The 54,961-nt window shown below is 56.4% G+C and overlaps 4 protein-coding genes and 2 long non-coding RNA genes across 10 annotated transcripts; 3 read left to right on the top strand and 3 right to left on the bottom strand.

Annotated features, from left to right (window-relative positions):
* Positions 1-7,047: 7,047 nt before the first annotated feature.
* Positions 7,048-9,869, bottom strand: LOC131489324 (uncharacterized). Its single transcript, XR_009250484.1, has 2 exons — positions 9,525-9,869; positions 7,048-8,680 (listed from the first exon to the last, which is right to left on the bottom strand). It is a non-coding gene; the product is annotated as an uncharacterized LOC131489324 (long non-coding RNA).
* On the top strand, positions 8,360-14,794 carry IQCD (IQ motif containing D). Its single transcript, XM_058691199.1, has 4 exons — positions 8,360-9,088; positions 11,275-11,508; positions 13,607-13,678; positions 14,455-14,794. The coding sequence occupies exons 1-4, from the start codon at positions 8,360-8,362 to the stop codon at positions 14,755-14,757; spliced, it is 1,338 nt and encodes a 445-aa protein (XP_058547182.1). The 3' UTR covers positions 14,758-14,794.
* Positions 14,795-15,902: 1,108 nt separating this feature from the next.
* Positions 15,903-20,832, bottom strand: RITA1 (RBPJ interacting and tubulin associated 1). Its single transcript, XM_058691211.1, has 4 exons — positions 20,487-20,832; positions 20,172-20,318; positions 19,398-19,763; positions 15,903-16,964 (listed from the first exon to the last, which is right to left on the bottom strand). Exons 3-4 carry the CDS (start codon positions 19,706-19,708, stop codon positions 16,457-16,459), a joined length of 819 nt encoding a protein of 272 aa, XP_058547194.1. The 5' UTR covers positions 19,709-19,763; positions 20,172-20,318; positions 20,487-20,832; the 3' UTR covers positions 15,903-16,456.
* Positions 20,833-20,931: 99 nt separating this feature from the next.
* On the top strand, positions 20,932-40,469 carry DDX54 (DEAD-box helicase 54). The gene is made up of 20 exons (XM_058691195.1): positions 20,932-21,146; positions 23,990-24,119; positions 25,526-25,596; positions 26,169-26,357; positions 26,462-26,511; positions 27,289-27,330; positions 27,455-27,550; positions 28,217-28,338; positions 28,458-28,519; positions 28,600-28,731; positions 30,116-30,326; positions 32,472-32,606; positions 34,039-34,269; positions 34,371-34,444; positions 35,177-35,374; positions 36,465-36,607; positions 36,700-36,813; positions 37,481-37,585; positions 37,812-37,924; positions 39,869-40,469. Exons 1-20 carry the CDS (start codon positions 20,973-20,975, stop codon positions 40,099-40,101), a joined length of 2,625 nt encoding a protein of 874 aa, XP_058547178.1. The 5' UTR covers positions 20,932-20,972; the 3' UTR covers positions 40,102-40,469.
* CFAP73 (cilia and flagella associated protein 73) lies at positions 40,181-47,348 on the bottom strand. Of its 5 annotated transcripts, XM_058691208.1 has the most exons (8): positions 47,158-47,346; positions 45,177-45,291; positions 44,555-44,659; positions 43,988-44,188; positions 43,272-43,493; positions 42,758-42,916; positions 41,126-41,211; positions 40,181-40,254 (listed from the first exon to the last, which is right to left on the bottom strand). In XM_058691208.1, exons 1-7 carry the CDS (start codon positions 47,211-47,213, stop codon positions 41,137-41,139), a joined length of 933 nt encoding a protein of 310 aa, XP_058547191.1. In that variant the 5' UTR covers positions 47,214-47,346; the 3' UTR covers positions 40,181-40,254; positions 41,126-41,136. The 5 variants fall into 5 exon arrangements, with proteins under 5 accessions (XP_058547191.1, XP_058547193.1, XP_058547190.1 ...); XM_058691210.1 differs by lacking the exon at positions 40,181-40,254 and having other exon boundaries at positions 40,594-41,211; positions 42,758-42,826; positions 47,158-47,347; XM_058691207.1 differs by lacking the exon at positions 40,181-40,254 and having other exon boundaries at positions 40,594-41,211; positions 47,158-47,343.
* A 33-nt stretch (positions 47,349-47,381) lies between these two features.
* On the top strand, positions 47,382-52,827 carry LOC131489327 (uncharacterized). Its single transcript, XR_009250487.1, has 3 exons — positions 47,382-47,522; positions 48,612-48,665; positions 52,620-52,827. It is a non-coding gene; the product is annotated as an uncharacterized LOC131489327 (long non-coding RNA).
* The last annotated feature ends 2,134 nt before the right edge of the window (positions 52,828-54,961 follow it).

Consider the following 54,961-nt stretch of genomic DNA (forward strand, 5'->3'; position numbering starts at 1 on the left):
GTGGTAATTCCATGATATTCCTCATTTGCTGAGAAGTTTAGTGCCATCGTTGAATCGTGTGGGGTTTTGTCAAATGCTTTTTTGCATCTATTGACATGGTTTTCCTTTTTGTTGATGTGATGGATTACGTGAATTGAGTTCTGAATGTTGAATGGACCTTGCAGGCACAGGAGAAAGCCCACTTGGTTGTGGGATATAATTCTTTTTATACTTCAATTTGTGAATATGTATTATATTATATATTATATATATTATCTTTTTATACTTCAATTTGTGAATATATATTATATATATTTGTGAATATGTATACTTCAATTTGTGAATATTTTGTCAAGGATTGTTGCATCTATGTTTCTGAGAGATATTGGTCTGTAGCTTTCTTTTATTATAGGGTATTTGTCTGTTTTGGCATTAGAATAAGGCTAGCCTCATAGAACCTGTTAGGAAATATTCTTTCTGCTTCTGTTTTCTGGAAGAAATGTTAAAGAACTGGTATAATTTCTTCCTCAAATAGTTGGTAGAATTCACCGGTGAAATCATCTAGGAGTTTTCTGTTTGGGAAAGTTATTAATTATTGATCAATTTCTTTAATATATAAAGGCCCATTGAGATTATCTATTTCTCCTCGTGAGAGTTTTTGTGATTGTATCTTCAAGGAATTGGTCCATTTCATCTAGGTTATCAAATTTATGGCCATAGAGGAGTTCATTACATTCCTTTATTATCATTTTAACATCCATGGGATCAGTAGTGATGGCCTCTCTTTCCTTCCTGACATTTGTAATTTATCTCTTCTCTCTTTTTTTTCGTATGTCTGTAACATCTCCCTGCCAGTTGCTAATCTCGCTTTTTAACAACAGAGATCTGGGCTCATGCTCATCGTCCCTGAGCAATAGCATCCAGCTAGAGTGAATTGATATCAGGATGTAGACATTCTTGTGTTCTCTGTGAGGACAGTGATACAGATTTTCTAGTTAGAAAGCTTCCTTTTTCATGAAAGTACTTAAGAATGAAAGTATACTTACACTTCAGGAAAAAGAAAAAGTTCAGTTGGTAATAGTACGCTCCAGTCTATAGACTTGGCAGAAATCACAAAGGTGGCATGTTAGTGAGAGAGATTTGGACAACCCTGAATCAGAACTAACCCTCACGAAGGCTGCTTTCCTGACCCAGACCCCACGTTCTGCTTCCCACACGACGGCCTCATGCTGCTCGACAGTCCTGTGTCGTGATCAGTTACGATGGGTGTCTCGGTAGTTAGTTTATAATAAGCTCCAAAGTAGGTGAATGATTGACTCGAAAACATAAAAGTCAATGAGAGATGATTCAAAGCTCACCCTAAAATAATTCAGCCACTCACTCATTTGCATCCTGATGTGCTCTCTCTCGAGCGGGGAGAGCGCGATGGGGCGACAGCTCTGTTGTCGCAAACTGTGTCTAATCCCAGGTGTGCCCACGGGAATGCGACACCAGCAAGAACACTGCTGGTGGGACGTGTACATATACCTATAACGACAAGTATGAGCATTCATATTGTAGCCGCTAAGTCGATTGAATGCTGTGGGAACCGGATCTGGGACCCGTCTGTCCACTGGGTCTCTGCTTGACGGGATCCACTGAAACTGGGCCGGCAAAGTATCACTGTGCTTGGGCCACTAGAAAAGTCGATCTGAAAATGGTAAGACCGGACAGTTGGAGTTACAGCGGGGGGCAGGCTCTCCAGAAAGGTTGCCTGGGCTGAGACCCCAGCGTGGCCGCTTAGTAGCTATAAATTCATGGAGACATCTCACCTTCCTCTCTGCCTCCCCTTCCCTGTCTGTGAGTAGAACTAATGAAAACACCTACCTCGTAAGGTTGTTGTAAGGAATGAAGGAGTTAATACACCCAAGGCATTTAAAAAAAAATTTTTTTTAACGTTTAGTTATTTTTGAGACAGAGAGAGACAGAGCATGAACAGGGGAGGGGCAGAGAGAGAGGGAGACACAGAAGCGGAAGCAGGCTCCAGGCTCCGAGCCATCAGCCCAGAGCCTGACGCGGGGCTCGAACTCACGGACCGCGAGATCGTGACCTGAGCCGAAGTCGGACGCTCAACCGACCAAGTCACCCAGGCGCCCCACACCCAAGGCATTTAGAACAGTGTTGGGTATGGAATCAGTTGCCAAGAGTTAGCTAATATCAAAATGTCGTTCTTTGCAATGAGATTCCCCCCCCCCCCCCCCGCCCCGGACCACACTCCAGTTTTGTTTAACCCCCTCTGCCTCCATGTACCATTGTGAGATGTGCGGGGTAGTTGCAAGGGTCCGGTTTTCTTCCTCTTTTTCTCCCCAAGGGGAAGAAAATGTAATTTCGCTCAAACCCTTTTTTTTCTCTTCTCAAAATGTTCTGAGAGTGAAAAGTAATAAAATATCCAACAAGCCCATTTGAATGAAGACGAGGTATAATTTGCATGATAAAGATATATTTCCATTTATAAAGTTCATCAGCAGAATTAATGACAAATAAAGGGAAGACCCAATTAAAGTTCCCCATCCATTAACAACCTTGCTTCACTCTCGGGGCAGGAATTTTAAAAGGAGAGGCTTAAGTTGGAAATGATTTAAATATTAAGGTTGGTGGCATTAAAAAGGACATGAAATGATCATATTAGGATTCAAGGGAAAGAGATTCTCCAGTGACTTTTGTCATCAGAGCGAGATGCATTTCCCCCCACCCGATTGTCGTTCCGCTGGCTTCTCCGTGTTCACCCAAATGAGCTGTCAAACACTGATGGGCGTCATCATAATCAAAGAAAACAAGTTTGCCCTTTAAAGCAAAAGAGGTAATTTGGCTGAAAGCAAATTGGAAACATTTCATAGAACGTTGCATTTCCAGCTGCAATCTCTGAAGAGTTCAGGCGTTTTCTGATTTACGCCTGAGAGCTTTGGGGGACAATGGGAGAGCTTCGTGAAGCACTTTGCTCACGTTCAGCCCGTGGCCACGGAGCAAAGATCTTCAGAGGGGCCGAGGAAGCTCCCTGGCTGTCCCTGAAACATGATCTTCGGCGGGGCGGGGGGGGGGGGGGGGGGGGGGGGGGGGGAGCCTTAAGGGGATTCACGAGATTGACGGGAGTGGGGGCGGAGAAACAAAGAGATGCCAGGTAGGGCCCTCCTCGCCTCCACTCCCAGAGCCTTCTGACTTTGGGACCCATTTTGCCTGGCCGAGGAAGCAAGGGTCCTTAGCATCTCATCTGGCTGCCTTTCTTCCTTGCTCGTGGTCACTCGAGATGTTCCTCGGATTCCCGCTCTTCTGTTCGTGTACTCCGGTTCGGGGAACTGAATATCTCTTGGGGCTTCAAGCGTCCGCGACTCCTCCCTCTGCATTTATGTCTCTGTCCCCAAGGCCTCCCAGGACCCCCTGGATGTGTGTTGTCAGATGCCTAGAGCACGCTCAGCTAGGCTTCTTTGATTGTAAGCAACAGACACCGACCGTGGCTAAGCACACTCTCTCTTGCTCTCAAACATAAATAGACTTTAAAAAAACACACAAAAAGGGGCGCCTGACTTCAGCTCAGGTCACGATCTCGCGGTCTGTGAGTTCGAGCCCCGCGTCGGGCTCTGGGCTGATGGCTCGGAGCCTGGAGCCTGCTTCCGCTTCTGTGTCTCCCTCTCTCTCTGCCCCTCCCCCGTTCATGCTCTGTCTCTCTCTCTGTCTCAAAAATAAATAAACGTTAAAAAATAAAAAATAAAAAAACACACAAAAGAAACAAAACCGAGGGGCGCCTGGGTGGCTCAGTCCGTTGGGCGACCGACTTCAGCTCAGGTCATGATCTTACCGTCTGTGAGTTTGGGCCCCACGTCGGGCTCTGTGCTGACAGCTCGGAGCCTGGAGCCTGCTTCGGATTCTGTGTCTCCCTCTCGCTCTGCCCCTCCCCGGCTCACTCTCTGTCTCTGAAAAATGAATAAATCTTAAAAGTATATTTAAAAAAAAACGAGCTCTTTGTCCTCCCTTCCACACCTCCTTCCCCCCAATTTGTCTAGTCCCTCAAAAGGGCCCAATCTTTCTCTCCCAGTCCCCCAAACGCAAAACGGTCTCACTCATCAAGTCCTGATGACTCCTTCTTTTTTTTTTTTAAAGTTTATTTATTTTTGAGACAGAGAGAGACAGAGCATGAACAGGGGAGGGTCAGAAGAGAGAGGGAGACATGGAATCTGAAACACGCTCCAGGCTCTAAGCTGTCAGCACAGAGCCCCACGCGGGGCTTGAACTCACGGACTGAGACATCATGACCTGAGCCGAAGTCGGACGCTTAACCGACTGAGCCACCCAGGCGCCCCTTGATGATCCGTCTTCAAAACATTTCTTGCATCCACAGCATATGACAAGGAGAAGGGCACAGGGAACCTGGAGGTGGCAGGCCCAGCCCTCGCCCCAAGACGATGTTGAGATGTTTTTTTCAGTGCCGGGTATGTAGCCGTGATCAAAATAGATAAAGCCCCTGCCTTCATTGGAGCTCACCTTTTAGGGGAGGGGGAAAGACAGACAATAAACAAAGAGGCCCATATACGGATGTCAGACTGTGAGAACCTAGCTGGGAGAAAAGCAAACAGGATAGGGGGAAAGGGAGGGCAGGGAGGGCAAGGAGGAGGAGAGGGTTTACGTTTTATGAAGGAAATCCGGAGAGCGCTCACTACTACACCAAGATTTGAGCAGAGGAGGAAGTGCGGGAACGAGCTTTGCAGATATTTAGGTGAATATGCTCCAGCCCTGGGGCTTGGCGGGGGGCAAGGGTCGTGCAAAGTCCCTGTCAGAGGCTGGAGCACATTTGACATGTTCAGGGAACAGCAAAAGGGTCGGTCTGAGTGCAGAAGAGCAAGTGATCGCAGCAGCCAGATTACGTAGGGCCTTCTAGGTCGTTGTAAGGACTTTGGCTTTTATCCCGAGTGAGATGGGGAGCTGTTGGTAGCAGGGGGTTCTGGTAAATGTCCAACAACCAGTTTGGTGGGAGGGGGCACTGATCTGTAGTATTCGCCAGTTTCCGTGTGTAAATACTCCCACCATGGCTGATTTCAAACTACTGATGGCTCGGGGCACCTGGGTGGCTCAGTTGGTTGAGCACCTGACTCTGGGTTTCGGCTCAGGTCACCGATCTCACGGTTCCTGAGTTCGAGCCCCACATCGGGCACTGCACAGACAGTGCGGAGTCTGCTTGAGATTCCCTCTCTCTACCTCTCTCTCTCTCTCTTTCTCTCAAAATAAATGAAACAAACTTAAAAAAAAAAAGTCAAGTTACCAATGGCTTAACAGGAACCTCACAAATACCCTGAAATTTTAATAACCGGTCCTCGTGAGCTGGATTTTGAACAGAGGAGTAAAAGAATCTGACGTTTTAAAAGGCTCCCTCTGGCTGCTGTGATGAGACTGTGAAGGACGTGGGCGGAAGCAGGGTTACCAGTGAAGAGGTTCTCACAGTCATCTGGGTAAGAGATGATGGACCCTTGGAAGGTCCAGTGGCTGAATGACATCAGGAATAGCATTCCTGCAGTTTCCTTCTCATTCACAAAGTGGCTGCCACTGCTCCAGCATTAAAGCCCAAGTTCAAGGAACAGAGGTGAAGCCAACAATGTCTTTCTTTTGTATAGGGAAGGTAAAAGGTTTCGTAGAAGCCCCTAGAAAACTTCTCTATCTCATTGGCTCTAACAGTGTCTATAGCCACTCAGAACTGTAAAGGAGGTTGAGAAGTTGAGGACTGAATATTTCCAGCCACTATATTACAGGCAAGCAAGAAGGAAGGAGGTTGGGATGGGGACGGTGGCTGCCGCAAAGAGGCTGGCCTTATAAGAATCAACTACAAGAATTCGACCCAGCCTGGAAGCCCAGGCAAGTCTTCCCTGAAGAAGTGACAATGTGAACTGAGATCTGAGTGCAAATAATTAGTAATGAGGAGGGAGAAGAATGTTTCAAGAAGACGAAAAGAGCATGTGCAAAGGCCCTGAGGTGGAAGGTTTATAATACCCCAAGCTCTCTACTTGCCACAACCCTTTCCCTACAAATCATCCATTACGACCAATCTTTCTCGAAAATCTGAGTTGATCCTGTTACCTGTTTCCTAAAATCAAAATGGATCCCAATCTCCTACAAGATAAACTCCAAAGTCCCCACTCTGTGTTGAAAGCTGGGCATGATCTCAACCTATTCTGTGATTACAGCTTTATGCCCTTCCTCCTAGAGTTGTTGAACTTTCACGCGTGCGTGTTTCATATTCCAAACTAGGTTATAAACTCTGGCAGGACAGGAACCATTCCTTGTATCTCTTTTATATCCCCAGGAGCTCAATAAATACCCAGATAGATGACCCTTACTGCAGGGAGCAGGAGGAGACGTAAGCAGACCAGTTAAGAAGCTCTTTCATCATCCGAGTGAGAGATGATAAGGCCCTCACTCGGTGGCACAAAGCCTGCCCGGAAGGAAAGGAAAGGAGGGGGCGCTGTCAGAGAAAGAACGAAGAGACTGGGATGGGGGGGAGGGGAGGAGAGTGTGGGGTGGCACTCAGGTTTCCAGCTCGAGCAAGTCGGATGGCAGAATTGCCAATCGCCAGGACAAAGGATAAGGAAGGAGCAGGGTAAGGGCTGGGGACGCGGTGAGGTCCCTCTTAGACATGGTATGTTGGGAGGCCCAGCCAATCCTGGGCAGGAGGCAGGAGGCAGGAGGCAAGTCCGATGGTACATCTGGATCTCCGGCCAAGCCCAGACACTCAGACCAGGAAATCACCACAGTCCTGGACCTGGGATCGGGGTTCCCTGGGTTAATAATGCTAGTTATTATTTATTGAGCACTTACCACGTACAGGCCCTGTGCCAGCAACTTCTCACCGGATCTTAAGATCTCAGTTTTATGGCTGAGGAAGCCCCGGCTTAGGAGGATTGGACAAGTAGCCCAGGGTCCCCCCAGCAAGGGTCTAAACCCAAGCGGGGCTACTGCGAAGCTAGTACTCAGCCATTGTGCCAGGTACACAACATCCATGATCGATGTCTGATCGATGTCTGATCGCTGCCACAAATTTCTCAGAGAGTCTTTTCAACTTTTTATTTTGTAATGACCGTAGATTTACGGAAAAGTTGCAAAGATAGTTCAGGATTCCCAAATGCCCTGTACTCAGCTCTCCCAACGTTAATATCTTCAATAACCGTGATGGGTCTGTCCGTCAACACCAAGAAACTAACGTTGGTACAATGCTGTTAACGACACCATCGGTTTGGTTTGATTTTACATTTTCCTACTAATGTCCGTTTCCCATTCCAGGATCCAGTCCAAGATACAACATTGCACGTAGCGAAGCAGGTTCGAAAGACTGTTTCAAAGTCACTGTTCGCGCCCCCCCCCCCCCCGACTTTTAAAATCCATACTTAAAAACCAGCGCAGATGTGCTGTGCTGGTCCCAGTCCCAGTCCCATTTGCTCGCAGCCGCATTGTTCCCTCTGTCCCTGTGCTGCTCTGTCTCGGGCTGCTGACACCTGCAGGCTGCTGTGCCCACTCGTCTTGTCCTCTGGCTTCCCCCTGGGTTTGGCCGATGGGAGGCGCTGGTGTCGGATTGGAGGGTGGGAGGAAGAAGAAACCACAGTATTTCCTCTTCTCTCTGCTTTGGGCTGCGTTTCCAGCGGTGGCCACAGCTCCAGGGGGGTGGGGGGGCTATAGCTCTGCCTGGACAGGAAGTGGGTGAGGTTCCAGCTTCCCCTGGGTGACCCTCGTCCTCCAAGCTCACCACCAGCTCCTTCTGTGGTGGCCTCCTGCCGTTGACTGTGGCTGGGTGGCTTCCCCTTCCCTGGTTAGCCTCTCAACTCTTTCCATCACCCGTGTAACTGGCTTTCTATATTTAGATGCTTTAAAAAAAAAAAAATTCAATAGCATTGACTTTTATTCATTCATGTTAAGTCACCCGAAACGATGTCTGTTGCGATTAAATGCTCATTAATGTAAATGGCTGAACAAACCCATTTCCGGGGACACTTAATATCCTACCTAGTTAAGTCGCTTCAACAGAATGGCGTCTGCACTCCCGGCTGCGCCCTGCCTGACATCTGTGCCTGAGACCCACCTCTACGCTTGGTCCCCCTTCCCTCGTGTCCGATGCCCTCACAACGCTAGAAACTGCCTTCAGTGAGAGGTTCTGCGTAAAAGCTGCGGGGCACCCGGGACGAGCTCTCGGCGTTGACGGTCTGTGGCCGCTGCGGCCACAGCAGCCACATTCGTGCAGCACCGCGCCACTAACCGCTTACTCCTTCCTTCGCAGGGTCGCCAGAGCCACTAACGGCAGGAGACCTACGTAGTCTGCCAACGTCTGCGCCTCCCAGGGCGCACAGGGGCAAGGGAGACCGCTCGGGAAATGGCTCTCGATGTCCTCGCCGTGGCCCCTCTCTACCAGGGCCCTGACATCAACAGAATGAGGCTGACAGCAGAGCTGTCCAAAAAGCCGGCCTCCCCGCTAAAACCCTTGGTCCCCTCGAAGTCCAAACTCACCACCATCGAGACCAAGAGGGTCATGTCCGTACTGGACGAGACCATCCACAAGGTGGAGCTGGTGACCCTGCTCTCACACTTGGCTTCCAAGGACGAGGCTCTGGAGGGGATCCTGGGAGGGGACGTCAGGAGGGCGGTGAGAGAGCACGAGGACCTGTGTCGCAGCCTCCTGGACAGCGTCGCTTACCTGCAGGATAAGGAGAGGCGGCTGCAGGAGGAGGAAGAGTCTGAGGACGAGGGATGGCTCAGAGACCGCCTCCTCTCCGTGCAGCTGCAGAAATCCAACCTACTGCCGCTCATGGAGCACATCAGAGAGTCCACCAAGGACGTCCTGAGACTCTTGCTCGATAACCCGCAGGCGGCAAAGCTCTCGGAGACGCACGCGCTGGGCAGAAGCGCGGAAGCCCAGCGTTTTATTGACTGCCTGATGGAACTGCGGGGCTTCCTGTTCGAGAAGCTACTCACCAGCCCCATGGAAGCCAGGGAGAAGACTCAGTTCATACAGGATGTCAGTAGACAGAACAGGAGGAACCAGGACATCATTGATGCGCTGGAGAATGAGTTGGCGGCGAGCATGAAGAACAGGGACGCAGAGGTATCGGTCAGACCGTGGAAGGGGCCACACGGAGAAGCCAACCCTTTCGGCGGTCGGGTTTTTGTCTCGGTGACTGAAACGCCTGCTGTCATTCACTCACCCCACGCGTACTGTTAGGAGCACTTACTAGGTGCCGGGTCTCATAAATGAGTCCCCATTGTCCCTGCCTCATGCAGTTTGGGGGAAGGTAGGTCTTAAAGACCTGATTTCGTTACGGTTTTGAGAAATACGACGGAGGGTAAGCGCAGGGTGCCATAGGACAGTGTGACAAGAGACCCAAAGGGTCAGAGACATCAGAGCCAACGCCTGAAGAACGAAAGGGAGTGAACCAGGCAAGAGAGGGAGGAGGAACAGGCCAGGCCAGCAACAGGCGAGCTCTTTCTACAAAGGGCTGGGGAGTAAGTACTTTAGGGTTTGCCAGAAGACCACACAGTACCTTTGAGGCCTCATCGACGAATGTGATCTCTGTTCGGAGGGCGAGGGGCAGATGGCACAGGCTCTAGAAGGATTTTGAAGAAGGGGAACGATAACATGATTCCAACCTAATAACCATCCGGGATGCACACGTATGTATGATGCTGTGCATACGTTTGCTCAGGAGAGCCTTACAGAGTCCCCATGAGGTGGTATCTAAGTATAGGTTTGGCTCCCAAGACAGACCCAAGATGACAGCGGCTTAGTCAAGATGGAAATGTGTTTCTCTCTAGTGGGAAAGCCGGAGCAGTCACAGAAGCTCTGCCTTGTAAATTCGTCAGGGCTCCAGGCTCCTTCCGTCCGGCCTTTCTGCTGCCCCTCCCCCAACCCTTCCCTGCCCCCCCCCCCACACACACACACAGGGCTTCTAACCATGGACCCAGAAGACCCCCATCATGTCACCACTGGTCCAGCCAACAGGAGGCAGAAAGGGGAGGAGGGCCTTGACCCTGGCCCTTTGGGGATGCAACCTGAAAGTAGCCCACAGTCACGGATCTTAGCCACACCCCATGGCTGGCTTTGCTGGGAAGGGTCGTCCGTGCCTGGGGCCCTGTTTCCCAGGAGTATTCTGCTCCGCAGCCTTGGCACTGCCATTTCCAGCCCCCTGTGATACACAGAGCACGAGGCCCTGCAAAACTGTTTGCCACCCGGCCTCCCCCACGCCCTAGCTCAGGCTGAACCTCCTTAGGTTCTCACTGAATTTGTCCTTGAAAGCAGAGTTTGTTGATGAATGTTTATGCGATTATTTATCTGGTGATTTGATGCGGGTCTGGCACCCCGTAAGAGGACGGGGGCCTTGTCTCTTTCGGCCCGGGGCGCTCGGTCAGGGGAGACCACGCACAGGTTGGAAGAGTGCCGGCGAGGGACAGGGAGAGGGGCCCCAAACAGCTTAGTGGGTCCCATTCGGGTGGTGGAGACGGCTTGGGCTTCCAAGTTGGACGGATCTGGGCTCAAATTCCATTTCTCCGGGTTGACAAGTGTTATCGTGTCACTCGGATCTCAGTGTGAAATGAGAGGGTGACACCCTTGGGCTGCCGCGGGGTCAAGAGAAGCTCAGACCCCCAGGGGTCCCCCCTGCCAGTTGACCCCAGCCCCCCAGGCTGCTGGCGGGAGCCAGTCACAGCACTGCTGTGCTCACAGGGAGACTCCGGGGCTTGCGACCAGCCTTTGGAGCTTATTTACAAAATGGCCCCATCCTCCACCCCCATTCCTGTTCTAGAACCTTCTGAGGGCGGTTTTGTCCCTCAAGCATTAGCGGGGGGGCAATCCACGCACGAGCATGAGAGCATGTCTCGTGCTCTCATGAAACACTCCTAGTGTCTCTGCCAACGGAATACTCCTGTTCTGTGCCACTGTCCAGACCTGCCCAGAGGCCTCGCCCCAGCTTGCCCGTGCCCATCACTCAAGCCAGGAGACAGAGGGGGTGGCCAAGCACATGGGGTCCGGATCAGACAGACCTGGCTTCAAGTACCCCCACCCCTCCCCGGCTCAGCTGTACAGCCCCAGACAGATGAGCCGATGCCCTTGAGCCTCAAATTGCCTTGGCTGTGATCAGGCGGTCTCCGTCCCCCTTGGGCACTGGGGGCGGGGTTCCGCCAGGTAACAGCGCAGGTTGCCGGCTCCCCCCCGCAAGGGAGCGTGTGGTACCAGTTCTCCTGCGACTATCGGGCATCACGTAGGTAATGATGGAGCCTCTCGTCTTCCTGGCCCAGGTGGAGAAAGAGAACTTCGTAATCCAAGAACTGAAAAACCACCTGCACCAGGTGCTCAGGCTCTCCGAGAACAACCTCCTTCGCACCAAGCAGGAGGCCGAGAAGCAGCAGAAGGCACACTTCCGGGCCTCGCAGGCCAGGGTGGCCAAGATCCAGCAGGAGATACTGCTGCTGAGGTCACAACACCACAACCTGGTCGTGGAAAACCGGGAGGCAGAGCAGGCGCTGAGGAAGGTACGGGGGACAGCAGGGAGGGGACAACGGAGGCCCCGGGGGGCAGGGGAGGGGTGGTCTAGCAGGAGGGCAGGGCAGGGTAGGCCTCCCCCAGCCGGACAGGGAACAGCTCCCCTGAGGAGGAGGGCTTGGGAACAGGGGAAGTGCAGGAATGAGCCAGTGTCTACCCCCCACCCCCTGTGCTACACATGGGCCTGGGGGCTGGGGCGGAGACACTGGTCCTATCCTCCTGCACGCTGGCTGTGTGACCCTGGGCGAGTGCCTTAACTACTCTGAGCCCCAGAGGGATGATAATACCCACCTTGTCGTGCAAAGGACCTGAAGGAGCTCCTAAACCTCAGGCGAATTTCATAATCCCCTCCAGCCCGTGTTGCCATCTTTAAAACGAAAGTGAGCAGATCGGTCTAATGGGTCATTAGGAGAATCGAATGAGACGGTAGGGGAAAGTGAGTGCATTAAGTGCTCAGGACACATCACTTCTCTTGCCTTCTCCAGCATCTCCTCTGGGCCCTGGGCCTGCACACACCCAGCTTGCTTCCGGATCTCTTTCCTCATAAAGGAATTCTCTAATACTTGTTCCCAGTTTTCGTCTTAGTGTCATGACTCCTGAGCATCTGATGGAAGCCATGGGCCTCTGCTCCGTAGGAAGGCACAGATACACCTGCACGTCCGGGGGGCGGTTCTGGGGGGCACAGGCCCTCTGCAGCCAGCCCGTCCATGGTGCCCAAGTCAAGAGCTCTTACCCTGTAGGATTAGGGAGTTGGTTTATTTGTTCTTCACTGAAATTCACATAACATAAACTTAACCACCAAAAGAAATTTTTAATGTTTATTTTTGAGAGAGACAGAGAGACAGAGCGTGAGCCTGGGAGGGGCAGAGAGAGAGAGAGAGAGGGAGACAGAATCCAAAGCAGGCTCCAGGCTCTGAGCGGTCAGCACAGAGCCCGACGCGGGGATCGAACCCACGAACCGGGAGATCGTGACCTGAGCCAAAGTCGGACCCTTAACTGACTGAGCCACCCAGGCGCCCCTAAACTTAACCATTTCTTTCTTTAACGTTTATTTATTTTTGAGACAGCGAGAGACAGAGCATGAACGGGGGAGGGGCAGAGAGAGGGAGACACAGAATCAGAAGCAGGCTCCAGGCTCTGAGCTGTCAGCCCAGAGCCCGATGCGGGGCTCGAACTCACGGACCGCGAGATCATGACCTGAGCTGAAGTCGGACGCCCAAGCGACCGAGCCACCCAGGCGCCCCTAAACTTAACCATTTTAAAGTGAACAGTTCGGTGGCATTTAGTACATTCACAGTGTTGTGCAGCCACCCCCCGATCTCGTTCCAGAACGTTTCAATCCCCCCAAATAAAACCCCGTACCCGTTAAGCAGTCACTCCCCATTCCCCCTTCCCTCCAGCCCCTGGCAACCACTAATCTGCTTTCTGTTTCTATGGATTTGCCTGTTCTAGACACTTCATATAAATGCAATCATAGAATATGTGGCCTTTTGTGTCTGGCTTCTTTCCCTTAGCTTACGTTTTCAAGGTTCATCCACGTAGCATTTGCCAATACTTCGTTCCTTTTTATGGCTGAACAACATTCCGTTGTAGGTAGGGGAGCTGATCTTTAAAAAACAGATTATGTCCCTCTCCTGCATCAAAATCCACCCAATGGCTTTCCGTCTCCTTGACGCTAGGATCCAAATTGCTTCCACTGCTGACATTCCCTTCGGTGATGCAGCTTCTCACTCTGACCTCCCTGGGACCCCGCTCCTCCTCAGCCACTCCATTTCCAGCCACACTGGCTCAATTTCTGCTCTTCAACACCGCAAGCCTGTTCCTACCTCAGGGCCTTTGCACTGGCTGCTCCCTCTGCCTAGAGTGTTCTGGAGTCAGACACCTGTGGCTTCAAATTCAGGCTCTACCTCTCATTCGCTCTGTGATCTTGGGCAAGTGAGTTAGCATGTCTGATCTCCAGTTTCCTCATCTGTGAAATGGAGAAGCTACCTTGTGGGCGAGGCACGTTAAAGCTTGCTGCAGAGTGAGCTCGGCACGGTTTGTTGTTCCTGTGAATCCATCAAACGATGACTTGTTGACTTTTTTTAGAAGAAATACAAAGTGGAGACGGAAATTGAGAACTGGATCCAGAAATACGATATGGAGATGGGCGAGAAGCAGGTATTTGTGCTGTAGTCTCTCGAGTGCGTTTCCCGTGGTCCTCTAGGAAAGGCCCATGGTCTGTGTCAAGCTCTGGGCCTCCCCAGACAGGCTTCCCTGCCCCCCTACCTTAGGCCCAAGGGTTTGTCTGGCCTCGCACAGCGTGGGGAGAGGTGGGAGAGGAAGGAGCCGGAAGCCGGAAGCCACTAAGCGCTTGTCACTGGGCCCAACGATCTTGGCTCCATCTAGTGTCCACATCCCATACTCTCTGTCCCTTCTGCACGCGGCTCCTGCCAGCAGCCTCATGAGCCAGGGCTCCTCCTGGGCAGACTCAGGCGCGGGCTTGCCTCCCCTGCTTCCCTCAGTCGCGCCCAGGTTTCTCCTGAGATGTGCCGCCTGCTGGGACAGCACAGTGAAGCTGGTCCCTGTTATCATTTGGAGCTTCTACTCCAGTGTCCCTTACCCGCTGTGTGACCTGAAGCAAGGGGCTTGACCTTTCTGAGCCTGACTCTGCACGTGATCGAGTCATCCCTGCGCTGGGACCATGAAAGGGATACAGTGAGGCACCACGGTCACAAATGCTAGCACCCGGCGCAGGACGCGGCCTGGAGGAAGCGCTTAGCGAACAGAGACCTAGAAAACGGGGTGTCCTCAGGCCCGCCTCCCCACAGCTCTGGGACCGTGGGCGCCACTGCCGGGGCGGAAGCCCCTTCGGGAAGGCCGGGGGCGCGCGCAGGGGAGGGTGGCAGGCGGCGCCCCGTGCTCGGTGACCCCCACCGCCTGCCCCCCCACCCCAGGACGAGTACGAGGAGCTCGACATCATCCACAAGGAGGAGCAGGTCCAGCTGGAGGAGCTGAGGCAGAGGTACAAGGTGCTCGTGGAGGAGTTCGCCCAGATCCGGGCCGAGCGGGAGGTCGATGCCAAGAAGAAGACGGAGGCCGAGCAGGAGGTGCTGCGCATGGTGCGGGCTGCTACACTCATCCAGGCCGTGTGGAAGGGCTACCTGGTCCGTTCCGTGCTCAGGTCCAGGAAGAAGCGAAGCAAGAGCAAAGGGAGGGGCAAGGAGAAGGGCAGGGGCAAGGGCAAGGGCAGGAAGTGAGTCTCCCCCCGGGGGCCCCACTCCCGACCCGGGCCGCCGCGCTCCTCACTGCGCTCCTCACTTCTCGGAGAGCAGGCCGGGGGGCCACGAGGAGGGGGAGCCCGGCCATTCCTGGCTGGAGGGATTTTTCAAAGTTAAAAACAATCTCAAGTCCCATCCTACGAATAAACGTCGCTTGGCCCAGGGCTGCCGGCCGCGTCTGTGTCTTACTCGTAGATGCCCTTTGCGTGGGGAGGGCACACGCGCTGGGGGCCAGCACACAACCGTTCCTTCCTTTAGCCCCGGCGGCAAGCCGGACCCTGGCTCCGGGAGGATCGGGGTTTCAGGCTGCCCTCAGACCCCGCTCTGGGGCTATCCATTTGCCCCCAATTTCTCCCTCATCCAGCGCCGTGAAAGCTCGAGGGCCTCCAGCCTTACGCCGGCTTTATTTGGTGCCCAGGTAGTCGAATATTCGTATGTATTTTTATTCACTACTGGCATTTAAAAAACCAGGGGCTACCATAGAGAAATCTGGCTTTTCCTGGAAAAATCTCATCCGGATAGCCTGGGGCCACCTGTCCTCCGAGCCGAGCAGCGGCACCTTTGAGATGGCAGACACCTCAGGCTGCCCCGTCCCCGCCACTCCCAGCTGCCCTCCAGACACACGGCCTCTCTGTCGGCTGCCCAGTATCCTCCCACGTGGGCGGTCACCGTCTTCAGTGCAGCCGGGAGGAGAGGCCACAGAGAGGCCAGAGCCCAGCCCCCACCCCAATCCGGCAGGATCGTGGGATTCCGGGTGCAACTCCATTGAGCAAAGGCTTTACCATTTCTCATCAGCGCTCCAGCCCAGGGTGGCCAATGACAAGCAGCAGGGCCGGAGAGGAAGGGGCTCCCGGCCGGCTTCCGCCTCTCTGTCCCGAGTGCTCTCCAGTCGCACGTCTAACTTTCTGGCCTTCCTGGACCCCTCTACTCGGCAAGGTCCTCGTCACTGTTCTCTCGGCAAATGTGGAAAATGCACGAGGCCCATGTTCCCAAACTTCAAGTGGCCAACTCGCCACTGTCGTGATTTCTGCCACTTCCTTGTTACATTATTTAACTTTGTTACTTAATTCAACCCGGGCCTGTGGTGGCCTTTCCCCTAAGGAAAATCAAATTAGTCAAAGTCGTGGCTTTGATACGCTACTGATATATTTAATACATGGAAACAAATACATGATTATTAACGTTAAAAAATGCCCACCCGCATGTCACCCAGATCCTGTTTCCCACGGTCCACACGCTGTGCCTGGGAAAACTCCAGACTCAGCTGGAAACTCATCCTGAGCAGGAAGCTTGGCTTGAAGAAGAAGGGGCCTTCCAGGTTGGCGATCGTGCTACTTAGTCACACTCGGTGGCAACACGTTGTGGGAGTGATGGGGGAGCACCCATCCCCAGGGCACCCCTGGGTTGGCACTCATACGGCCTGTGGCCATGGCAACACCAGTACAGGAATCTTAAGGGGCGGCCGTCAAATCCACACGATGGAGTAAAAGGTAGGAACTGACGATTGTCAGCACAGAGGCACGGCCCGCCCTCGCTGCGTCTGCCCCCACGAGCGCTTCTCCGATGCCTCGCGGTTACCTAGGAGACCCTGGTTCTCCAGAGGTGCCCCCAACCAGTGCCCTCCTCTGAAACCGTGCCCCTCACTGTGACCCACGAGCAAACCTGAGAACCAAGAAACTCATTTCCAAGGGGGCTTTGGTTTCCGGGTGGCCCCACCTCGCTGGGGGGCGGCTGGCACTGAAACACGGACCGAGCGAGCCCTGGGAGTCACGAGGGGGCTCTGGAAGGTCACCCCCGACGGGGAAGGCCTGGGATCCCGAGGCCCACTGGCGTGGGAGGCACTGGTGTGTGGGCGACCCGTGCCGGGGACGGTCAGGTGTGTGAGGGAATGGGAACGTTCTCGCCTCGGAGGGCGTGGAGAGTCTAACCCGTCCACGGACAACTTCTGGGTATCTGCCGCCACCTTGGGCTCTGGCTTCGAGGGACCAGCTGGGTGAACGGCTCGCAGTGGGGTGTCCCTGGGGCGGGGCGACTGGCTGCCCCTGGGGGTGGCTGGGGGTGTCCAGAAGAGGGCATGGAGTTTTGCAGCATCCCCCTTTGCCGTCCACGGGCCCTCCCAGCTGGTGCCCTCGGGTCGGGAGCCAAACAGCGACTCATCGCAGTAAGAAGGAGTGTGGCTGATCAGTCTGGCAGAAGGGAGAGAAATGCAGTGAGCTGGGGGAGTGAACAAAGCCTGAAACCCGTAAGCCCCTCCACCCCCCCCCCCCCCCGCCGCTGGACACCTGCAGTAGCACAGAGGGCTGCCTGTAGATGTCGAAGTCCCTGTCTCCCAGCCTGGCACCCACAGGGAGGCCACAGCCCTCTCATGTCCCACCACTCCCATCTCTGTCGTTTTTTCCCCTGCCGAGAATCCTGACCCCAGCCTTTCCAGGCCCGGCCAATTTGCATATTCCATCTTCCCCACCACACTGATTGGCTTGGGATTGGCCACATGACCCATCCTATCCAACCAGAGCTGCCGTAGGACCCTTGTTGAAACTACTGGGAAGGATGTTTGTCTGCCAACCTGATAGGCCGGCGGGACGAAAGGGCCAAGCAGCTGGTCGCTGGCTCAGCTGGAACATGGGGGGAGAGGTGCGCTAAGATAGAGACGGAATCCCACAAGAGTCCGAGCCCCTGATAAACAAGCCCCAAGCATTACTCTTCTGCTGAAACCAGTTTGTGTTAAGTTTTGTCACTTGTATCCAAAAGAGTCCCAGTTAATATGACCTTTTTGCTCCCCCCCCCCCATTCTCCTTTTTCCTAGTGGCCTTGTCAGCTGAGCCCTCTGCAGCCCTGTGGCCCGTCCCACTGTATTTGAAGTGACACAGCCGAGTGCCTGGCAGACAGAGGGCGCTCAGTCTGAACTTCTGTTATAAAGCTGGCCTGGCCTTACTACCAGAGACACTTTTTAAAATGTTGGATGTTTACTGAGGGCTTTTCATGTGCAGGCCCAGGACGCAGCAAGTCATGTGCATTAACCCATTATTTCTCACAAACATCCACAGGAGGGAGATGTGATCATCTCATTTTACAAACAAGAAAACGGAGGCTAGGGAGGGTAAGGCCCCATGGCAAGGAGGAGGGTAGAGACAAGATTCAAATCCAGCCCGGCTCAAGGGCCAAGCTCTGGGATCGGTGTATCAAATATAAGTGACTTCTCAGCTTTAATTAGATTCACTTAGCAATTTTCTTTTTTTATTAGTCTCACAAATATTCATGGCACACCTATGAGGTGGCAGCTCCATGGTTTTTGGCCAGGCAACTTTTTGCTGCCTGAGTTCACTGCTCAAACCATATCTGCTTGTTGCCTCTGTCTGTCCAGCGTCAAAGGTTTTACTCAATAGCATCTCTCTCTCTTATGCACCTTTTCACCTGACACCCTCTACTTGTCAGCATCCGAACAAAATTCTATCCTCCAGGAGAGCATGGGGTTGACCTCCCCTATCCTGGACACCATACCTCTGTTAATGTGGCCTACATTTACATCAGCGTTCTCAGCTATGTTAGGTGTCAGTGCGGCTAATGTCACCCGACCCTACCTTAAGGCTCCTATGTCAGATGCATGGCGCTCAACCCGGCATAATAATAATAATAATAATAATAATAATAATAATAATAATAATGAATCTTGGTTCTATCTCACTGAATCTTATCTCCTTAAATAGGCACTATTCCCATTTTCACGTCTTTCCACCAACCTGTGTCCTCCTGGCTCAGAACGGACCCTTAAATATGATTGGCTAGTTGTTATGGATTGAACTATGCCCTCCCAAAATTTCGCACGGAATTTTAAAGAGATGATTAGGCTTACATAAGATCATAAGGGTGGGCTCTAATCGAATAGGACTAGTGCCTTCATAAGAAGTGGGGAGACTCCGCGAATGTATATGCTCACAGAGATAAGGCCATGCGAGAACACGGCAAGAAGGTGGCAGTCTTGACCTTGGACTCTGAGCCTCCAGCACTCAAATTAATTTGTTGTTTAAGCTCCCCGGTCTATGTATTTTGTTATGGCAGCAGTAAATGACTACTATGCCAGTCTCTTCTCTGTTTTTGTCCAAACCCGTGATAAAATAAACAAGATAGAGCCCTGTGGCCTACCACGAGACACCTCCCTCCAGGCTGATATTAACCTGAAATAATCCAAACAATCTAGTTATAATCTAATCAATTTACAATAACAAACGTCTAGCTAACTTACAACAATGTTAGCATCAACTCCTGTTTTTCTAACTTGTTCAAGCAAGAACCATTTCCAAATGATTTGCCCTTTCGCGGATCAACCACACGCAAATTGCTCTGTGACTCTGTGCAAATCACCGGACCCTTCTGGGTCTCACTTGCCTGGTCTGTGGCAATTTGGGAACAGGTGTTCCACCATCACCACTGTCACACTGTACACACCTCACTTCGTTTACTCTCAATAATCCCGCTTGGTCCCATCTTCCACATATGGAAACTGCAGCTCTGAGAGATCAAGGTGCTTACCCAAGGTCACACAACATGTGAACAGAAGGGCTCTAACAGGAACCCAAGTGGCTTCACGAGTACAGGAATGCACCTCCCCATTCGGTTACCTGTATCTGTTCTTCTTCCTCGGTGTGAGGGTCGGGGTGCTGACCCTGGAGGAGGTGTTCTCACAGCTCCCGTTGGCCCCCAAGGCCCGTGATGTCCCTGTGCCCACTCGACTGGTTCTGTTGGCCTTCTCCACCCAAGGCGGGTCAAAGTCTGGTGGTGTGGGCCGGGTACCCGCAGGGCTGCCAAACAAAGTCTCATCCACATAGGATGCCCTGGCCTTGACCCGGTAGCCACCCTGGCACCGGTGCTGAAGGTGGAGGGTCTGCATCCCACTGACGGCCAGCTCCACGGGGGTTTTCATGCTGCCCATGGTCCCCAGTGATACCGGGCATGCTCTGCCTGCCAGGCCCTGCCTCCAGGACTCCCTGTGAAAGGGGATCAGGCAGGCACCCCTGTCACGGGCAGTGCCAGCAGGGGAAGATGGGCCGTCTCTTAAGTTCCCATCCCAAGGACCAGGTCCTCCCTCAACCAGTCCTCCTCAAACGGAGCTTCCAACCCCAGGAGACATTTCCAGAAATTCGTTCAACTGTCTTTTGGCTATATCACAATAGGGAGAGAGGTGCTCCTGGCAAATATTTAATGAATAAATATGCATTCTCAGCATACAGTGCTCAATATAGAATGCTAGAGGGATGAAAAAGAGATGGGGTCTGTATCTACTTTGGCACCAACAAGAAAACTTGGCATGATGGGACGGGGGAGACAGGGTCGGTCTTTACATGCTGTAAATATTTACGGGGTGGCTATAATAACCAGTATCATCTCATGCTTACCTTGTGCAAAGAGCTTTACAAACATTGTTTCATTTAATCCTCTTAACAGTCCTGCGAAGTGGCTTCGGTTATGTCCATTCTACAGATGACAAAACTGAAGCTTCAAAAGCTGAAGTCACATATGTAAGCCACACCTAATAAGTAAAGCTAAAGCAGTGGAAGAGAAATTTGAACCTGGTAAGAGCCCAGAGCTTATGCACTTAACCATTATACTACCGACAGATCACACCCACCCCTCCAACTACACCATATGCCCCGACCCCCAAGTCAGTGTCCCAGTTGATGTCCGAGACCCCTGCATTCTTGTTTTCCTACCTGAGCATCTCGGCTCGCGGCTGTCGGCTGCAACCTCATGCCTCTTCCCCACCTGGTGTGGATTCCTCCGCGGGTGCTTCCGACACCCCAGTTTATCTGCCGCCTGGACCCCGGGACCCCAAGCTGCTCGGGCAGCCCCGGGCACAGCGCGAACGGACGCGCCGCCGCAGCCAGGCCCTAGCGACGTGGGCTCGGCGCGCGCAACCCGCGGCCACCAGAGAGGGGCGGGGCGGCGCGGCCGGAACCATTAGCACCGGGGGTGAGGCACCCCGTTTATGACGCCCCCGGAGTTCTCCAAAACCTAGAGAGGGACCTCTCGCGCCAGTCAGGGGTGGGTCCGTGTGTGCGCCCCAAGCCTCCCGGGACTGCAAAAGGGGAGGCAGCGCAGGCGGGGCCACGTAGACGCGGCGCCCCCTCCTCGGCCGCGCCGTTAGTACGTCCCCGCGGGCCCCGCCCCCTTCCCCGGTTCCCTGCGCCGGGGCCCGCATGGCGGCCGGCACGCGCCCGGCGGCCGGACCTCGGTCCCGTGCTGCCATGGCCCAGTGGAGGAAAAAGAAGGGGCTGCGGAAGCGCCGAGGCGCGGCCTCCCAGGCTCGCAGCAGCGACTCAGAGGACGGCGAGTTTGAGATTCAGGCGGAAGATGACGCCCGGGCCCAGAAGGTAGGAGCGCGGGGCCGGGACACACTTTGGAGCCCGAGCCCCAGCCCCCCGCATCGCCCCGCGCTTGGGTTTCCCCAGCGGGGGAAGTGGTCACAGCTGAGGGTGGGGAGAGGTCGGCTGGCCGGGGGTCGGGGGGCAGGGCCGCCGGCGTGAGCACGTGCGTCCGTGCCCGTCACGCCGCGGCTCCCGATGGCCCGGAGCCTCTGCGTTCCGGGGTCCGGGGCCTGCGGGCCTTCCTGGCCGGCTTTTGGTCGCGCGCGCCTCATTGGCTACTTCTCGCCCAGGGGGCGGGTCCTCGCTCCTTTTGGTCCAATGAAAAGTGCGGGTGCCGAAGCTCCGACTTGGAGAGTTTGCGGGATTCTTGTGAGGTTAAATTAAGGGGAGGCTGGGCCGCGTGGTTTGAGGCATTGACGCCGCCCTGGGTAACCAATAGTGAATTAAACATGCGTTTGCTGGCCAGGCTCCATGTGCCGGGCTCCTTGCTGAGAACTTTACATGCCTTATTTATTTAATCCGCACCCCAGCCCCTTGAGCCAAGTGGGGCTTTCCCCATTTTCCAGAGGCGGACCCTGAGGCCTAGAGGGGTTCAGGAGCTTGACCAAGACTTCGCAGCTTGTGAGCGGGAGAGTCAGGATTCAGACCTCCGGTTCCAGGGCTTGTACTGTTTCCGCTACTGAGTGCCAACTGTATGCAAATGGGGGGGGGGCGGGTGTGAGCACCACTAATGCGAAAGAGCTAGAGCCCATTATTTCCCACAGCCGTGTGACCAGACGGTGTCTGACGCGGAGCAGGGTCTGGATAAGTAGATGAAAGAGTGGATGTTTATATGAAGAGAGGGATCTATGCTCCTCCAGGTCAGGGAGCAGACAGGATCTTACCGTGTTGCCTCACCCCAGTGAACTCAGTGCTTGGCATACAGTAGGTGCTCTATGAATGTGGAGAAATTACTAAGGCACAGGAGGGCACAGAGAGCAGGTGCCAAAGAAGAGCCCATGGATCTGGTTCAGACAAAGAGCTTCTCCCTGTGTTCAAATGTGGCCCAACCCTGTACTGGCTGTGGAACTTTAGAGAAATTGCTTCACCGCTCTGTGCCACATCTGGAGAGGGCAGAAGTTTCCACGTGCATAGGAAGCAGATGATTATATGCTGCCCAAAGACTGTTGCAAGGATGAAATTACAGTGTTCGTGCATTCTGCTCATTCAGTAAACATTTCGGGGGCCCCAGTGTGTTCCAAGCACTTTGTTTTCACAGGCCGACGAACTTTTCCTATTCAGGACCAGATGGTAAATGTTTTAGGCTTCATGGGGCCACGTAAGGGCACTGTCTGCTTTGTTTGATTTTTTTTTTTTTTTTAATCTTTAAATGTGTAAAATCCATTCTTAGCTCACAGCTCTGGCCCAGACAGTTTTAGGGACGATAGAGGGTCACAGAGGAAAGAACATAGACTCTGAAGCCAGGGTTCAAATCCCTGCTGACCGTGTGAGCCTGGGCAGGTCACTTCATGGCTCCGTGCCTCAGTTTCCTTCTCTCTAAAATGGACAGACTAATAGTACCTACTTCCCAGAGTCGCTGTGAGGATTAAGTGAGCTAATTTATATGAATGTTCAGAGCAGCACCTGGCTTAGAGGGAGCACCACGGAAATTTTAACCATTATCATGAATTAGTGCTCCAGAAATTTTTTTTTTTAATTTCTTTAAAATTCTTTTAATGCTTTTTATTTATTTTTGAAGGAGAGAGAGATAGAGCATGAGCAGGGGAGGAGCAGAGAGAGAGGGAGACACAGAATCCGAAGCAGGCTCCAGGCTCCAGGCACCAGGCTCCAGGCTCCAGGCTCTGAGCTGTCAGCACAGAGCCCGATGTGGGGCTCGAACTCACGAACCGTGAGATCGTGACCTGCGCTGAAGTCGGACGCCTAACCGACTGAGCCACCCAGGCACCCCCAGAAACGTTATTTCTGAGAGCCAGGGGGACAGTCCTGTGGTCTGAGAAGGCTCCCCAGAGGAGGTGTCTAGGTTGGGTATAGCTGTGCCAGCACAAGTGAGAAGGTTCTGGATAAGCGGGAAGAAGGCCGACAGGAGAGAGAGAGCAGAGTGGGGACAAATGATGGACCAGAACAGGGCAGCTTGGAAAGTCTAGTACCACACACACACTGCATGCTTTGGTTGACCCTCTAGAGTTTTTGGGTTTTTTTTATGTTTTATTTATTTTTGAGACAGAGAGAAACAGAGCATGAGCAGGGCAGGGGCAGAGAGAGGGAGACACAGAATCTGAAGCGGGCTCCAGGCTCTGAGCCGTCAGCACAGAGCCCGATAACGGAACTCGAACCCACGAACCACGAGATCACGACCTGAGTCAAAGTCGGACGCTTAACCGACGGAGCCACCCAGGCGCCCCTAGAGTTTTTCATTCGGGCTTTGAATGACAGGCCAGAATGACAATGATGGTGACACCCCAGGCATGTGTTGGGTGCTGTTCTAGGCTTTCTACTTAACCCATTTAGTCTTTACAACACCGAGGGAGGCGTGTGCCATGGTCTGTCTTCCACGTTTCCCACATGGGGAAACACAGACTCAGGGAGATAAAGTCTCTGGTCTGAGGTCTCACAACTGGTAAGTGACAGTTGGGATTGAAAGCTAGGCAGTCCGTCTACACAGCCCACTCTCTGACCCCCTGCCCTGCCCTGGCCCGGTTGTAGGAGAGCCCTTTCGCAGAGAAGTCACGTGATCTGGCAGGGGCGACATCAGCCTGAATGTGGGGGGGACGTCCGCAGCAAGACATTCCCTGTCCCCCGTGGTCTGTTTGTGCCTGGAGTGACACCGCCTCTCCGTTCCTCCCTCCCAGCTGGGACCTGGCAGACCCCTGCCCACCTTCCCCACCTCGGAATGCACCTCAGATGTGGAGCCCGACACCCGGGACATGGTACGAGCCCAGAACAAGAAGAAGAAGAAATCCGGAGGCTTCCAGTCCATGGGTGGGTGAGCCAGGCATCCGGGGACAGTGGGGCAGTAGGAGCAGGGGCTCGTCATGCCCTCTGCGGTGCGCGACTGATGTCTGCTCTGGGCCCAGCACCGTGGCAACTGTTCGGTGCACTGAGGCCTGGCCCAGCGAGAGAGCGGTTAAAGCAGTGCTGGCGACAGAACGCGCCAGGACATTCGGGGATTTACTGCATGACAATGCGTTTCAGAGCAGAGGGAGGGAAGGTGGAATAGCTGGGTGGGACTGGGACACCTGGCTCACTGGAAATAACGCTAAACCCTCTTTCTTGCTCTTTACAAATCAGTAGCACCCGGCACAAAGATTTAAATGTCAAGGTGAATATTTTTGTAATTCTAAAAAAAAGAAGCCCTTTGTAAGTATGATCTGAACATTGTCCAATTTGACTTGTTTTCAATCAGACATATGTATGCCGAAAAACGCTGTGAACTGAGTTAAAGTAAATGCTGTCTCAGGGATATACTTGCAACCTTTCGGACAGATACAGGGTTGATATCCTTGATATACAAAGAGCTTTTACGAATCAATAAGAAAAAGATACCCTGATAGAAAATTGGGTGAAGGAAATGAATAGTCGGCTCGCAAAAGGAATTTAGACAGCAGGTTCATGTACTAAAACTGTGCTAAATTTCATCAATAATTAGAGAAAAAGCAAATAAAAACATTTACACGTGGCTACTTTCTGCCTTTCTGAATTGTAAAAATGAAGGGTTGACCAAAAACCAGCTACAACCATGGTACTTCCCTGTCCCCAGGCCTCCTTTTGCCGTCCCATTGCCGCAAGGCCCGTCCCATTCAGTCTCTAAAGGCCACCTCCCCCACGCAGGACCACGTGCTTCATTTGTCAGCACCCACGCCCGTGCCCATCACGGGCCCTGGCAACTTACCACCCTTTTATCTATAGAAAATTTCAAACGTATCAAAAACTAGAAAACAGTGAACTCCCAGTACCCATTGCCAATTTCAACGGTTAGTCCTGTGTCCTCTGTCCCCGTCTTCCCGGAGGATTCTAAAGCGAATCGCAGACCTCCGCTCTGGTATCCCTGAATAATTCCCACATGCCTCCAGGAGACGCAGGAGCTTACCACGCCTGAACAGGCACAGCTCCCCAGCACCCTGCGAGCCCCCGCCACTCTCAGACCCCAGTTGTGTGGTGGCACTAAGTGTGTTCAAAGCAATCCCCAGGAGGTTCCTGTCCCCCCCCCCCCCCCCCCCCCCCCCAGTCAGCAGGCACGTCTCCCGAGTCTCTCTCAGTTTTATTCTGTCGCTTTTCTTTTCTTCTGGCTGTTAATTTGTTGATGACACAGTCATTTGTCCCGTGTAGTTTTCTGTAATGGGCCCTAGGGTCTCCCCTCCCCCTGACCATCCCTGTGTCTTTCCCAGGCTTGAGCTACCCAGTGTTCAAGGGCATCATGAAGAAGGGCTACAAGGTGCCAACACCCATCCAGAGGAAGGTACGAGATGGGGCAAGTTAATGGAGTTGGGGAGGAGGGGATGACTGACTTGGTCCTCCTGTCCAGCCTCTTGACAGCCACCCCTTGTCCCGGCTGTCACGTTGATCCCCTCTTAGTCTGGCTGAAGCCCCACACAGCTGGTCCGTTTCACAGGTGGAGAAAGTCGGGCCTCTTTGCCATTTGAGCCTCCCCCTGGCTGCCTACCGCTGAGCCCCCGCCCGGGCAGCTCACAGGCACCCCATTGTCACCCCCTGCTTGTGGGTGTTGTCCTCAGACATTTAGCCAAGATGTAGACAACGATTCTCTGGGGTCCCGAGGAGGAGGAGGATGAAACAGGGAGGTAGAGTCTGGCTTGACCTAAAGAACGGTGTTTCAGCCCTGGAAAGAGGTGAGGGTAGTGAGCTGCCTGTCCCTGCAAGTGTACAAATAAGCCTTGGCAGGAATGGGCTCAGGACTGGGCAACAAGCCCCTTCCCACTTAACAAGAACCCCAGTTCGCCCACACCCCGGGGGACTCGACACTCTGGACCGCGTGGAGCTGACCCGACCCTTCCCCTGCTCATGCCTCTCCAGACCATCCCGATGATCCTGGATGGCAAGGATGTGGTGGCCATGGCCCGGACGGGGAGCGGCAAGACGGCCTGCTTCCTCATCCCCATGTTTGAGCGGCTCAAGACCCGCAGCGCCCAGACTGGGGCCCGTGCCCTCATCCTCTCGCCCACCCGCGAGCTGGCCCTGCAGACCATGAAGTTCACCAAGGAGGTGTGTTGGGGCCGGGGCCGCGGGGCTGAGCTGGGGCCGGTCAGGGAGGCCTGCGCGGGCTGAGTCATCCCTCTCTCTCTCTCTCTCTCTCTCTCTCTCTCCAGTTGGGCAAGTTCACAGGCCTCAGGACCGCCCTGATCCTGGGCGGGGACAAGTAAGTGTGCCCTTGCCCCGTGCCACGGTCACCACCATGAAAGCATACCCCGTGTCTCCAGGGTATCAGATTGAGCCTGGGTTGCTCACAAACAGTGTCCCTGCACACTCCTCAAAGGAGGGAAACGTGCAGTAAAACACCAGGAATTTCCCACACAACTGCGACCGAGGTTCCGGAACTCGGACCGAGGATCCGGGGCTCCCGAAGGAGCCACCAGTGCACAGGGTCAACTAAATGGGTAGCTCGGTTGTACGTGTTTTAATACGTGCACGTACTTGTGAGCTGTTGCCCAGACATCAGGGAGGTCTGTAATCGCCCCAGTTGGGAAAATGTGCTGGTACCACCTTCTGTCCGGTGTGTGTGTGTGTGTGTGTGTGTGTGTAGTCAGCACACTTGTCCCACAGACGAGCACCCTGGGAAAGTGGGGGCTTGTGATCGCCAGAAACGCCTCCCTGGGCTGTGCTAGGCCACACTCAAAATTCTGGCTCCCCCAGGGGTCCCGAGGATGTTTCAGAGGAGGACTCAAGTTAGGGCTGTGTGCCCAGGGGTCTGGGGGCAAGGACGGGAACCCGGTGGGAGTTCTTTGTGGTATCGGTCCTTCTGTATGTTCGAACGTGTAAGTCTTGTCGGGGCAGTGCCTCTGCCTAGTACGACAGCAATAGCCTTTCCCCGGCGTCTGAGCCTCGGGCTGGGGTGTGGGCCTCGCCTGGGTGCCTGGTTACGGAGAGGGACTAAAGTGACCCGTTCCGTCTCGCTCGCACCTCCTCTCCCCCCTAGGATAGAAGACCAGTTTGCAGCCCTGCACGAAAATCCCGACGTGTGAGTTTGGGTTGAGGACGGCGGTCTGGGGCCCCTTCCCCGATGGCTGAGTGCTGGGGCGTGCGGGGAGGGCTCTGCCGGTGGCCCTGGCCCCGGGTGACCCAGCCCGCACCCCTGCTTGCAGAATCATTGCCACCCCCGGGCGCCTGGTGCACGTGGCCGTGGAGATGAACCTGAAGCTGCAGAGCGTGGAGTACGTGGTGTTCGACGAGGCGGACAGGTGAGGCCGCGGGTGCCCCGCCGTGCACCCGCGTCAAGGCTGGCTCCAGGGCCGGGAGGACGGACTTTGCCGGGAGAGACGTGCGTGGCCTGCCCAGAGCAGGGCTTTCCCCAACGTGGGCCACAGACCCGAGGCGGCCCCGGAGCTGACAACGGCCTTCTGGTTTTTATTTTGCGTTTGCCTCCGGTATCCGCTTTTAGGGGCACCAAAGACAACAGCAAAACAACCAACAGGCGGTGTCAGAGAACTAGAAAGGAGCAGCACACGGCTGGGAGCGCAGATAGGGGTGGGATCACGTAGCAGCCCCGTGAACTTGGGTGAATCTGAGGGTCCGTGGGCCTTGGCGGGCTCGCCCACGGGCCGGGGACCTGGCGGCCTGCGCGGGCAGGTGCTGGGAGGGTCGGTACCCGAGGACACGAGACGGGGGCGGGGGCCGCCCGCACTGGCTTCAGCGGGACCCCGCGCGTGCCTGAGAACAGACACAGTTTTTAGGTCGGTGCTGCTGGGGCTGAGGAGGTCACGCGGAGAAAAGGGGAGCCCGAGAGCGCGTCGAGCACGTGGGCCGCACGCCAGTCCGCGTGGCAGAGTGCGGTGGGGGCCGGGGCGCGGGTTGGGGGCTCGCGGGAACCGAAGCCCCTCTCCTGACCCCCGCCCTCTGTCCCCCAGGCTCTTCGAGATGGGGTTTGCCGAGCAGCTGCAGGAAATCCTCTGCCGCCTCCCCGGGGGCCACCAGACGGTCCTGTTCTCTGCCACGCTGCCCAGGCTGCTGGTGGAGTTCGCCCGGGCCGGTGAGTGAGCCGGGCCGCCGCTGGGGGTGGGGGCCGGGCGTGGCGTGGGGGGGGTGGGGGAGGCTTGGCTTTGTGACTCCCTCCCCCCACCCCCCCTTCCCTGTGCCGACCGACCGCAGGCCTCACGGAGCCCGTGCTCATCCGGCTCGACGTGGATGCCAAACTCAACGAGCAGCTCAAGGTGAGGCTCCGCCCGTGCCCCTTCCTGGGCCCGCGGCCGAGGCCCCGGGAGCCCATCCTCCGCCGCCCCTCTCCCCGCAGACCTCCTTCTTCCTTGTGCGCGAGGACACCAAGGCCGCCGTGCTGCTCCACCTGCTGCGCACCGTCGTGCGGCCCCAGGACCAGACGGTGGTGTTTGTGGCCACGAAGCACCACGCGGAGTACCTCAGCGAGGTGAGAGAGGGGCCCTGAGGGAGCCGGGACGGGGTTGCCCAGGGCCGCCCTCCCTGGGGGCCAGCGCCTCCTCCGAGGCCCCCCCCCCCCGGAGCTGCAGCTCCGTGTGCGGCCACCAGAGGGCAGCACCAGAGCTGGACGCAGGCCAGGGCCGGAGCCCTTTTGTTCTTTAACTTTTTATCGTGAAGAATTCTGAACGCACACTAACATCGGCAGGTGGCGTGACTGACTCCCAAGTACTCGGGTATCAGCTCGCAGCCGGTGTTGAGTTCTCTGACACTCCCCCGCAGCCAGGTTATTTCGAAGTACATCCCCCACAATCCTACCGTTTCTTACAGGTTTTCGGTGTCCCCCAGATCTCACATTTTAAAGTGGAGACGTACCCTGCAAGCTGGAAGCTGTGTAAGGAAGGCGTCCTAAGCTCACGAGAGCAGCTTTTTTTTTTTTTAGTGTTTATTTTTGAGAGAGAGAGAGATAAGAGACAGAGAGCAAGCAGGGGAGGGGCAGAGAGAGAGGGAGACACAGGCTCCGAAGCAGGCTCCAGGCTCTGAGCCGTCATGACAGGGCCCGACGCGGGGCTCGAACCCACGGAGCATGAGATCATGACCTGAGCCGAAGTTGGATGTTTAACCATCTGAGCCACCCGGGCACCCGAGCAGCCTAATGAGTTTTTCCATACATATATACCCGTGACCCTTGGCGTGGGGCAGTCCGCGTGCCCCGGAGGCTGCCGGGGCCCCTTGCCAGTCGTCACCACCTACCCCGGGTCGGCCCCACCTGGGGCCTGTGTTCTGAGGACGCAGCTCACTGGGTTTCACTTGGCTGACGCGCTTTTAACGGTGGTTCCTCTGTGCAGCTGCTGGAATCACTGATGAGTAAAACCAAAGTAGTAAGTTTTTGAAGAGCAGTTCACACTGTCACGGCCCTTCTTGTGTTCCAGGCCCTGCGCTCAGCCCTGTGTGCGTATTGGCTCATTTAATCTTCACAGCAAGGCTACAAAAAGGGAACTCTTAGTCTCCTCATCCTACAGATAAGGAGAGTGAAAGCACAGAGAGGTTAGGTAACTTGCCCAAGGTCACACAGCTTCTTAGCAGCAGAGTTTGTGTCCTGGGCCGGTACTTCTCTAGGGGACACCTCAGCACCTGTCCTCTGCTTCGGTACTCAAAACAGCCCTGCAGAGACGTGGGGTGAAGTCCCCTTGGTGCTGATGAAGACACTGGGCTGGACCTACCCCCAGAGCTGGGACTCAGACCACAGGGACTCGACCCCAGAACCCTTGGTCCTACCACCACACCGTGGCACCCCCGCCATGGCCTGGCCTGCTCTCCCGCCTCCCGCCAGCCTCCTTACCCCTCTCCCTCCCTCTCGTCTTCACTCCGCGCAGCTGCTGACGACCCAGGGGGTGAGTTGCGCGCACATCTACAGCGCCCTGGACCAGACGGCCCGCAAGATCAACCTCGCCAAGTTCACCCACGGCAAGTGCTCCACCCTCATCGTGACGGACCTGGCGGCCCGCGGCCTGGACATCCCGCTGCTGGACAACGTCATCAACTACAGCTTTCCTGCCAAGGGCAAGCTTTTCCTGCACCGCGTGGGTGAGGAGTCGGGAGCTGGATCTGGGCCCCGGGCGGGGGCCGCGACCGTGGGGCTTGGAGCCACAGCTGGAGAACTCGAGGGCCCACGGGGAAGGGCCCGTGCGTTCGCATCTCCGGGGCAGGGCGCTGGCACGATTCCCACGGCTCTCAGCGCCGATCCTCCTCCCACTTTGACTCCCCGTCCTGGGCTCGCTGCCTCCCTTTGCTGTCATGGTCCCCGATGACACGTCCCCTGAGCCCCTCCTCCTCACAGCCCCCTCCCTGCAACTCTGTCACTTTGTCTGGTCAGCTCCTCTCCTTTAAACCTTCACACAATTTAAACACCCGCAGACCCCTCTGCCTCCTGTTCACCCACGGCGGACAGGAGCTCCTGACTTTGTCGAGTCTGCGCGTGGGGCCCCCCTTCCTCTGAGCCCTCCCGGGCCAAGCACTCTTTAATCTCCAGTAATAAAAGTAAGGCACGCGCATAGCAGGAAAACTACAAAACGAAACAGAGCAACGGAAGGCAGTAAGTCACGTGCCTCTCGTTAGTGATGTGATGGCCACTCGATGGTCCGCCAGCGCTCCTGCGGGGCCAGGTGCCAATGTTTTACTCGCTCTTTTTGTCTTTGTGACAGCCTTACGTAGCAGGTGTCGACAGCATCGGCTCTTGTTTCACAGATGAGGAAGCTGAGGCCAGGGAGGTTAATAACTGGCCAGGGGTCATACAGGTAGCAAAGTGGGGCAGCTGGGGCTGGAACCCCTTCTTCACCGCCATCCCTTCTTGCCTCCCTGGTGACATGGCTGTCACTTTGCTGTGTCCCTTGTCACTGCTGTCTTTTTAAAAACAGCGGTAAAACATACATAACACACAGCGTTTTTAGGGGTGAGTTCAGGGGCAGGGAGTACGTTCGTATGGCTGTGCACTCATCACCACCAGCCACGTCCAGAACCTTTCCTTCTTTCCAAACTGAAGTTCCGTTCCCATGAAACACGAGCTCCCCATCCTCCCTCCCCCAGCCCTGGCCACCACCATTCTGCTTTCTTTGTCTCCTTTTCACTCACGAACGTGCGTGTTGCATTTGTAAATGCCGGTAAGGAAACCACGCGTCCGTGAGAGAAGAATCTGGCCGGCGGGTTCCGTGTATTCAACGTCATTGAATGAGTAAACGGTGGCCACCCGTGGTGGGCCCCGGGAGAACCGCCTCCACCTCCAGTCGGGGTGTGTGGGAGGCGCCATCTGGGTCCCCTGCTGCGGGACAGGGGGCCTGGTCTCCCTTTGGTTGCTGCTTGTGGTGCCCTGGTTCCCATGGCTCTGGGGAGGGGTGGCTTGCAGGTTCCTTGTGGGGTCCACAGAACCCCCAAGGGGACTTTCTCCTGTGCTCTGTGACCAACTGTGAGTCAGACCACCCCAAATGAACCTCCTGAATATGGAGACACTTTGTTTTTACGAGAGGCAGAAACAAGCCCAAAGTAGGGTCACACTGGGGTTCGCTTAACACAGAACGAGAGTCGCCGGATATTCCTTCCTGTAACCTGTTTCTTCCATCAGTGTACGTCGTGCGTGTTTTTTGCTCACCATTAAGCATCATTCTATGATGGGTGGGCAAGTTGTGTTTGTAAAGGACCAGAAAGTAAAGATTTGAGGCTCTGGGGGCTTAGAGTCTCAGTGATCTCTGCTGTTGTAGCATGAAAGCAGCCCTTGAAAATACGTAAATGAAGGAACATGGCTGTGTGCCTGTGGAACTTTATTTATACAAATAGGCAGGGGTCCGGCTTTGGTCACCGGCCACAGTGTGCTGGCCCCTTTCCTCGCCTGTATAAGTCCCACCCTGGGGTTTCCAGCTCGTTCATTTAGCCAGTTCTCTGTCAGGTCTTTGGGGGAAGATCTCCCAAAGTGGGGACACTGCACACTTTTGATAGTGACGACGAGCTAGGTGCCTTATCTTTGTTTCTGCCGACTTCCCAGAGCGCGGCGTTGACTCGTGCGCTCGTGCAGGGAACCCCGGTGATCGTTGGTGCCCCTTCTCCTTTTGTAGTTGGGGACAGCGGCTCGGTGAGGTGCGGCCTTGGCCTGGCTTGCTGCTTTAGAGTGGGGCCAGTGGGACTCATGCTGGGCCGTGGAGTCCCTTGTCTTTGCTTCAAGTTGACCTTTTCTTCCCACAGGCCGCGTGGCCCGGGCGGGCCGAAGTGGCACAGCCTACTCTTTGGTGGCTCCAGACGAGGTCCCCTATCTGCTGGACCTGCACCTGTTCCTCGGCCGTGCCCTCACCCTTGCCCGCCCCCATGAAGGGCCCTCAGGTGAGCAGAGGCCGGGGCACCGGGACAGGAGTTCCCTGTGGGTCCCCTGTGGGTTGCTGGTGCAGCCCGGGGTGATGCTGTCCTGGCTTGGGGAGGAGGTAGGCCTCGATTTGGCCCTGGGGCGAGATCCCCGTATTTTAAATTCAGGATTTCACATAAAAATCCAGGTTTCTGATGTCTTTCGGAAAACAGGTCTGCCTGTGCTGAGTCTGCCTTTTCCTGGGGTTGCTGTACAGGCAGTGCTAGGCCACATGCCTGGATAGATGCCCCCCTCCTCTCCCCCCCCCCCCCGCCCCCGGTTCACCGCAGCCTTCACCCCCCACTTCTCGTGTGTGCCCAGCCGCTGGAGGTATATGTTTGAGACCCTGCACTTAACTGAGTTTCTGGGGGTCTCAGGCAGGTAGAGGGAGACTCGGGTTTAGGCCGAGCTCACAGAACTTTTCTTCGCTCTCTGTGGGGTGGGATCACGTAGGGCAGGAAACGGCGGTCACGGCAGCCTCCACCTATGGGCCTGCCACCCGTCGAGCCCTCAACGCACACGTTCTCGTGCGTTCGTCGGAGAATTTGTGAGGCCAAGCCACGCATCCCGCGTTCCTTATTACCGAGCAGGGAGGCGGGAGGCCCGGTGTAAACGGACCCTGTGCTCGGGGCCTGGACACGGCATACAGCCCTGCACGTGCTCGCCGGGCACCCACCGTGCGCCGCCTCTGTGCCTCGGAGCGTCAGGAGCCCCTGCGGCCGAGCCCCTGGGCCCGGCACCCAAATCCCATTCTGGAGCCTGTGGCAGGCCCAGATCGACACCGGGCGGCGGGGGTGGGAGGGGCAGGGAGAGGGAAGGAGCCCCCACAGCAGCGTCCCAGCATGACGCCACCCACAGAGTGGTTGGCCTTCAGTGGAGACCATCCTGCGTCTGCCTGAGCGCCAGCCAGGGTGGGGGGCCTGGCCCGGGGCCCACTTTGTGCAGAGGAAGGCCAGCCGGCAGGCTCCTGACTCAGCGTGGGGGCCGAAGAGCTGCTGGGCAAGACTCCCGACCCCTGCTGAGCCTCAGTTTCCTCCTCTGTAACAGGGGAGTGTCGTGGCGGTTCGGTGGTCTTGTGGGCGAGTCGGCAGAAGGCAGTAGCCAACAGCTTGGGCTTTGCAGGGCATACGGTCCGTGGCACCTGCTCAACCCTGCCCTTGGAGCACAAGTTAGCCAGGGGCAGTGAGAAAACGGATCGATGGGGCCGAGTTCCAGTACGACTATATTCGTAAACACAGGCGGCGGCCCTGGGGCCGTAACCTTGGGCGCCCGGTCGGGCACATCCGCGCGGCTGGCGGCGGGAGCTGCTCCGTACCTGCGGCTCGTTTCGTGATTCTGGGGCCGGTGAGGGGAGGGCCGGCCGCAGGCCGGGGCCGGGGCCGGGCCGGACGGGCTCTGCGTGTGTGCCGGCAGGTGCGGTCGGTGGGGACGGGATGCTGGGCCGGGTGCCGCAGAGTGTGGTGGACGACGAGGAGGGCGGCCTCCGGAGCGCCCTGTCGGCGTCGCTGGAGCTGCGGGGCCTGGGCCGGGTGGCCGACAACGCCCGGCAGCAGTACGTGCGCTCCCGGCCCGCGCCCTCGCCCGAGTCCATCAAGAGGGCCAAGGAGCTGGACGTCGCGGGGCTGGGCCTCCACCCCCTCTTCAGTGAGTCCCCGCTTGGGGAACGGGACGGGGTGGGGGGGAGGCGGTGGGTGGGCCCCGCTGAGCCTGCCCCTGGCCTCACGCCTCCTCCCCACGCCCACCAGGCTCGCGCTTCGAGGAGGAGGAGCTACAGCGGCTGAGGTTGGTGGACACCGTCAAGCACTACCGCTCGCGGGCGGTGAGTAAGGGGGTGAGAGCACACGGGGGGCGGGGCGAGGCCCTCTGCGGCCTGGGGTCACGCGGTGGCCGCCGTGGAGCCGGGACTCCGGCCGAGCCCCCCGCCCCCAGCGGGACCCCGGGGAGGGGGGGGCGGCTTTTCCTTCGGAGTTTGCAGGTTCTTTGTTCTCAGCGCTGGTTCGTCGGTATCTCTAGAGACGCCTCCCGTTCTAGAACCCTCCCGGCTGGTCTGCAGTAGGTTCACCATGTGGTAGCCATCTCCTGCCACTTCCAGAGGGGTAGACTGAGGCTCACAGCGGGGAGTGACGTGTCAGAGGCCCGGAGCTGGCTTTCAGTAGCCTGTCATCCCCTCTTGACGCCCCCTGAGCACCCCACCTGGTGCCTGTGCGGGGCGCGCGTGGAAACACAGAGAGACCTTCCCGGGAGTGGGCAAGCCAGGCAGCCGGTATCAGGGAAGGAGAGCTGGAGAGTGTCATCGTTACGAGCACTGGTTTCAGAGCCGCGTGAACTGGGCTTGAGATCCCACCCTGGCTTGTCTCAGCTGTGTGACCTTGGGTTGGTTACTTGCCCTCTCTGGGCCTCCCGTTTCTAACGGTGAAACGCAGGTAATGAGAATAACCACCTCGTTGAAAGGACTTGGAGAGAAATGCCATAGGGAGCCCCCCAGACTGGTGAGGGCAGGGCCGGGGAGGAGGCGGCCCATGGGTGAAGGACTCCTGTGTCCCCTCCGCAGACCATCTTTGAGATCAACGCCTCCAGCCGGGACGTCAGCAGCCAGGTGATGCGTGCCAAGCGGCAGAAGGACCGCAAGGCCATCGCCACCTTCCGGCAGGGGCAGCAGGAGGGCCCAGCTGGCCCAGGCCCAGGCTGCCCGGCACCCCGGGAAGAGAGGCCTGAGGAGGAGGAAGAGGCAGCGGGAGAGAGTTTGGAGGTATGGGCCCCACCCTGGGGACCCTAGATTCTGGGCCTGGGGGGTAAGGGCAGAGTAGGGGCTGTTCTCAGGGCTCTGAGCAGTCGCTGCGGGTGGATGCCGGGCCCCACCCCTGACACGTGCAAATCGGTAGCTCGGAGCCTCAGCCTCCCCGTCGCCGAGTGGTCCCTGTGCCTCGCCCAAAAGCCCGGTGCCAGAGGTGTCTCAGGATCCAGGATCTTCAGGGTGGGTGCCCTGTGTAGACCTAACACCCCACAGAGGTCTGGGGGGGGGTCACTGCTGTCAGAGGCATCGGAGGTCCTGCAACAGGACGTGACGTGCGGCCCCCACGCCGAGGTGACAGGCAGCCTCTTGGTGGCTCAGCTCGGCCTTTGCCACCAAGTGTATTTCAGGGAAGCTCATTTTCAGAACCTTGTGGACCAGGGCACAGCAGCCAGTTGGCAACGGTCCCTGGTCTTGGGCCCGCAGGGCAGATTCACGGCGGCACCCAAGGGTCCCTAGTGCTGGCTGTATCATTGTCATGGTCACCGTGACCGTCTCAGCCTGAGGCCCGGGGCAGGAGGAAAGGGGCAGAGGGGACTCTTGGGAGCAGTGGGGCATGACGCAGGCAGCTTCGGATGTGGGACCTTCGTGCCGGAAGGCAGGCCGGGGGGACACGGACAGCCTGTCCACCTGGTGGGCGAGGTCCTGGATCTGCTCGTCCACCAGCATGTCCCTTTTCTATTTGATTTGGACAGAGGGCTCAGCAGCCAGAAACTACAGGTGAAAACCCTGGGACTAGTCCATACTGTGTAGAGCCAGGCCAGGCCCAGAGAGGGGCAGGGCCTTGCCTTGGTCACGCAGTCTGAGGGACCAGCCTGGGGCTGGAGGGTGGGTCTTGCCCCGCTTGGCACCACAGCCCCCCTCTCCCCCACCCGGTCTGCTCTGCCGGTGCTGAGGCGGTGCCGGAACGCGGACGAGGAAACTGAGGGCGGAACTGGCAATACCAAACTTTTAGCCCCTGGCTCTCGACTCCGGCTGGACTGGAGGGTGGAGAGGCCAGCTGGGCTCCCCGGGGGCTGCCGGTGTGACCGGGGCCTCTGTCCGCCAGGATGTCTTCACAGAGGTCATAGGCCGGAAGCGGCAGCAGCCGGGACCTGAGCGGGGAGCCAAGAGGCGGAGGGAGGAGGCCCGGCACCGGGACCAGGAGTTCTATATCCACTACCGGCCCAAGGATTTTGACAGCGAGCGGGGGTCAGTGGCTGGCTGGTCCTGGGGTGCGGCAGGTCGGGCCTGATGGGCTCGCCGTTGACCCTGTGACCTGTTCCCACCCCCGCCCCCTGCAGCCTGAGCATCAGTGGGGCTGCGGGGGCATTTGAGCAGCAGGTGGCTGGTGCTGTCCTGGACCTGATGGGGGATGAAGCCCAGAACCTGACCAGGGGCCGGCAGCAGCTCAAGTGGTAAGCGAGCGAGCGAGTGCCCTCCGTGCCCCCATCTGCCGCATGGTCCCACACAACAGGCCCGTGGCCCCCTGCCCATCCTGACTCCTGTTTGATCCTCTAGAGCGGGAAATCCCCCCCCCCCATTTGTGCACAGCCTAGATGGTGACCCCCCCCCCCCGTGTTGTCCCACGTGATCACACACAGCGAGGACAGTGACCCCACCCCCACCCCCACCTCCCACCCCCTGAATTTCATCATACACAACAGGGTATGATCCATCTTGACCCATCTGTCCTTTTTGCCAGCTCGTCTTTCTAGACAGAGCTCGTGACCCATTCCTCCCATTTGGACTCTGGTTCCTGAGGAGTGATAGGACCCCACCCAGGGTCGCAGGGCCAGGAGGTGGCAGAGTAGGATTGGGAACCCTCCCAGAGGGGCCCCTAACACTGTTCCAGGCCCCCCAGTTCCCGGTGACCCCACACCTGGGCTGCCAGGAAGAGACGAGGAGGGGCAGGGAACAGGCCTTTACTGAGCACTTGCTGCGTGCTAGGCACAGGCACGCTGCCTCCCTTGAGTCCTCTCAGCCAGGCAGTGAGAGGGCCGGGGTGGGAACAGGCGCCGAGGGCAAGCGGGCCGCCCCGGCCCCCTCCTTCCATGGCAGCCCTCCCAAGTCCCTCTCCCGCAGGGACCGTAAGAAGAAGCGCTTTGTGGGACAGTCAGGCCAGGAAGACAAGAAGAAGATCAAGACGGAGAGTGGCCACTACATCAGCAGCTCCTACAAACGGGACCTGTATCCGGGGGGTGGGGCCGGGGGGTGGGGCCAAGCGGCTTCTATCCGGAGTCCCCTGGAGGTGGGAGCTGGGTCGGGGGTGGGGCCCAGGGGGTGGGGCCAAGCGGCTCCTGCTGCCCCCGCCCCCCAGAGGTGGGACCTGTGTCTGCCAGCGGGGCAGGACCTGCTACGTAGGTGTCTAGGGCACCAGGGTCCAGCATGCAGCCTCCTTAACACCGTTTCCCAGCTACCGGAAGTGGAAACAGAAGCAGAAAGTCGATGATCGTGACTCAGAGGACGAAGGGGCATCCCAGCAGCGAGGCCCAGAGCGAAGAGGGGGGAAGCGGGGCAGAGGCCAAGGTAGGACGGTCCTCAGAACAGACTGGCAAGTGGCCCATTAGATCATCTGGGCATTTGATTCTCTTTGATCGGGGCCTGAGCCCTTGGGCCGGCGCCAGGCTGCAGTGGGATTTGAACGGGCTGTGTCGGCAGGGCCTGCGCTCCCCAGGCACGGCGTGGTCAGCTGCCCTGCACGCCAGGGCCGGGTCGGCCCTGTGGGGCAGAAAGGCCACCTGGTGGCAGCACTCAGGACCCCTGCCATGGCCTGAGGGGCGATGGCCCCCGTGCTGCCCCCACCTCTGGGAGTGAGCTTGCTGTCTGTCAGAGGGCTCCCCCTTGCTCTGGGGGAACGGCCTCTATGCTGGGCACGCCACACGTGACCTGGGGGCGAGAAGATACAACGTCTTCTAGGTGAGGGCAGCGACCCAGCCTGGGTGCTCCCATCCAAGGCCTCCCCGCAACCCTGCAGGGCTGGTCACTGCCTCTTGGGTGCCTCTGCATCCGGGCCCTGTTCCATGTCCCAGCTGCTAGACTCGTCCCCATCCTCCCTCCGGGCCTCCTGGAGGCCGTGCTCCCTCTCTGTCGGCACTCCTCCTCCTGGGCTGGGCCTCCCCTGTCCGTCCCTCTCGGTCTGTCTGTGGTTTTCTCAGAAGCGTCCTCTCTCTGGGTCTCAGTTTCTGTCTTTGCGTCTGTGACTCTAGATCCCTGTCCCTGATCCTGTCTCTCTCTTCATTCTTTCTCTGTCTTCTTTCTTCGCATCTCTCGGTTGTTCTGTGTCCTCTCTGTCTCCTGCTGTCTCCCTCATTGTTTCTGTTCCTCTCTCTACACACACATCTCCCAGTGTTGGTCTCTCCCCCTCCCTGTGTCTCTATGTCTCTCTTTTCCCTCTCTGTGTCTCTGTCTGTGTCTCCATCTCCCTGCGCCTCTGTGATGTGGCCCTGCCTCCGCTGGGCTCTCTCACCCCTCGCTGCCCAGCCCCTGCCCACCTGGGATGGAGCAGACCGCTGTTCTGGGCTTGCGGGCGGGCGGCTTGTGGGGAGGGGAGTATGGCCTGGGGGCCTTGGGAAGGAGCAGCTGTTCTCCCTCCAAGCTTTGTCCCCGTAGGAGGTGACGGGCCCCTGTCAGGCGCCCCGGCCCCAGTGGAGACATCTGGGGCCGCCTTAATGATCGTCCGTGTGGGAGCCCTGAAAAGGTCACTCTCGTGGGAAGGGAGGAGCCAGGCAGGGAGAGGGAACATGGTAGAGGAGGGGGACCCAGAGCTTCGTGGGGAGACAGGAGGCAGGGGCTAAGTGCCCTTCTGGAGACCTGGGAAAGCAGCCCGGGTGAGGCCACTGACCTGGGCTGCTGCCACTTTGCTGCGTGACCTTGGGCAAGTCCCTTCCCCTCTCTGGCCTTCTGTGACTGCTCTGCTACCAAAGGAAGGTTAAGCTAACAAGCCTAAGGCATGCAATCCAGGGAGACAAGGATTGGAGTCTTTGTCCACCAGTGCTGGGTCCCCAGTGCCTGCCATAGAGCACATGCTCAAGAAATCTTTGTTGGATGATCTGTAGTCGTGATAATTAACCTCAGGAGGCTCTTCCTCTGGGCTAGGCCTTGTTCTGAGCACTGTCCACATAGTAACTCGTCTGCTCCTCATTGGGACCCAGTAGGCAGGTGCTATTATCTGTCATTCAGAGTGGGGAACTGAGGCTCAAGAGAAGTTAAGTGACTTGCCCGAGGTCCAAGAGGTCCCAGCTGGGATTTGAACCCTGGCAGGGTTGGCTTGCGGTTCCGTGCTATTGACCACAGCAGCAGACTCTGTAAGCTTTATTGAGCACCTACGACGTGCCAGACCCTGGGGCCACAGCAGTGAGCACAGCACGGGAGTGGGCCCCCCCCCCCCCAGGGGCGGTCTGGAGGCCCCCGGAAGGGGAGGAGCCGGGAGCCATCCCGGAGGCTGAGCTCCTTGGATCCCTGTCTTGGCAGGCGCGTCCCAGCCCCGCACCCCAGCTGGCCCTGCAGGCCGCGTGCGCTCAGAGCTCAAGACCAAGCAGCAGATTCTGAAGCAGCGGCGCCGAGCCCAGAAGTTGCGCTTCCTGCAGCGTGGGGGCCTCAAGCAGCTCTCCGCCCGCAACCGGCGCCGCGCCCAGGAGCTGCGGCAGGGTGCCTTCGGCCGGGGCGCGCGCTCCAAGAAGGGCAAGATGAGGAAGAGCATGTGAGGAAGGTGGCCCGGCCCCCCGGGCCCAAGCGCGGACATCGGCAGACGTCCCCTGTCTACACCGCGCGCCTGGCCCGTGCCGGGCGCTGGCAGAGCTCCCCGCGGCGCCGTCATCCGTGAGGAGTGTCGTGCGGCCACGGAGCGCCAGCAGCCTCTGCCCAAGACGAGACATTTAAACGGTCTTTGAGGGCGCACGGGAGTTTGCCAGCGAGGTCGGGACGGCCGAAGCCCGAGTTGGCGACCCCGCCGCTGCCACTTCCCCGCGTTCTGGGTGGTTCCTGAGCCCAGAGGTGGCGGCCACACGGGTCCGAGCCCTGAGTGCCTAAGGCCCGGTGATGTATTTTTAATGTAATAAACCTTTATCAAGCACCCCCCGTGGAGCAGGAGCGCAGTCGGCCCAAGGAGCTGGAAGGGACTGGGGCCTGACGAGCTGTGAGGGCATGGGCTGGGGGAGGGGAGGGGAAGTGGGGTGGGGGGCAGAGGGCTCAGCTGTTCCCCTCCAGCTGTGAAGGGGTTAACACGTCCCCACCGCACCGCAGAGGTCAGAAGCTGTCCTGGCCTCTGCCCTCCAAGCCTTGGGGTCCTGGGACGGTCAAGGCGGCCCCCGGCAGCTGGGTTCTCACCTGTGCCCATCCGCAAGAGAGCCTTTGTGAGCAGGCGCCCCGCGAACGGGTGTTTGCTGTTGTGGCTCTCTTGCCGAGGCTGTTTTACTCACCAAACACCCGCCTAGAATTTGCCAGAATTTGCACCAGGCTTCGTTCCAAACACCTGACAGACATCAGCTTGTTTAATGCCATGACTGTCCTGGGAGGCAGGACCCGGTGCCAGGCCATGTGGTGGATGAGGGACTGGTGCCCCCCAGCTAGCCCACATTTATTTAGTTCTTGCTGTATACCTCTCATGCACTTCCCACGGCAGCCCCAGCGGGCACGGCCGTCCCAACTTTCCGGTGAGAGCCACTCAGCACATACCCCGCAGGAAGTGTGCACTTCCTTTCCAGGGGGCCCCCCTGTCCCCCTGCTTACCTGGGTCAGGGCTAGCAGGCAGGTGTGGGCTTGGCCTGCCCAAGACTGGTCAGCATGGCAGAGAGGTCCAGAATGAACAGCTTCACCTGGGGGTCCCCAGCACAGCCAGAGTCCCATCCCAGCCCCCGCGTATCCCGTCCCCACCCTCCACCCCAGGATGCTGCAACGCAGGGTTTGGGGGTGGAGACCTCTATTAAAAGCCAGCAACGTGCTGGTTACCAGCAGCCGGCAAACCTGCCCTAAACTGTTCTCGGTTCTTCGGGTCTCCGTTCCAACCCCCGAAATGGTTTGTGGTTGTCGGCAGGTACCCTCATAGTTTCCTAGCTGGCTATCACTTGCGTTACAATTAAAAGTATTTTTATTTGCAACGATTCGTTTCCCCCCTTTTAAACAGATCGGGCATATTCACCGGTGTCTGGTCTGCTCTCCTCTCCAAACACTCCCAGATTTTGTCCTAATTAAACTTATTGATACGAACTTCATGAACGCCCATGGGTCCACTGCCAAAGAGCTAGAGCTTGAATGAACTTATCTTTGGGTTCTCCCTTAGCATTTGTCACTGAGAGGGAAACTATATTTCTAACAAAAATAGGAGAGAGTTAGGTTACCCCTTGTCGTAAGTGGAGGACAACTGGAAAAATGCTACAATGAACACAAAACCCAGTCTCTGCATTCTGGTCGGCCGCTGTCGCCTCCACGGGGTGTGAGGCCCAGGCCCAGAGACCAGAGAGCACTACAGGGGTTAAAGGTAGAGTCGCCCCACAATGAGCCTTTCTCTTTGGTAGAATCGGGGTTGGTTGAAAAGGGACGGGCATTTGCCTGCTACGTCATAACTGAGCCTCTGTCCCTTCTGGAGTCGTGCACCGCAGGGTGCTGGGCCAGACTTGGGAGAAGCGGAGACATCCATCCCTCTCCGGGTGTGGAACAAAGGTAGGCTCCCGGGGCCCCAGTTCCTGGCGTTTGGTTGGGGTCGAGGGTGCTGGGCGCAGGACAGGAGTGGCAGGGGCTGGGGTGCCTCCTTTTGTGTTTCTTCCGCTTAAAGGAACCATGCTCTGGGTCCCCATTAGGAACAACAGAGGGGTCCGAAACCCCCTCCCTCTGTAAACCATGTCACATATTCTGCAACCTTGCAAACCTGAACGACTTGGGCCACAGTGCCATTGCTGGTGCCCTTGTGCAGAAAGACGAGGGCACGGCCCCGCCCTCCCTCTCCCTGGGGAAGCAGAGGCCTGTCCCTGACAGGAGCAAGGGTGAGTCTCAACCTGGTTTCTTATTGACGTCACACTTGTTAATGCTGTCTGAGCCTGGGACGAAAGACAGACTCTTGGCCTAAAGTACAATATCGTCACACACCTCGGCCCTTGGGCGCAAGTGAGAGGCCTGGGACCCAGAGAGGGGGCCTGGCGGCTTGCTTCTGGCCACAGAGCAGATGCCCCGCCGAGCCAAGACCAATCTAGCCGCCTAGGCAGGGTTCCCAGGTGGCCACAGAGCCCACGTCCCCCCCACCCCACCCCGGGGGGGGGGGCTGGAAGTGTGTGCCCTGATCACAGAGGGTCATACTGAACCCGGAGACTTCAGGCACTGTGAAGTTCTGAATCTGGGGGTTGGAGGGCACGTAAGGAGGGAGCTCACCTGCTCCAGCTGCCCCTCAGTGTCCTCGATGTCCAGGGCAGGCGGGTGCGTCTTGTGCCGGCACACTAGCTGGAACAGGTTGAGCGCTGCTATCCTAGTGCGTCCCAGGAGAAGGGTCTTCTCTGCCCCCGTGTTCTGGATCTGAATCCACTTGGATTCCTGCAGAACACCCCGCCCCCTTCCCCGATCAAGGTTTGGGCCTGCTGAGGAGGGTGGGGGGAGCCCCCTCCCTTCCCTCCAGTCTGGCGCGCCGGGGCGCCTCCGGGAGAGGAGTGCAGGAATTGGGCGTCAGGTTGGGCTAGGACTGGCCTCCTGTGTCCGGAAGCGCGTTCAGACGCTGGAATCCGCCCGTTAGCGCAGCTCCCCTCCGGGGTAACCACTGCCTTCTGGTCTTAGCACTCGTGGGCTCCCCTCCGGGGTAACCACTGCCTTCTGCTCTTAGCACTCGTGGCACTCCTCTCCGGAGGTGGGAGGCTGGGGTCCCGGGCGCCCACCTCCTCCCTCCCGGCCGTACCCAGCGCAGCGTGCGCTCCCTCGCGGCCTCCAGGCGCTGCAACAGCTGCGCTCGCCGCCGGCCCTGCCCGAGCAGCTCGCCCTGCCCCGCGTCCCGCAGCCGCTGCAGCCGAGCGCGCGCCTCCTCCAGCTCGGCCAGCCGCTGGCGCTCCGTGAGCCTCAGCGCCGCCTGCATATCGACCAGGCCGTCGAAGCGCGCCACCAGCTCGGGGACCTCTTGGAACTAGGGTGCGGTCAAGATGGGGATTCAGCCGGCCCGCAGCCCCCTCCCCTCCCCTCGCCCTCCGGCCCTGCGGCGCCTCCTCGGTTAGCCCACGTGCAAAATGAGGGTATCGCACGGCCCCTACCCCAGAAACGAGGACTACTGTCGCCCCTCCCCACTCCAGCATAAAGCCTAGCCAACTTCACTGCCTGTGATTAGTATTAATTTATGGTTCCGTTCAACCGGTATCTATTGAGTGCCTGGGCACACCCCCTCCTTCTCCTGTGTGCCCCTGAGTGAGAGTCACCATTCTGAGCCTCAGTTTCCCCGTTTGTAAAAATGGGCGGGGGGACCCGGGTTTCCCCCATGCGGTTGACAAGAACAGGACTTACATCACCGGGCGTTGGGGAGAATTCAGAGCAAACCTTGTCGCTGGCATACAGTCAGTGCTCAATAAGTGGCGATTCCTGGCATACAGTCAGCGCTCCAGTAGTGCCCCTCCGCAGGGTACTCACCTCCGGCAGCTGCTCCAGCACTCGCCCCAGCAGGCGCGCGCAGGGCTCCAGGCGCTCCAGCCGGCACCGCAGCCGCGCGCGCTCCCGCTGCAGCTCCTCGAACTGGGCCCGAAGCCGTAGGGCCTCCGCCTCCCGGCGGTCCGCCTGGAGCCGCTCCTGGGCCGCCCTCCGCAGGGCGCGGGTGCGCCGGGCCTCGGTGTCCTGAGGAGGCGGACGGAGCGGAGGCGACCGCCCTCGGGACCCGGGAGCCCGCGGGGCTCGCTGCTTCCACCGCCCCGACACTTGGCGCGCCCAGCCGTGGTAGCAGACAGGTGGCCCGTGGGCAGAGTGAGCAGTAGCTCTGATTTTGGTCCCTCTCCTCTCCCCCACGCTTTTTGAAAACTCGAATACGACAGGCGGTGCGTGTGTATTTCCTACTCTACAACCTCTTGTATTAGCACACTTTTAAAATTCCCGAGCGAGGCTGCCCCTGCAGGATAGAGACTCCGTGTCTCTATCTCTATCCGTGTCTCCGTGTCCGATAGAGACTCCCGCTGACCTGCCTCCCCCCCAGCAGTCTCCACCTACCTTCAAGAACTTGTCAAAGCGGACAAAGGACCCCTTTAGCTCCTGCTCCTTCTGTTCCAACTGTTCCCAGCGCTCTTTCAGCGCTGCTCTCGTGGTCTGGAACACCTGGGGGAGGTGAGGAGTGGGTGTCGGTGTGTTTGGGGGTCCAGGTTATCCAGTACTTCCAGGATCCTACTTATCTGTTGTTCCTGAGCTTGTCCGCACACCCCTGCTCAAACCCACCCATGGTTCCCACCACCCCCGATGAAGCCCAAATGCCCCCCGCAGCCAGCTTCCCTGTGCGTCCTTCCGGCCTCGTCTCACCTACTTCCTCTGACACTCTGCCTTCCAGACGTTCATCTACCTGTGTTTTGTCCTTGCCTTCCAGTTTTGTATGTGCTGTTCCCTCTGCCCGCTTCTCCTTCCTCACCCCACCCTCCTTTACTGGCCAAGCCGACTTGCTTGCCTTTCCCAATCCCAAGACATTACTTCCTCCAGGAAGCCCTCCTTGACCACCCCTTCGTGGAGATAGAGGCTTCCTCTGGGCTCCTGCAGCATCTTCTCAGTGCTTCCCCACCTGGACACTTGTGGTTTTTTTGGTCTGGGGTCCCAAAACGTCTCAGGGACTGCAGTGGAGGCTCACCTCCTTCTGGGCCTGCAGGCCTCGGTCCGCGTCCACCAGCTCCTGCCTCTTCTCCAGGAGACGCAGCACCGGCGGGAAGTGATCCACACTTTGCCCCGGGATCTTCCTGGAGGAGCTCCAGGAGGAGGCAGGGATGAAGGAGGCAGAGGGTGGGGCCCCCAACCCCCCCCCCCCACTAGTGCCTGAAATACCCCCATTGGCCCCACGCTAGCTGCTGAATTTATTGAATTCATTCAATAAATTGTACCGAGCACCTACTCTGTGCCAGGCATCTTTCCAGGCACTGAGGGGTGCAGGTGTGCACAAGGCAGACAAAATCCCCACCTTCCAAAAGCCACCAGGCTGCTGGGGTGGGGGGGGGGGGCCGGAGCGCACAGAAAACAAACCTAACAATAAATAAGGCTAGGCCGTGGTAGGTGCTCAGAGGAAAAATTAAGCAGACAAAAGGAAATCTTTTCCTTTTTTAAAATTTATTATTTACTTATCTTTATTTTATTTTTATTATGTGTTAATTTTTGAGATAGACAGGGAGAGAAAATGAGCAGGGGAGGGGCAGAGAGAGAGAGGGAGACAGAGGATCAGAAGCGGGCTCCGAGCTGACAGCAGAGAGCCTGATGCGGGGCCCGAACCCACAAACCGTGAGATCATGACCTGAGCCGAAGGCAGTCGCTTAAGCACCTGAGCCACCCAGGTGTCCCCCCCTTTTTTTTTTTTGAAAGAGAGAAAGTGTGCACACAAGCGGAGGGGCAGCGGGAGGGGGGAAGAATTTTTTTTTTTTTAAGTTTATTTACTTATTTTGAGAGAGAGAGAGCGTGCATACGAATTGGGGATGGGTAGAGAGAGGGGGAGAATCCGAAGTAGGCTCCAAGCTATCAGCGCAGAGCCTGACACGGGGCTCAATAACACGAACCTGAGCGAAAATCAAGAGTAGGAGGCTTAACCGACTGAGCCATCTAAGCGCCCCAAAAGGAAATCTTTCAATAGGGAGATGAAAAAGTCTCTCAGAGGAGACTCTGAGGTCGTCTGGGCAGAGACGCGAAGGGCAAGGGGGAGTGAGCATGTGGACACCTGCAGGGAACAGCCAGTGCGAAGGCCCTGAGAGGAGGATCTTGGTTTGTGGAAGAGCTGGAGGCTGCTGTTGGGGGGCAAGGGCCGTAAGAGAGGCAGGGCAGCCGCCGGGATACCGGTGATGGGGTTCCGGGATAACACAGAGATAGTGTGGTGCTGGTCAGGTGGTTGTAGGGGAGAGGTGAGGAGGGTAGGTTCGGGCTACAGCGTGAGAGCAGAGCTGCTGCCGTGATTGGAGGTGGGGGGAAAGGAGAGAAGGATGAACTCAGAGCCGGAAGGCGGGTGCTGGTGGAAGTCTGGATGGGGCGCAGGGGAGACCAGCTCCTTGCTGCGGCCAAGCTGCTTTGGGAAGGCTGTTCGGCCTCCCTCAGACGTCCCTGGGAGGGCTCCAGGAGCAGACTGGGATCTGGAGGCATGCTCGGGGGGGGGGGGGGGGGGGTGCACAGTGCTGCACACAGCCCTCCACGGTGCTGTGTAGAGAGCAGAAGGGAGGCTCCAACAGAATGTGCTGGAGGGCCTTCCCGGCACCAGTCCGGTCCAGACCGACACTGAGCTTGGGCCCCTCGGTCACTGCTGAGCACAAAGCAGGCACCCGGCAAGCTTCCTCTACTCCTCCTTTAAAGCGCAGAGCTTTGCAGGGATTCCCATCTCAGTGCAAAGGATCTAATCGCAGCCGGATGGCAGCCAGGGGTGGGGATCCGGAGCAGAGGCTGTTAACCCAGCTCTGCCCTAACTAGCCCAGAGACCGGTTTCCTCTGAGCCTCAGTTTCTTCCTCTGTGAAGTGGGGACAGTAATACCCCAGCAGGAGTTGCCCAAGGAAGCCAGAAGCCACAGTGGGCAAGAGGAAGGCACGGGTCATCCCGCCCGCTTCTGCCCTCCTTCCAGCCCTCCCTGCCATTCCAAGACACTCACGCAGGCAGTTTCTCTTGCAAGGCCAGTCGGAAATATTCCTCCCAGGGCACCGCCATTCACCCCGGGCTTTCTTTCCACGGATGGAGTTTTGCACCAGCCCAGGGGGCCCTGGGGGCTTCTGATGTTCTGATGGAGGGCAGTGTGGCAGCGGTCTCTGTGCTCCGAGAAGGCGGCCACCTAGCCGGCCTTGGTTGCCGGGGCAACCAACCACACAACATTCCACGGCCGGCCTGAGGCCTCAGGAGTCCATCCTGGGAGGGGAGAGGGCGGGGGGCCACCCAAGGCGGGTAGGGCGGAGAGCAGACTCTGCCTATTCCAGAGACGGCTTTAAGTCCCAATGTAAACTGGGGTGCAGTGGAGAGGAGGTGGGTCCTTCAGCCAAAAATTTACCCATTTGGTGCCGCATGTCTGGTCAAGCCTCTTCCCGGCCGGGTGGGATGGGACGGGACGCCTCGATCATGGTTGTAACGGTTAGTTGTCTGTTCAAAGAGTAATTATTGGGCACCCACTGTTTGCCAGGTCCTGGGCAGGGCTATTCACTCCCTGGCAAAGTGCTGAGGGCCTACTACGTTCCATCCCTCCGAGGGTCAACACCTTTTGCTGGGGATGGGGCTACCCTGGCCCAGTCTCGTGGAGCTCCCAGTGTGGTTAAGGGAGATCAGCACCACCCAGGGGAGGCCGGGCTGGAGGAGCCCCAGATTTGGGGGATGGGGAGGAGCTGACATACCTTGAGCGATTACTGTTGTTCAGGCACTGTGCTAAGCGCTTTCTATGCAATGTCTAAGTTAATTCCTAAAAACGGCACCCTGGGGGACGGTATTAGAGAAAACCGCCCAGACCAAAACTGCAGATACCCATGGGTCCTCCACCCAGAAATAATACACGCTAGCATCTCATCGTCTGTGCTTTCGATCGTTTTATTTTTCTGTTTTAAGTAATTTTTTTCGTGTAAAGAAATATATTTTCTCATTGCAGAATAACACTGTTAGGAAAAACCATGCACTCCTAAGCATTTTGTCTGAGCACATTTTTATTTATTTATTTGTTTGTTTGTTTGTTTGTTTATTTATTGTTTATTTAAATGTTTATCTATATTTGAGATAGAGACAGAGCATGACTGGGGGACACAGAATCGGAAGCAGGCTCCAGGCTCCGAGCTGTCAGCACAGAGCCCCACACGGGGCTCGAACTCACAAACAGCAGGATCATGACCTGAGCCGGAGTCGGACGTTTAACCGTCTGAGCCACCCAGGCGCCCCTGAGGGCATATTTTTAGAAAGGAGCTAAAATAATGTACATTTTCTCTTGGATCATTTTGCATTAAATTGCACATATATCTTTCTGCATACATTGACGTGAAGTTATAAGCTACACGACCTAATTTTTTTCTTGGTTTAAAAATATTGAGGTATAATTTACATAATGTAAAATTCATTTTTTTTTTTCACGTACAGTTCTATGGGTTTGGCAAATGCAGAAAGTCATGGGTCATCACCACTACAGTCAAGGTACAAAATGTTTCCATCACCCCCAAAAGTCCCCATGCTTCTTCATAATTAACCCTTGTCCCCACCCTAGCCCCTGGCAACCGCTGACCTGCTCTCTATCCTGATAGTTTTGCCTTTTCCAGAATATCAGAAATGGAATTCTATACTTTGTAGCCTTTTGAGTCTGGCTTCTTTAACCAGAAGTGTTCATTTGAAATTCATTCCTGTTGATGGGTGTATCCATAATTCATTCTTCTTCATTGCCGAGTAGTATTTGATTGTATACCATGGTTTGTTTATTCAGCCTCCCGCTGGGTCATTTCTGGTTCTGGGCAATGACAAATAGAGCCTGTGTATTCATGGACAGATTTTTGTGTGAACATAAGCTTTCATTCTGCTCTGTATAAATATGTAGGAGCAGGATTGCTGAGTCATATGGTAAGTATGTGTCTAACTGAAAAACTGCAAACTTTTTTCAAAGTGGCTGTACCATTTTTAAAAAAAAAATTTTTTTCAACGTTTTTTATTTATTTTTGGGACAGAGAGAGACAGAGCATGAACGGGGGAGGGGCAGAGAGAGAGGGAGACACAGAATCGGAAACAGGCTCCAGGCTCCGAGCCATCAGCCCAGAGCCTGACGCGGGGCTCGAACTCACGGACCGTGAGATCGTGACCTGGCTGAAGTCGGACGCTTAACCGACTGCGCCACCCAGGCGCCCCGGCTGTACCATTTTTAAAAAAATAAGTTGTTTTTTTTAAAGTGTATTTATTTGGGGGTGCCTGGGTGGCTCAGGTTGGTTGAGAGACCGACTTCGGCTCAGGTCATGATCTCATGGTTTGTGAGTTCGAGCCCCGCGTCGGGTTGTGTGCTGACAGCTCAGGGCCTGGAGCGTGCTTCGGATTCTGTGTCTCCCTCTTTCTGCCCCTTCCCAGCTCATGCTCCGTCTCTCTCTCTCTCTCTCTCTCTCTCTCTCTCTCTCTCTCTCTCTCTCTCCCTCCCTCAAAAATAAAAAAAATTAAATAAACAAAAAAATTGAAAAAAAATTTTAAGAAGTAATACAGACAGATCCCATATCCCTCCACCCGGTTTTCCCCGATGGTTCCATCTTGCACCTGACCGCACAGTATCACAACCAAGAAATTGGCATCGATACAATCCACAAGCCTTAATCAGATCTCCCAGTTTTACATGCACTCATGCGTGTGTGTATTTAGTCCTATGCAAAGTTATCACATGTGGACCCCTGTGACGGTCACCGTCAAGCTGCAGAACGTTCCTCGCTGGGATCCTTCATGCCGCCCTTTGATAGCCAGGACCCCTTCCCTCCCTCCTGCCTCCCTAACCCCTGGAGACTATTTATCTGTTCTCCATCTGCATAGTTTTCTCACGTCAAGGATGTCACCTACGTGGAATTGTACAGTATGTAACCTTTGAGGTTGGCTTTTTCACTCCGCTTTGTTCTCTGGAGACCCATCCTACTTGCTACATGCATCAGTGTTTATTCTTTTTGATCGCTGAGTAGCCTGCCGCGGGATGGATGGCCACAGTGTAACCATTCAGGTAGAAGGACATTTGGGTTCTTGGCAGTTTGGGGCTCTCTCGAATAAAGCCGCCGTGAGGATTCACGTCCCGGTTTTTGCGTGAACGGAAGCTCTCACTCCTCTGGGATCGATGCCCGTGAGCGTAACTGTTAAGGAAACCGCCATAGTCTTTTCCAGAGTGGTGGTACCATATTCCCACCGACAATGCACGAGTGATCCGGTGTTTTGTTTTTTCTTCATCCTCGCTATTCTCGCCACTTTTGTTTTAGCCATTCTGATAGGTGCAGTGATGTCTCCTTGTGGTCTTTGCACTTCTCTACTGGCTGTAATGATGAGGAACATCTTTTTGCGTACTTCTTTGCCATCTGTGTCTCCGCTTCGGCCAAATATCAGTTCCGCATCTGTCGCCTGTGTTCTAATGAATTGTTTTTAGCCGTTGGGTTTGGGGAACTTCTTTATATATATTCTAGATACACGTCTGGATGTTCCAGATAGACCTCTGTTGCGTATTTTCTCCCAGGCTGTAGCTTGTCTTTTCAGTCTCTTCACGTGGTCTCTCGCAAAGAACAGTTTCAAACGTTGACGGTCCGATCTGCTGCTTTTTCCTTCCTGCGACGTGTCACGCCCAAGGTGGGACTTGAACTCGGCCATCTGGACGTGGAGCCCACCTTCTCAACTACAGCACTTCAGATACCCTTGAGCCCGTCTTGGATCTCTCCCTCCTCAGGCTCCATTCCCTTCCTTTCCTGTTCGGAGGGTGTCCTCATCTGGAAGCTGCTAGGCGTCCTTCCCTTTTTAATCTCTATTCCCTTAGAGGTGGTTTGTTTGGGTGTGTCGGCGGGGGGGGGGGGGGGGGGCCGGGAGGACAGATGTTTATTGAGCACTTACTCTGTAGCAGGCACCGTGTGAGGGCACAACAGTGGTTAAGGCAAATCCTGCCCACATGGGACATACAGGCTGATGGGGAGGTCAGAGGCCTCAAATGACTGCAAATATGTCATTATGCTCTGGAAGGCCTAGGGGAAGAAGCCCAGGGTGTAAGGAGCAGGGAGGGAAGCCTCTCTGAGAAAGTATCATGTGAACCCAGACCTGAAGGATAAAGAGGGGTGAGAAGAAGAAAGGAAAAGTATTCCAAGGAGACAGAACAGCATGCGCAAAGGCCCCGAGGCAGGAGGATGTGGCTTCTTCCTACAAGAGAACAAAGGTCTGTCTGTCGGTGTGCAGAATTCAAGGATGATGGGATGGGTCAGGCTAAACCCCTCCATGCCCCAGGCCTTTGCATTTCTGCTTTAAATGGGGCCTTGCTTCCAGGTCCTCTTGGGGCTCCCCTGTCACGCTGCTGAGGCAGAGGTCCCAGCCCCCCTCCCCCCACCTCTCTGTCCCTTTGGCCTGGGAGACGGGTTGGGTCGGGCTGCTGAGTGACAGCAGGACACAACTTCTAGGCTGGCCTTGCCCTTGGCCACAACCTGTAGCTCTGGAAATATCCACTCTCCCCGCCCCCAGATCTCATGCCTGGGTGGCCTCCCCCTGCCTACTTCTCCATTCCAAGGCAGGGGTGGGGAGGCCACCTTAGGGAGAAGGGCCGAGGAAGGAGGAAGCAGGGCGTCAGACTGGCAGCCGGACACCGTGTTTCAGGCTGTGGGGGGAGGGGACCTACTGCTTCCTCGGCAGCCAGCCCACAGGAGGGGTTTGGGAATCCTGCCCACTCCTCCCACCGCTGCCTCCTGTCCCACGTGGCTCTCTGCCCAGAATCGTGCCCCGCGATCACAAATGGGGCTTTGTGCTCCCGAGACAAAGAACGCACTCCTCACCCCCAACCTGGGCCCGGGTTTGTCCGCCTTGCCCCCAGCCTTGGCCTCAGAAGGGATGGTGCCACTTCCAGGAGGGGAAACTGAGGTCTGGAGGGGCAGACAGGTCTGTGGAGCCAGAGGAGGGGTCTGTCCCCGGTTTGGGGGCGGAGGTGTAGCGGAGAGGGGGTAAGTCAGCACTGATTAAGCTGCCACCCTGGGCGCCGCGGGGAGAAAGGAAGTAAAAAAATAATATGACTATTATCACGACGAGAGAGGCCAGATTCCAGCCCTGGAGGAGAACAGAATTCTGTTTAACCCAGCGAGTGCGTTCTGAGTCTTTCTTAATGTGCCACGCGGTGTGGGAGGCGCGGCATGAATCAGACATTGTCCCTGACATTTAAGAGATAAGACGAGTGTGTAAAATACCACCAAACAAGCGAACAAGAGACCAAGGTCACCGAACGGTGCCAACAGGCAGGGGTGAGGGGAGTGGAGGGGGGTGGTCGTGGCTGTCTTCCCAGCTGTCTTCCAGGGCTACCCGGAGGCCGTGCGCCAGCCACAAAGGCCAGCAGTGCCTTCAGAGACTGGAGGGCGCACGCATTATTTTTCTGATTATGAAAGCAGTGCATGTCATCATGTCTAGGAAAGCCCTGGAGCTCCTGCCTCCCTCCGATGCCTGATAAACATCTGCGGACCACTTCCTACCTCCTCCCAGGAGTGATTTCGTTAGCCACCTGCTACTTTTGTCAGTTCCCCACTCCACTGAGAGCCCCAGGAGAGCAGGGCTGGGCTGTTTTATACCTCACTGTATCCCCACTGCCTGGGACACGGCAGGCACTCGATACGGATCCGTGGAGTAAAAAGAATATTATATATATATATATATATATATATATATATATATATATATATATATTGTGGCATCAGAATCATGCTGTATAGATGGTCATGTTTACTGTGTTTTCCCCATTACCTACGTTTTCTTTTTCAGCCTTTTTCCCGTCTTTGAGAACATCCGTTTTAACAGCTTTGTAGTAGTCTATGACATTGACATGACATTGTCTATCCTTTGTTCACCGCCCCCCCCCCCCCCCCGACTTAATCTTGATTCAGTTGAATCAGTAGGACATAAACAAGGAAACAGGTAGAAAAGGGAGTGGAAGGGCTTTCCTGGTGGAAGGAACAGACAGGGCAGGGGCAGTGTGGGGTGGGGTGAGGGGACATGACTGAAATCTTAAGAGTGTTGAGTTCGGGAGCGGTGTGTTGTTAAACTGACCCCTCCCCCCCACATTGTAGCATTTGCCAACCTGCATGGTATAAATTCTCCCACCGTGGACGATCTCAAGTTCCCAATGTGGCATGGCTGAACAAGGAGTCGGAAAGACATGGGCACAGCCAGCCCTCAGGAGCGGTCACCAGTGCCCAGGCCCGGTCCCTCCTCTGACATGAGAAGCTCTCTCTGCTGTGTTTATGAGCTCTCCCTGGGCCCCAGGCTCAGCCTTTCGGATGCAGTGGGGGGCGGGGGGGGGGTACTCAGCCAGTTCTGGGCGGTAGGGCCCATCAGGGTACAAGAACCTGACCTTGGGACTTCTCTTATCAGATTTTCTCCGCTGAGATGCAAACTTCCAGATTCCCCCTGCTCAGCAACCTGCAGCCGCCCGCAAGTGTGGCTGTTCCATCCCTCCCTGGAATTCGGGGTGGGGCCTGGTGTTCCACGGGCCACATCCTCAAGATCCAGCCTCAGAACTCAGCCACCCAGTGGGGCTGAATGTCAGGCACAGCAAGGGGTCAGGAGGTCCCATGGGCACTTACTGAGCCCTTGCTGTATGCCAGGCTGTGCTAAACACCTGATGTTTTTTCCATCCAGTCCTCACACCCAGGCTATCAGGTGGGTGCCATTATTATCCCCACTTTACAGATGAGGAAACTAAGGCCCCCAAAGGGTAACCCACCAAGAACACCCAGCTCAGAAGTGTAGGTGCCAGGACGCAGTCCTGGGTTGGTTTGGCTGGATGCTAACACCTCTGCTCTTAACTCCTGAGCTCAGCATCTCTTCCCGCTGATGGGTTTAGGGAGCCCTTGTGGCATGCACCCCATGGGTGCTAGACCATGTAGACAGTGAGCAAGGAGATGATCATGGGCTTAGAGGAAAGGGGAAGGGGAGGAGGCTAACCATTTCTCAAGCACCTACTATGTGCCAGGAATGATGCCAGGTGCCCTCCACCGCCTCTTGATTACCTCTCACAACAGCCCGTGAGAAAGGTGAGCCCCTTCCACATGACAGCCCAGGCTTGGGTGCTCATGACCCACGCTCCCCTCTCCTAGCTGGGTAGCCACCAGTAGGTCCCACACTCCTCTCGGCCACCGTCACCCGCTGGCCCCTTGATAGGAGCTGCCCTGGGGGACCCCAAACCCTATGCCAGTTTCAAGTCAAAGCTTCTCACAACAACAGGAAGTGGCCAAGCCATTCGGAAAGTTTGAGGTCTGTGGCCACAGCCCCAGGCGCATTTCAGGGTCCAATGCCGGATACTGGACAGGTGACAGAGTTAGCTCCCTGGCGGCCTGGCTGGCATAGTCCATAACCTTCATAACCCCCCTGGGGGCCTGGGGAGGGGTGTTCGGGAATGTGACTTCCTGCTCGGCTCCGGAAGACTGGCCGAGATGCCTGGTGGCAGTTTGGCTGGCATCCCAGGTGGCCCAGGGCTATGTCCCTCAGGTTCCATCAGGGGTCCCTGGGGGCTGGATAGCCTGTTTGAGATCTCTGCAGGGTCTCAGAAGAAAAAGCGTTAGCCAAAAGCTCCCCCCCTAGGTGGGGGTGGGAAAAGAGCCTGTCTTGAAGTAGGCCCTGGTGAGGATCGGGGGTGACCGGTAAGGCTCAAGAGTGGGGAGGGTGGGTGTTTAACAATCCCCTGGGGCTACTACTGCTCTGGACCCAACCCTGGATCACCTCTCGTACCCCGCTGTAGGATGTTGCAATACTTCTAA

Source organism: Neofelis nebulosa, chromosome 11, assembly GCF_028018385.1.
Source record: "Neofelis nebulosa isolate mNeoNeb1 chromosome 11, mNeoNeb1.pri, whole genome shotgun sequence".
Lineage (NCBI taxonomy): Eukaryota > Metazoa > Chordata > Mammalia > Carnivora > Felidae > Neofelis > Neofelis nebulosa.

Coding starts and splice junctions, on each gene's coding strand:
- CFAP73 (XM_058691206.1), bottom strand. CDS start 47,213: ATGGCGGTGCCCTGGGAGGAATATTTCCGACTGGCCTTGCAAGAGAAA. Junction 45,292..47,157: donor TTGCAAGAGAAACTGCCTGC/GTGAGTGTCTTG, acceptor CTCCTCCTGGAG/CTCCTCCAGGAAGATCCCGG. Junction 42,917..43,271: donor GGGAGCGCACGCTGCGCTGG/GTACGGCCGGGA, acceptor GGTGTTCTGCAG/GAATCCAAGTGGATTCAGAT.
- DDX54 (XM_058691195.1), top strand. CDS start 20,973: ATGGCGGCCGGCACGCGCCCGGCGGCCGGACCTCGGTCCCGTGCTGCC. Junction 28,339..28,457: donor GGTGGAGTTCGCCCGGGCCG/GTGAGTGAGCCG, acceptor GACCGACCGCAG/GCCTCACGGAGCCCGTGCTC. Junction 30,327..32,471: donor GCTTTTCCTGCACCGCGTGG/GTGAGGAGTCGG, acceptor TTCTTCCCACAG/GCCGCGTGGCCCGGGCGGGC.
- IQCD (XM_058691199.1), top strand. CDS start 8,360: ATGGCTCTCGATGTCCTCGCCGTGGCCCCTCTCTACCAGGGCCCTGAC. Junction 9,089..11,274: donor TGAAGAACAGGGACGCAGAG/GTATCGGTCAGA, acceptor TTCCTGGCCCAG/GTGGAGAAAGAGAACTTCGT. Junction 13,679..14,454: donor TGGAGATGGGCGAGAAGCAG/GTATTTGTGCTG, acceptor CCCCCACCCCAG/GACGAGTACGAGGAGCTCGA.
- RITA1 (XM_058691211.1), bottom strand. CDS start 19,708: ATGGGCAGCATGAAAACCCCCGTGGAGCTGGCCGTCAGTGGGATGCAG. Junction 16,965..19,397: donor AGGAAGAAGAACAGATACAG/GTAACCGAATGG, acceptor CCCTTCTGCCAG/ACTGATCAGCCACACTCCTT.